At 41.9% G+C, this 72089-nt stretch overlaps 4 protein-coding genes across 6 annotated transcripts; 2 read left to right on the forward strand and 2 right to left on the reverse strand.

The window, feature by feature from the left end:
• Window positions 1-15144: 15144 nt before the first annotated feature.
• Window positions 15145-16052, forward strand: LOC133023758 (dexamethasone-induced Ras-related protein 1-like). Its single transcript, XM_061090820.1, has 2 exons — window positions 15145-15415; window positions 15529-16052. Exons 1-2 carry the CDS (start codon window positions 15145-15147, stop codon window positions 16050-16052), a joined length of 795 nt encoding a protein of 264 aa, XP_060946803.1.
• Window positions 16053-17059: 1007 nt separating this feature from the next.
• On the reverse strand, window positions 17060-18592 carry med9 (mediator complex subunit 9). The gene is made up of 2 exons (XM_061090402.1): window positions 18501-18592; window positions 17060-17502 (listed from the first exon to the last, which is right to left on the reverse strand). Exons 1-2 carry the CDS (start codon window positions 18578-18580, stop codon window positions 17283-17285), a joined length of 300 nt encoding a protein of 99 aa, XP_060946385.1. The 5' UTR covers window positions 18581-18592; the 3' UTR covers window positions 17060-17282.
• Window positions 18593-28357: 9765 nt separating this feature from the next.
• On the forward strand, window positions 28358-55009 carry LOC133022959 (ubiquitin carboxyl-terminal hydrolase 22-like). Of its 3 annotated transcripts, XM_061089869.1 has the most exons (14): window positions 28358-28802; window positions 29676-29708; window positions 40397-40529; window positions 43082-43195; window positions 43304-43405; window positions 45638-45804; window positions 48268-48427; window positions 48952-49057; window positions 50082-50240; window positions 51481-51607; window positions 52528-52619; window positions 53163-53225; window positions 53641-53790; window positions 53874-55009. In XM_061089869.1, the coding sequence occupies exons 1-14, from the start codon at window positions 28683-28685 to the stop codon at window positions 53914-53916; spliced, it is 1569 nt and encodes a 522-aa protein (XP_060945852.1). In that variant the 5' UTR covers window positions 28358-28682; the 3' UTR covers window positions 53917-55009. The 3 variants fall into 3 exon arrangements, with proteins under 3 accessions (XP_060945852.1, XP_060945853.1, XP_060945851.1); XM_061089870.1 differs by lacking the exon at window positions 29676-29708; XM_061089868.1 differs by lacking the exon at window positions 29676-29708 and having other exon boundaries at window positions 43082-43405.
• Window positions 55010-59316: 4307 nt separating this feature from the next.
• On the reverse strand, window positions 59317-60439 carry LOC133023221 (somatostatin receptor type 2-like). The gene has a single exon (XM_061090191.1). It carries the CDS (start codon window positions 60437-60439, stop codon window positions 59327-59329), a length of 1113 nt encoding a protein of 370 aa, XP_060946174.1. The 3' UTR covers window positions 59317-59326.
• Window positions 60440-72089: the final 11650 nt, after the last annotated feature.

Here is a 72089-nt window from a genome sequence, read left to right on the forward strand (position 1 = left end):
GTGAATTTGTGCTCATAATGGTCCAGGTGGGCTGGAGCCAATCACAGCTGACATTGGGTAGGACGATGTTTGAGATAAAAACCAGTGTTCCAATGTGAACTTGGAGAAAAACAAATTAGGCAAGAGAAGAAGAAGGAAACTCCACATGAGAGGCCTCCCTGCTTGCCAGCTGGCAGGTTCGAAAACAAGGTCCTTCCTGCTGTGAGGCCAAATGTATCTTCAGCTGCTTTTTGTCTTAACTATACAAATCCTATGTGTTTGTAATAATAGTTTTCACTTTTACTTAAAATATTCCACAGCTGTACAACTTTATTGCACATTCACATACTTGAATTTGTGAGAATTTTGTGGTTTTACAGACTCACTTTTACATGTAAAAAGAAAGCGATATACAACTGCATGCTGTCAAATCATTTGTGAACATTATATTAATATTTGACTCAGAGAGGCAGACAGGACTATGCTCTCTTATCCTTTGCCTGCACTCACCATTAGTCTTAGTGGTTAGAAGTGGAGCAGTGGCTCTAGGAAAACAATTATTAAGTTCTCATTCATAATTGCAGTGTATTCATGGGCCATCACAGTCATTAAGATTGTTTTTATCTGAATTGACCCAGAAAGACTGTTTCATGGAAACACTAACCCATGTCATGTTTGTACTTGTTGAACTCCGTGAAAACTTCCTATGAACACAGACAACCCTGGCGAGGCAATTTAGTACATGTGATCCTCGATGCTACTTTCATAACAGAAAGTACACTCATCTGGCCTCATCACTGCTGCCCGGCCATGAAGCGTTTTTTTTCTGAATGAAACTCGGGTCAAGAACATTTCAGTCTGCTCTCTTCTTGCATGAACTTTAATTCAATCACCGGAAATTGTGGAATCCAGTACATCTTCACTGCTGGAGAGTAGTGTTTGGTTGGAAAATTAATCAGCCGGGTAATTGGTCCCTTCAATTTCATTTCAAGGTCAAAAATAACGAATCAATAATAAAAGGAAAAATGAACATGAGCATTATGGTTGTTTTTCCCTATGTAAAGACAGAAAATGTATTTGGAAGAATCTGGGAAAGATCATCAGGTTTACAATAATTACTTATTTAAGGTTAGAGAACCTCCTGTCGTCCTTTTTATTATTATAAACATGTGATTAAGGTTATGGTTCAGTTTCAAAGAGGAATCCAAAAAGCAGCTTTATTAGTGTAAGACTTCTGTCCTGCGTGGATTTGTCACTGCACCAAGTCTCCCAACTTTCTTCTTGCTTCGCTCATGATTAGTCTAAATCAATTGTAATACGATCCAGTAGAAACTGCGGTTCAAGAAACACATGTTTTCTTCACAATATCGAGGAGACATACTACACTACCCACAATCCTCAATTCCAAGTAGGTCTTGGTCTGAATCGAATGGTTTACGGTCACGATTCATCTGGTCGCTGGTCGGCCTAGGTCCATGTTCAAAACTCTTTTCATGAGGATTCTCTGAATGGAAATTCCAAAACCAGCTCTAAAAGTGTCACATACTCTATTACTGTTAACATCACTCTTAATGGTGACAGAGTCCTATCTATCACTGGGGAACTTGTGTCAAATGCATTTTTTATTTATTTAATCCGAGTGCACATACATATCGATAAATATAGCAAAATAAAGTTTCTCTTTATTAAATTACAATATCTGTTATGGTTCCACCTGTGCAGTTTCCCTAAGGTATCTTCCATTACTCTCCTGAACATCCCTCTGCCCAGCTGTTCAGAGTCTAGTCAGTGGCTCCGCACTATAAATAGAAGAATGTTCCCCGTCCCTGTGCTCCAGGTTGTTAATGTTGCAGGTTTTCCTTTCTGTTCCAGGACAATGTGTCATCGCACCTCCTCTTCTTTGTGACGTCAGAAGCTTTCTTATTCCTCTGTGTCTGTATTTGGATCTTAGTAATATTGAGCAGTGACGTTACCGCAGTATTTTGACATCACTAAACTGTTGCCAGGTAGAAATGGAGACTGTAAGAGGTGGTTGGCGTTTGGGGCTTCAGGCAATGTGTAGTCCACCATGTGTCCTCTGTGTGAAAGCTAAATGGTACTGACACTTGTAAACAAACAAACAAGATATAACAATAGTGTTTGGTGTTCTCGGGACACTGTACATGAGGTTAAAGTGGAGCACAAGATCTGCAGGCAGATTGATGCAGCAGTTGCTGACACACAGGTGGCAGATTTCACTTTTCTTTTTTATTTCTTTAACCCTATTCGGCCCACACATGTTACATTGCACCATCTATTTGGAACGGTCGAGTAGATCAAGTCACTTTCTTTCACGGACTGGAAATGTATTATAGCATGGATTACAATGTCAGTCTTATGAACTTGCTTTTTAATTGTGCTCAATCAAAATGTTCATATGCATATTTTTAATATACATAAATCAGTATTATTGAATCATCAGAGGCGCTTTATAAATCATCAAAGCCTATCGTGAGGCTAACCTTTATATTGAATCCATATAATCTATAGACTGTTCAAATGAAAGTTGTGATATTTGTGAGCACTGAGACTTTTTATTAACATCAATAAATTAAATTATTGGGTTTCAACAATTGACTTTAAGCAGTAACAGAGGAGGAGAGAGTATGTAATGAAGCTTTGATGCTTCTTTAAATGAAACATTTAATCTTTCATGCACCACATCCGAGGTTATAATTTTAAAAGGAGGGCATGGCAGCTAAAGAGAAGGTGTGGACACAGAGGCGGATGAACATGAAATGATTCATTGAATGACATTTGGCTGGAACCCAGTGGTTAGATGTGGAGAAGATAAGGAAGCTATACGGTTTCACCGGAGGTCGGCCACTGCCTGTGGCACAGAGTCAGGTTCAAGGCTGAGGAGTCAGGCTGTGAACAGCAGGAGACGAGCTTTTCTCACTCAGAACTAATGAGCTGCTCGCAACCGAGACCTGAGGACGAGTCTTCCTGTAATCAATTGTTTTTCAGAGTCGATCGGCAGCCAGTGAACTCACTTGTTTGTATTGATCCTTTCATGTGCTTCTAAATAAAGGTTTACGCCTTTAGGAGATCCCGATTCTGAAAAATGTCTCTTCAATGGAATAATTACCAATCTTTTTAGTGCTGCTATTGAGGTACATCAAATATAAATGGACAATTAAACACGTTTTTCTTTGCACATTGCAAATGTATATTAACAATATATAGCATATGTATAACAATGGTATTATGCACTGTATTTGTATATTGATATTTAAATAATATTTCTATTTCGAAATAAGATATTCATAAGATATTTTAGGGCCTGATTCATATAGGACAGTGCAAGAGGGAAAGGGGGAGTACTTGAGATACTCATCTCTTCTCTTTTGTTCTCATCTTATCTTATCTCTTTTCATCTCCTCTCCTCTCCTCTCCTCATTTCCTTCATTGTAAAAGTCTACCTTTGGTTTTTGTTACATCAACTGTGGATACATCATTATGACATTTCAGAAATGTTTCACATTGAAATATGCCTTTTCCTGCACTTTAATCAGACATGCAACATTTTTAAGATTGCAACATGTGTCGTTGTTGTTATGAAAAACTGCAACATTCAACAATCACTGCTCATTTCATTAGTCTCAAGAATATTTGCCATTCTATGCTCCTATTTCATTTTTAGAATGTGTGAGGTGTGTGAGTGTGTGTTTGTAACTGTGCACTGTATGAGTGATTTGAAAGCCATGTGATAGCTTCCTGTTTACACTCAAAAACTGTGACAAGGGGTGAACACAGAGAGGCACACAGAGACATCGGAGCTCATTAACAGGGTTGAATCATGGGGCTGACCTGAAGCCCACCGTACCAGTGCAGGAAGCATGCCTGTGTATGCTGACTATATAATTATTGAATGCATGTTAATCCAAACAGTAGGAATGTCCGTGCTGGCCGCCGACCACTAACCCTCTGAGCGGTTGGTGGTGTCGGCCTCACACTGAGCACATGTGGGAGTCGGTTACATAGTGGCGTTGTAAACAAAATCAGAGGGAAATGGGCAGTGCCGGTCATGTGATCCTCGTGTGTTATGAAATCCTGTTTTTTTCTTATTTGAATGGCAGCAGCCAGAGCGAGATGTGTTCTCTCACAATGGACTGAATGTAAACACCTAGGTTGCACTACATGTGGTTGCTTCTCCAATAATGATAATGATTTTAATCGTATAACAGTTTAATCTATTTTCTTTGGATAATTTTCGATAATTTTCGATGTTTTAGATTGAATAAAAGATTCAGTGTTTTTTAGTATCATTATTATTTTATAATTTAATACTTTTTTCAACCCTTGACAAACACTGAAAAAGGAACATTTATTTTTTATTATCAATTTTATAAATATTGAAGAAATATTATGTTTATCACGGACCCAGCAACAACCTTATCTTAAAATCAGGTGTCAGTGTGATTATTATAGGACTCTGTGATATTTTTCCAATTTCAACAATAAATTGATCGATAGGCAAGTGACACCAAGTGTAATACATAAAATTGTAATCACATATTTCCAAATTTTGATATCTAATATCTCTTCATGTATTCTTCAGTTTATTGATGCAAGTGCGGTGTTGGATACAGTGAGCAACCAACTGGATTTTTGTGCGATTGATCACGACAATATGTGCGATATACTTCATATGAATTGTGTGATGCGGTCCTGACGCACAACCTCCGTAGACCTGCAGTTAATTTATTCAACGTGAGAGGGAGAGCAAATTGGGTGTGAACTCGCTGTCAGCTGGGTGTCATCCCACACTGCACCTGACAACACGGTATTAATATTTGGTATTAAAGGGGCGTGTGTGAGGTGGAATTTAAAACATCTATTCCTGCCACAACACTTGCTACCTTTCTCTCTTTCCTTTCCTCCCCCTCTTTTTTGTCTCTGCGTGAAGCTGTTAGTGTTGCGTAAACGGTGCAGCTCACTGACGTCTAAGGTTAAGCATTTATAAGATCACTTACTGGTAGAGAGCCGCTCAGTGAGGTAACACAATAGGCTATGGAAAGAATTAGCAACTCATTTCCCAAAGGTGCTTTTCATTGTACAGGCCCACAAGGAAACCAATGATCTTCTGTAACACCTAACACGCAGGTCATGAATGAAAGGTACCTAAATCCAACATTTGAAGTGTATTTTCTTCTTTATATCTATTATATATCTCACGGACAGATGCTTGAAACAAATTGAGGCCTCATTTGAGGGGGGAAATGGTGTAATAGGGCATATCACAGAATAATTCACCTGGCTGATTTTTTTCTTTATACAACATGACTATGTGTTATAAAACCTGGGTTGCCATCACACTTTTCTTGTTATTTTGGTCTTTTTCACCAAGGGGCTATATTTGGGGATTATCACCTCCACAAAGGAACTCATGTTTATAACCCTGTCTGTTTGTTTGTTGGTACACAAAAAGTGCTGCAAGGGCGGATTACAACACAATTTACCATTACCAAACCTTGTCGAACGATGCAGTACGAGTCAGGGAAAGAACACCTATTTATTTTTGATGTAGATCCAGATCAGGGGGCAGATTCCTTATCCCAAACTGTACATTTAACCTTTAAACCACTTTTTCTCTCAGAGATTTGTGTTCTGCATAACGACTGGAGAGAAAATATACTTTCTTACACTGCACCTAATCATTATACAGTATATTAACATGATAAATTAACCATTTAATGATATATTTTAGATGTGGTAAAATATCACTTGAACTCAACTTTATACATTTCAGCGTTTAACAGAATTAAATTAGTATTTAACTTACAATCTTATGAATATAAGTTAAAATAAAATTATTATATAAGATGTACAACCTTGTAAATTATTTTCTAAACAGATGACTAAAAAGAAGAAGGATCCATTAGACTGATCCAAACCAGCAAACTTGCCACAAACTGATCTTAAAAACATGATGATACTTTCCATAGAGCTGAGGGAAACTGCAGAAAAGATGGTAGAAAGACTCTGTTAATAATCTACATGAATAATATAAATATCAGTTTTCCCTCTGCTTCCATGCTGGACACACATCCCTCCAACATACTGGGGTGAACTCAGGTCCACACGAGCAGATGCATTTGACTGTTTATTCATTGCACTTCCTCCCATTTAGAAAGTAACCGTGTGTCCTGAAGATGTCAGGTCAGTCCGGTCAGTCGGCGAGAACCCTCTGAACCACGGTCTGCTGAGTGTATGCAAGGTAATCAACAAATGTCAAATCATTTCTGATAATGCAGAGAGGCTGGAATTCTGAAAATACACAGTTCGAACAACCTGTTCCGTTTTCATCGTCTCTCAAAAGGCTGTAATTGCGCTGATGGATCAAACATAATAATTGTCTGTGTCCGTTTCCCTAATAGCGAGATCAAATTGTTGCCCAACATGCTCAGTAAAACAGGTCAGGGACATAACATATCAAAAAAAGAAGGTTTCAAATGTTGCGTGTTTGCCATTTAATCAGATTGTGATCTGTGGCTTGTGTTGCATGTCACGCCGGGAATCCGACATCATCAGGTTGCATGTTACAGATAATCACAGAGTTGACAGATTGTCCGTTTATCAAAACATACAGGTGGTCAGCAAACTAAACCTGGACTGAGGCCAGGACTCTGATTGGCTCTGAGAACCTGACGCCTTTGTATTGGAAACCGCCGGCTCATGCTTCATTCATCAGTTTCCCTGCAAGATGTCCTGGCCTGACACGCAACAGCCCCGGGTCTCACGCCATGTAAACCCAGCGTGGCTCCTCTTTCCCTTGGCCTACGAGATCCGGTGGCCTCTCTTACGCCACGAGGATCGAGTTCATCAAGACTGATCTTTCCATACTGACAGATCTTATCTCCCTTGTTTGTAGTTAACTGAGTATCGGTTTTGCCAGTTTTGTCCATTGGTTCCGGATTTCTCAGTTCGGTTTTCCTGTTTGTTCCTGTAAACACAGCAAACTGTACTTTCTTGCAGTTCATTGCAAACAAAGTGAGCCATGCAAAACAAATTACATGAGCACAGACTTCTGGAGGCTGTCTCTCTGTAAGAGTGTGAAATTTTGAACGGAAAGAGGAACAAAATCGACTTTGACACTTTTCCACAGTTTACCACATCTGGTGTTTATACCAAGCAGGACAAAAAATATTCAGCGAATTTAAAAAAGCCCTTGGGGAATAAAGTTCTTACAAATTGTATTTTAATAAAAGTATCATGAAAGGGCGCATGCACATTGTCCCATATCCGGCCACTGGCATCAGTTACACAAGTGTGTTGACATCGGACATGATTCTGAATTTACTCTGGGACAAGATATTACATTTTTTGGACCATCGAAAGCTTTAATATGTAACAATTCTTCATTAAATTGATTAAACCTATGTTATACCTTTCACTGACTTGTTTACTTACATCATCAAAAATGGTTCCTACAACATTAAATTCCTTATTTTGTTCAAGGTACCGAGATGTTTCATCTTTGATTTGTCAGTCTCTGCTGTCGCTTCTTGGGCAAATGAAATATGAAGAAGAAAACGCACACTGCTAGCCAGTCTGCTTGGAAGTGACTGTGCACGTGTCACCAAGTTTGGTTAAAACTGCACAACGATAGAAGTCAAAGCGAATCAAGCCAAACATGGACGGTATTCATATCTGCCCTCTATTAAGTTTTTCTAATATATTGAGCAAGAGCTTATGAAAATACAAACATAAAAATGTCTTTAGATGTATTTAATACTACCTGAGGAAAACTCTAGTAGAATAACTGGGAGAGAACATGGGGGCAGTGAGAACTTCCCCATCTCACACATGGCTTGATCACCCGACTCTCTTGGCCTTGCTGTGAGGTCATGCTATGGCACTGACGTTACCTCACGTCCACATCGCCTCGGTTACGTGGGACACACACGACCCCAGATACCGTGTAGAGCCGTGCAAGTCAATGTGGAATACCTCTACACGTCCCCACGCAAACACATGCGTATATGCTCTTGCTGAATGCTAATTCGAATTCTCACTATCTGATAACGTGTCGGGCATGTTTCTCACACATGGCTGTTCATGTAGGAGCCGCCATCTCAAGGGACGGGGGATTGGAGGTTATCCCTTTGTAAGATCGTGAAATTATGAACGGAAAGAGGAACAAAATCGAGCATACCTCTTTCCCTTGGCCTACGAGATCCGGTGGCCTCTCTTACGCCACGAGGATCGAGTTCATCAAGACTGATCTTTCCATACTGACAGATCTTATCTCCCTTGTTTGTAGTTAACTGAGTATCGGTTTTGCCAATTTTGTCCATTGGTTCCGGATTTCTCAGTTTGGTTTTCCTGTTTGTTCCTGTAAACACAGCAAACTGTACTTTCTTGCAGTTCATTGCAAACAAAGTGAGCCATCTAAACAAGTTACATGAGCACAAACTTCTGGAGGCTGTCTCTCTGTAAGAGTGTGAAACTCTGAACGGAAAGAGGAACAAAAAAAAAAACGACTTTGACGCTTTTCCACAGTTTACCACATCTGGTGTTTATATCAAGCATGAACACAAAATATTCGGCAAATGTTAAAAAGTCCTTGGGGAATTCAGTTCTTACAAGTTTGTATTGTAAGAAAATTATCATAAAAGGGCACATGCACATTGTCACATAACCAGCCCCTGGCATCAGTTACAGAAGTATGTTGACATTGGACATGATTCTGAATTTACTCTGGGACAAGATATTACATTTTGTGGACCATCAAAGGTTTTTATATGTTACAATTCGTCATTAAAACGATTAAACCTATGTTATACCTTTCATTGACTTGTTTACCTACATCATAATAAAATGGTTCCTACAATATTAAATTCATTTCAAGGTACCAAGATGTTTCATCTTCGATTTGTCGGGCTCTGCTGTCGCTTCTCGGGCAAATGAAGCAGGAAGAAGAAAAAACACACTGCTAGCCAGTCTGCTTGGAAGTGACTGTGCACGTGTCACGAAGTTTGTATTATATCTGCTCTGTAGTAAGTTTTTCTAATATATTGAGCAAGAGCTTATGAAAATACTAGGGCTGTCAATAGATTAAAAAAAAAATTAACTAATTAATCTCACATTTTGAAATTCATAAATCTAGATTAATCGCGATTAAAAGTTTGTTTTTCTTCTAAAGCCTAAATCTTACAAATTAACGAGTAATCACTTCAGACAGCCTGTATTTTACACAATGTTGTGTTTTCGAGGAGTCTCAGGGCCTATAACACCTACCTATAAAGTGGCAGCCAGGTCGTTAAATATCATGTATGACAAATTGTGTAAAAAAAATTTTTTTAAAACAGCTGAAAATATTCCCAATGTCCTTGGAAACAATAACACTGCTTCTTTCTTCATTGAAACATCCAGATTAGTAAAAGGTAAAAAAAGAGGTGTATTTGAGACACCACTGGTACTGTCATCTTTAACATTGAACAACACACACAACAGCATAGCAAGTGGCCTTGGTAAACTGAACTGACATTCAAATCTGTCATGTTACAGTGCAAAAACTTAAAGTGCAAACAAACATGAACATTAAAACAGGAAGATCTCTGCTACTTCAAAGGTCCCACCTTATGCCCATTTTACCTAAAGTTGATATGGTTCCTTGGGGTCTTAATGAAATGTCTGAAACATATTTTAGGTCAAAATACCACAAGGATCATTTATAACAGCACCTTTTTACCCTGTCTAAAACAGCCCTCCTCAGATTGAGCTGTTTTGAGTGCTGGAGACGAAGATACATCTTGCAACCATATTGTTTTGAACTAGAGTCAGGGGGACCAAAGCCTGGCTGCTAGAGCCCCAGCGCAGGCCCGCAGTGGGAGCTGGAGCAGTTAGCTCCAGCTCCCACTGCCCATAGCTCCGGTTAGCAGCCCGGTTAGCTCCGGGGGCTAGCGCCGCGCAGACGAACATGCGCACAAACACACACACACACACACACACACAGTTCGAGGAAGATAAAAAAAAGTGCACATGAGAGGACGGATAGAATGGAGTTGCCTGCCTGGTTCAAGCAGCTTCTCCAGTTTAGCCAGCTCCAGTGAAATCACCATCGAGATGTTGGTCTTGTGCTGAGACAGGGCGGCAGCGAGCGGACCCTTGTTTCGCTGGATCCGTTTGATAACCTCCAAGGCAGAATTCCACCGGGTGGCAACATCTTGAACTAGTGACTCTTCCTGCTGTCCTTGTGCAGTTTGCTGTGCTTTCATTCAGACGGGACTTATCTTTTGACGGGCTGTGTTTGAAGTGCGTCGAGGAATTCCTCCACACAGTTCTCCGCTGTATATCGCGCCTCTGTTTTTTTTTTACTTCCAACGCAAAATATCTAGTTTTCCATACATTGTCAATAAAATGAGCTGTGACACCCAGGTGATTGTCATTGCTGACTGACGTCCAGTGGTCACCGGTGAGGGCTACGCTGGCAGCTTGCTCGAGGAGCTGAATTTTCTTCCGCACACCGGAAGTAAACAAAGTCGTGTTAACTGCGTTTAAAATATTTTATCGCATTAATCTCGGGCACAATAGATTAAAGCGTTCATTTTGACAGCCCTAGAAAATACAAACATAAAAATGGCTTTATATGTATTTAATACTACCTGAGGTGAAGTGAGAACTTCCCCATCTCACACATGGCTTGATCACCAGACTCTCTTGGCCTTGCTGTGAGGTCACAGACGTTACCTCACGTCCACATCGCCTCGGTGACGTGGGACACACACGACCCCAGATCCCGTGTAGAGCCGTGCAAGTCAATGTGGAATACCTCTACACGTCCCCACGCACATACATGCGCCTACGCTCTTGCTAAATGCTAATTCGACTTCTCACTACCTGATAACGTGTCGGGCATGTTTCTCACACATGGCTGTTCATGTAGGAGCCGCCATCTCAAGGGACGGGGGATGGTTGAAAGGGGGATGATGACACGTTGCCCAAAATGTTACAGTTCTACCTGTTATCAGATTCCTATGTACGCAGGTACTTCCATACCAACTACACCACTGCTGTTTGTGGAATGAGACAGTTGGTGTTGTTGTTCTGCTGGTTTTCCAGGCCATAAGACTTTTAAACTCCTCTGAACTGCTATGACTCCACCAATCCAGCACTGTGGCATATTTGCATATTTGCACTATGGCACATAATTGCACTATTGTTGATTTCTTTTTCTCTTCAGCTGTATATATTTATATATATATATTTTTTTTTTTCTATTTTAAATTTTTTCTATTCTATTTTATGCTATTTCTATGTTCTTTTTTTTGGTTTTTATTACTTGAGCATTGCTAGAAGAGAGCCTGTGACTCAAGAATTTCATTGCCAGCGACTGATTAATGTTATTGTTGTGCATTCGATAATAAAAATCTTGAATCTTGAATCTTGAATGTTTCAACCATAAAATTGCAAATAAGATCCCAGCACAAAATATTATAAGGAAAACTATTTCCTTACAGACTCTTCTCTACAGGCTGATGTACCTTTATAATCAGAGTAAAAAGGTACAAAACCATCCTTGGACCTATTTCATCTTTTTTTAAAGGACTGGTTCTGTCACAACAAAATGTGGCTTTGGTGCTCCCCCCCGAAGATGAGGGTTTATTGCCACTCACATCAACAGAACATATTTTCATATCCGCATCGTGTCCTGACACATTTTCTTCCACTATTTTGTGTCCTCTTTACTAATTGATAAAGCTCAACACGACTGAGAAGGAAATCAGTCTGTGTGATTGCCCCTTGCCTGAGCGGGCGGCAGCTGATCTGTTTACTCTGCTTCAGGGTCAGGTTGCCAGGACAGTGAATCTGCAGAGGTGCAGTGAAAGCAACAGAACAGGCAGGGGCACAGACATGGTCCGAGACAAAGTCCGAGACAAAGAGAGACAAATTGTACTGTGCCTTATGTGTCTCTTCCGTCTGAGACTGACCCTGAGCTTGTTCTCAGGTGAGCAGCCGCGGTTTGTGGACTTGTCCTCGAGGTTCGAGTCCTGTAAATGTTGATGTTGTTTCTCTCCCCTTGGCCAAACAAATATAGCAACTCTGTCGGCTGGGTTGTTGCCTTGACCTGTTCTTGGCTAATCTGTCAAATATCCATTTTAACCAGAAAGTCGTTCTTTTTGATTAATTGCAAAGCAGACATTTCTGAGATTTTTAAATGCACACTGTACAACCTCTTTGGCATAAGTTGCTTGAATCTGCTCTGCACTAGATCAATGCATCTAAGCATAAAAGTTTGATTCTGTGAGCAGAATATAAATAGCACTGGTGAGCAATTACTAAAAAACGTCCAGACTGATCCAAATTCTGAAATGCACAACACAGATTGATAAAGATGTTTTCCCCTATGGACGAGAATATTTATGGTCCTCCCTCCATCGTGATATAATGCATGAAGTGTTATGACAGAACTGGACAAGCCATTCTGCACGTGTCACGTAGCGGCCTGTTCCCTCCAACCTGGTTACACAAACCCATCGCCCAAGACTTGAACAACCAGGCTTAAGTACACCTATCTGATTTCAGCCTCGATGGCCCCTAGGGAGATTAAAACGGTCATCCATGCTGCAGGGTTTTAGGTTTCACATGAAATCAAGGTAAATACGAAAAGATGGTACTTTTGACAGCGGTGGTGGACATTGTGTGAAATATGATTTGTAGGGTTATTTAAAGCAGAGTTCAAGCAAAGCATTAGAGATAAAAGAAGAAAGAGAGGGAGCAAAATAACGTAGATCTCAATCCACTCAATCCAGGGATGATACAAGGATGTCAACTCGTAATCTTGACATTTAAACAGAAATTTGACACTGTTCACTGTTTTGCTTTTTGCATTGTGCATTGTGCATTTCACCTTTTACTTCACTTTTTATATCTTTTATATATTTTTATATAGATATATTTGTCTAAATAAATGCTACCTTGTATAAATATTAGAAAATGTGAGTAAACAAGAAGTAAATAGTGAGTAAATATATATTGTTTTTTTTATTATTATTATTGTTTTTCTTATGTGTGGTGTATTTATTGTGTTTTTATGTTTCTATGTTCATTGTATGCACCAATAACCAGAGCAAATTCCAGGTAGGTGTAAACCTATTTGGCAATAAATACTTTCTGATTCTGATTCTGATTCTGAAATTAAGTACCTACTGCAGTGAAATGATTACTTATATAACTTATTAAATAGGATGGGGAAAAATGAAGTGTTGGTTATGTGGCCAGCATATATATATTTAAAACAGGGCTCAGTGGAGGTCAGGTGAAGTGGCCATCACATAAGAGACACAAATAAAGACCAGAAAACAATGAATGGTTACAGTGGAGGCTGACACAATCACAAGAAGCGTTGTTTACAAGCGATCATCTCTCTCTTTACACACAGGTGAGAAGTTAAAGTGGAAGGTGACAAACGGTTAAGGTGGCAAAGTGGATGAGCAGATTATGAGTCACAACCATGAAGACTCTATCTTTAGACCCTCCGTTGGGGTCCTTCAATTAACACTTGGGAGAAAGTCAATACAAATGGGATTGTATAGCCCCCAGTCACTTGTAACTACCTCTTCACCTGCAGTATTTTTTCATTATGACATTAATACATTGTTGTTTACTTCACAGTGACCTGATATTGTAACGATCTGTTTATTGTTGGACGTAAAAGTAAATTAGGGAAGAAAATAGCCTCCTTATCTGTTATAAGACCATGAAAACAGTGTTGCCAATTGAACTGTGTCTTATTTATCTGATAACTCACGCCTTGATTATCTGAGCTGGGGGTTTTGGAAACTATTTCCTGTTTATTCATCTTCTTTGGAAACTAATATTTATTTCGTCTGCACTTGATCACCCCCCCCCCCCCTTTTTAGGGGGAAACTTGTGCCTGGTTTTCAACTGAACTGTGTTTTCCTTCATATGACAGCGGTCATAGCCTGTTTATAACAATGTTTTTTATGTTTGTCCTTTGCATAGCTGCTGTAGAAAGAAGATTTTAACTACTTTTAATTAAACTTGTTTTTCTTGAAATGAGGGTGACATATGGGATCGCTTATTACATTCAGTCAGTTGTCCTGCAGATAAAGACTGTGACATACTATTTGTTGGAGTAAAAATATAATGGGACTGATAAAGTGATGTGGACACTTGTGCACACAACAAAAAGGAAACATAAAATTAAACAGCAATAGAGTAGATCCTATAATAATAATATACACAATTACATAAAATAGATAATGGCAATTTGAAAAACATTAATCTAACATATGTATTTATTGAAAGTACACTATTATAAAGTAACTACATGTATGAAATTATTATACTGTGATGTGTTATTTATAATGGTGTAGTTGTAACAGGACATTCGTGCATGTTAAACAACATGCAGATTCTTTGCCCCCTTTACGTTGCCTGGAGTGCTGGCGTGCACCACTGCGCCCCCCTCTGTTCTCCTCACACACACCAACTCCTCAGAGAAAGTCTATTTTCTAAATACTGGTCCCTGAGGAGACAAATTAAGCTCCCTGTTCGACTGCTGCTTCAGCTGCCTGCACTTCTACAACGATAAAACCCCAAATCAAGTCAGTCTATCGGTACATGCACGTAAGAAGTTTATGCATATATTGTCTAACAAACTATATCATATGGACTAATGCATACACTGCAAGCAGCTGTGTGCATGCTGATATAATCTATCAGCAGCATATTAAGGGGTTTTAACGTTCAGATCCTGTTTGTTGGCAGTTCATTCGTAATTACGCATGACAATGTGATTTTGAAATGTATCAAATAATTTAGTTATCATGTGTACAAATCAAACCCGCATCTTCCCTGTATTGTGCTGACGGGGGGGCTGGGCACATCTGACGCACACACAAAAACCCACCATAGTAACACTCTGATTTCTGGTCCTTGTGCCGTTTCGCCATGGATGGAGCATGACGCATGACGCATGAGGGGGTGGGCGTGGCTCACTCGCCCCATATAAAGCCAGCATGCGCTCCTCCAGCTCCAGAGCCAGCTCGCAGATCGCTGGGACTGAACCTTCCACATCACTCCAAAGGATTTTAAAAACACCCACCACAATCTAAACCAGAGTCCACAGGGTTTTTTTTGCAGCAGTCAGCAACCATGATTAAGAAAATGTCTCCATCCGAGAACGAGTTCGACATCCCGGCCAAGAACTGCCACCGGATGGTGATCCTGGGCTCCACCAAAGTTGGGAAGACGGCCATCATCACTCGGTTTCTGAACGAGAGGTTCGATGACCAGTACACGCCGACCATTGAGGATTTCCACAGGAAATTCTACAGCATCCGGGGAGAAGTTTACCAGCTGGACATTTTGGATACATCTGGAAATCACCCCTTCCCTGCCATTAGGAGGCTTTCAATTCTTACTGGTGAGTTTGAAAAACCACTGTGCGCCTCATGTCACTCTGATCCCTGCAGAGTTTGATTCAAATTAAATTGTGATTTTTATACTAAATTTGTTTTTCCTCTTTGTGTTTCCCAGGTGATGTGTTCATCCTGGTGTTCAGCCTGGACAACAGGGAGTCCTTCGAGGAGGTGCAGCGGCTGAAGCGTCAGATCCACGAAACCAAGTCGTGCCTGAGAAACAAAACCAAGGAGAACGTGGACGTCCCGCTGGTGATCTGCGGCAACAAGTGCGACAAGGACATGTACCGGGAGGTGCAGGAGGAGGAGATCTCCCGCCTGGTGAACGGGGACGAGCACTGCGCCTACTTTGAGATCTCGGCCAAGAAGAACACCAACGTGGACCAAATGTTTCAGACTCTATTCACCATGGCGAAGCTGCCCAACGAAATGAGCCCGGACCGCCACAGCAAGGTGTCCCTGCAGTACTGCGACGTCCTGCACAGGAAGTCCTCCCGAAACAAGAAGTGCAAAGACGGGAACGCGTACGGGATCGTGGCGCCGTTTGCGCGGAGACCCAGCGTGCACAGCGACCTGCTGTACATCAAGGAGAAGGCGGTGGGAGGAGGTCAGGCCAAGGAGAAGGGCTGCATCATCTGCTGACGGCTGCTTCATGTCCTGGTGCAATGAGACTTTTTCTCCGAAAGACACTTGAAAGAGCCGAGACAGAGTACAGAGCTCTGAAGACAATAAACTGTGGCTCCTGGTTCCTGATGCGATCCAACCGGAGCTGAGTCACCTGGGGCCCGGCTGGCTCAGATCACCGCTGTGTGTTGACGCTCCAACTGAAATACTGTAAAAGAGTTTGCCAAGAGCAGCACTTCAGAAAGAAGAAAAAACGTTTACATTTTTGCTATTTTTTTTTTTTTTCAAACCTGGATTTTTGTTGCATTATGAACAAATTTGACTGTGAATGTATATTTATTATGTCTGTCAATTTTTTGCAGAAAAATTAAAACCTTGTTATTTTCATAGTCTGTTTCCCACTCCTCCTTTCTTTCACGCAAATCACAATAAAGTTGGGCACAGGCTTAAAATGCACACGTTTCTGCAGCCTGCCTCTGCTGGAAAGTATGAATCCTCTTCCTGTCGCTTCATACACAAACAACTGCTGAACCCGAGAGTCCATTAGGGACCCGGAGCCCACTCACTACAGTTGAAAGCACTTTCCCTCACATTGAACTGGAAACAATCAGTTCCTGCCATTATATTAAGATACATTTATTTATCCCACACACATGCACAGACATGCACAGGCACACTCATGCAAGGGGAAATTTAACCTCTGCTTTTAACCCATCTGGTGCAGGACACACAGAGCAGTGAGCAGCCATGTACGGCGCACGGGGAGCAGATGTTAGGGGAGTAAGGTGCCTTGCTCAGGGGCACTAGACAGGGTAGGGAGAATCCTCTTGGATTTTTGGACAGATCAATCCAGGTTTGTCTTTTTGTTGTTTCTCCGTGGAGTCACAAATCCGTTCTTAAATCAAACATAATGAATCGCTGTGAGTTTTCGTAACTTAAATAAGTCAGAATTGGTCAAGGCACAAGATTTAAGCCAGTTTGTTCTTATTTAACTAATTTTATTACAAAATATGAGAGTTGGTAGATCAGAAACTTACACAATGAAAAAACTACATCTATACAAACTCAAAGAACTAATGTGCATATTTAGTATAGAAAAAAAACATAGCAAAAGAGAGAGCAATGTCTGGAAAGAGACTGTTCACTGCAACTGAGAGAGAAGAAGAATCAGTCCCTCTTCCTTTTAAACGTCCATCCAGTCTCTTATCTGCTGTGGTGAGGATTGGGGGGGGGGGTCGATCTCCAGGGTCACGATGCCTTGGGCACGTCGAACATGCACAGGCTCTTGTATTTCTGCAGCAGCTGGTTCTTGGTGCGGACCTGCTCCCGCAGCGTGGTCAGCTGCTGCTGCTGCTCCCCCGGGCTGCACTCGATCCCGGGCATGTTGGAGATCTGCTCCCGAGCCTCCTGGATCTTCGTCTTCAGCTTGGCCAGCTCCTGGTGGACGTCCGGACTGTCCTTGTCCATGCTGACAAGACAAGACAAGGACACGGATGGGTTAACACTCCGCTCCATGTACACTTACTTCACATCATATGTGATATGTGTTCATATAAACCATATTGATATTATATATAATTTTATACAATAATATTGTCTTTTGCACACTCTGTCTACGTATTCTTAGAATCATAGTATATTATATTACCTATTGTATAGTCAAATACTTATATTCATACCTCTACTATATATCATATCATACTCTCTGTATATTCTTGTTTACATAAGTCTATATACACATATTTATACATGTGTACATGTTATAATTACTATTATTATATCACCATTATTATTATATATACTGTTGCTGCCATTACCATATACTGCTTTTATATTGGTATATTACTATCATATATAAATATATATTATGTTATATTATATACTATATATACTGTACTATTCTTATATACTGTCTAACAATACCATTACCATCATATCATCAGTACTTTTACCATCATCTTGCCAATGCACCTTATCTACCTATTTTATTGTATTTTATCTTGTGCTTTGTGTTTTTTTATTCTTTCTACCTCAATATTTTTAATTTTATTCTATTGTATTTTATTGTATTCAAATATACCGGCTGCTATGACAACTTAATTTCCCTTCGGGTATGAATAAAGTAATCTATCTATCTATCTATCTATCTATCTATCTATCTATCTATCTATCTATCTATCTATCTATCTATCTATCTATCTATCTATCTATCTATCTATCTATCTATCTATCTATCTATCTATCTATCTATCTATCTATCTATCTATCTAAAACGTCACACGCAGCCCGTGGGTGTTTTCATTTGAGGACAGAATCTACATTTTCATGTTGTTTCTGACTGTTAGCAGCTAATGTTAGCTTTAGCTAGCACACCAACGAGCTCGGGCACCGCAGTGAACGCAGGTAGACGAGTTATCACAAAGCAGTGAAGCGACAATTCATAACAACACATGTCTGCCATCTTACCATTTGATAATGTCGTGAACTAAAGGCAACAAGGAGCAATCCTCGTCCTCCTTCTCCAGCTTCTGCTGATCCGCCGCCATCGCGACGCTGCTTCCTCGCGTCGCAGAAAGTTGACGTCACGTATCGGCTGCTGACTTCAATACACAGAAAAACGCCCCTAAAGATTAAAATAAACATATAAATAAGATTAATTTACTCCGTGAAATGCAAAGCCAACATTTGAATGACCCAATTGAAAAATGTAAATTATAATTACTGAGTCAACCAATTAAATGAACCAGCTAAACATGTATTAACAATATACTTTTAATTTATTTTGTGCCGTGTAGAAAATAAGACACACCACTTTACAATATCTCTAAACGTTAATTTATAGTTATTACAATATACAATCGAAATTCCTGTGTTGGTAAATTTATTTCATCTTATTGTAAGACTGTGCTCAAATTGTTCAAGCTTGATTTAGATTGAAACAAGATTATTAGGGCCTGAGCACTGACAGGCACTGACAGACAGTGAAGTTGTAAGGATTATTATTATTATTTTTCAGGCAAATTAATTGGCTTTTTGAGGGCTTTGACATGCCCAAATTCTTATCAAAATTGGCAGAAAAGTAGAAAGTAGTGAAAATGTACGTATTCTGGAGGAATTTTCAATGGGCGTGGTACAATGGCTCAACGGTGCCCCCGAGACCCCTTGACAAACAAAAATCAAGAATCTACAACAACAACATATCCCTGGATCTTTGCTGCTTAATTTCCACGCAGTCTGCTGCTGCTTGTTTCCATGTAATGTCCTGAGGCTGCCCCCTGCTGACTGCTGGGTTCCTCTGCTGCTCTTGCTTGTTTTATGCATCTTGTGATTAACTAAAGTTGTCCATAAAATAAATTCTTAATTATCCTTCAAGGGCAATTTGATGTACAACCAGCAATCAGTGCACGACAAAAATAAACCAATATATACAATGTAAAAAAAACACAATATTGAAACCCTATAGACTAAGTAGCAGGGGAAAATGAGCTTTTATTTAATGTTGTAATCATATACTACTGATTTTATTGACTTTATAACAATGCATCATATTTTGTTTTGTATGTGTTTTCAAATTCTGAATTGGCAAAGTTAGCAGTGCCCTAACTGAAGCTATAAAATACATTTATAATAGAATATGTATGTAAGTTTCTTGTTCATTTGTCTGTTGTTTGTTCTCTGTCTCCTTGTTTGTAATGTACATTGCCCCTTTTGAATAAATAAAAGTAATATAATATAATATAGTATAATGAATAAATATCTGAAGCAGGAAATGGAAATACTCAAGAAAAGTACTCCTCAGAATTGTTGAGCACAATATTTGTGGGTGCGTACTTGGTTAATTTTCATTTCACTTTTACTTCCTCCCTTCACCCTTGTTTCAACTTTTCGTCACTTTTTGGGGATTCATTAGTCATCCACACAAAAATGATTTTAGTGATAGTTTTTCACGCGGTTCATTATGCCATGAAAGTATAACTATATATATATTTTCAAAGGCCGAATATATATATACTGTGTATGTGTGTATATATAGATATACCCCAGTTTGCGAGCTTTTAGATATCCTGCTTTTTATGTAGACGTCTAGGCTGTTACCAAATCTTTTCAATCATATCCCTGATAACCTATATTCCCCCAGAATGAGGCCACAGACAAACACAGAACAAACAAGCCTGACCTGCTATGAGCAGAAATTAACTCTTCTCACCCCACTACTTAGCAACCTTAAGCATCTGTACCTGCTGTGTGACCCTACGTGGCATTCATGTCGAGTGAAACATGGCAACCTGTGTAAATATATGTGGGCCAAATGACACGACTCTGGTCTGATAGACTGTGATGACTCACACTTGATATGTGTTTTATGGATCAGTGACAGGTTGCATTAAGGTTATTTGTGTGTATCACTCTTACTTGTCGGCACACTTGGCTGCCTCATGTCGTAATTAGATTAATGATACAGAATAAAAAGGGAAACGGTCACCATCACCACAGCTTCACACACTATATTTCTAGGCAACGGCCAATAGCCTCTGATTATCTCAATCGCAGTTGCCTATCTCTCAGTTGGTATCACCACAATGCATGCAAGGAAAGCAAATATAAGCTTGGTCTGGTCCAGTTTTCCTCCTGTTGCATTGACCCAGTTCCCTGTGATATGAGGCCTCTGCAACCCACAGGTCTCCATCCTTCTCTTAGTCCTATAAGCAACATTAAAAACATCTCATTTACGTTTTTTAAGTCAGTTGATATTGGTAATCTGGCATTTGTTGAGTTTCATATCTTCTCCCTTGAATCATCGTCTTTTATAATAGTAAAACCCCACTGGAGCTTTACTGGTCTCTGCCACTTGTTGAGAGGCTGTGGTGTTTGTTCTAAGCCTCCCTGACCTACATATTCTCAGAGCTATTTGTTCTCATCAGAGGACGGGTTTGACCGTTGATCCCCTCTACTCTCCACACAATATACTCCCCACACCTGGTTAATGCTGTAGGGACACATTCTCATTAGCCACCACAGCGGAGAGACCACTGCCGTGACGCAGCCGGTAAAGACCTCATTAAGAGGCGCTTTTGTGAGAGTTAAGCACTAATTTAGACGTGAGGTTTGTTGGGTATTTTTTATCCTGTGGTTGCACCTCCGACTGATTGACGGTGTTGACGGCCTAATTGACACTGAAACATCATTCTGTGCTCATGTTTACTGAGCGCCACAAGTGGCTGTAATGTACGGAGCTGGTATATGTGACCCAGATCTGAGCATGTTGGGGATTAAGTAACCCAAATATGAAAGCTCAGACACCTTAGTAAAAGTGGGTCATTTTGTGACCCATAAATCTCATCCAGAATATCATTCATAGTGTTACTGTAATTGGAATAAAAATAGAATGCTGCAGCTGTGTCATGGAGTAAAATGACAGCGGTTCCTTGCTCAGGTAAGTATCAGATTTGTATGCGCACATGGGAGTTGTTACATTTGACATTTTCTTTCATTGTTTTTTTTGTCTCATAAAAATGGATCCTGAGTTACTGTGACCCATTTCCAGCCTGGGAACAGGAAGAGACTTGCTGCCTCTCTCTGTTTGTCAGAATCACTGATGAATGATTTGCTTTGCTTTGTCCCTTTGACTCTGTGAAAGATAAATGAACTAGCGTGCAAACCTCATTGCTTAGATAGAAATGTAAATATGATATTAAACATTTGATATGTATCTACATTGATATCAAAAAGCAGGATTACAAATAGTGGTAACATTGAGCCTTATCATTTCTTTATTAAACATGTTTGAATGTGATTCTAACTGATATCATTCATACATTTAAACGTCATTATGTTTTCATGGTTATCTGTATGAAATATAATCCGTGGACCTCTGTCACGAAGATAACATTATGAAAAGTTTGATGAGATTTAGGTTTTGATTATATATCCTGTTTTTTTTATTCTCAATTTAATCTTTAACAATTTAAGCCATCCAAGTTGAGCGTTGGTTCGATAAACTACATAAAAAAGTGTTGGAATTATACTTTTAAGGATTTTCGCAGGTATAAAATAATTATTAACGGTTTTCTTTTTTATTTATTTTATTATTTTCTTTTTCCAAGAATTGGCAATCTGGTTTTGTTCCACTAAAAGAAAAAACAAATCGGAGTGCTTACAGAGGTCACATACAGGTGCATCTCAATAAATTAGAAATATCATGGAAAAGTTTGTTTATTTAGACAATTCAATTCAGAAAGTGAAACTCATATAATATATAGATTCATTACACACAGATTGAAATATTTCAAGGGTGTATTTCTTTTAATGTTGATGATTATGGCTTACAGCTAATGAAAACCCAAAATTCAGTATCTCAGAAAATTTGAATATTGTGAAAAAGTTCAATATTGTAGACTCACGATGTCTCACTCTCATCAGCTTATTAACTCAAAACTTGACAGTTGTCCAGAACACAGTCATTCACACCCTCCACAAGGAGGGTTAGCCACAAAAGGTCATTGCTAAAGACGCTGGCTGTTAACAGAGTGCTGTATCCAAGCATATTCATAGAAAGTTGAGTGGAAGGAAAATGTGTGGTAGAAAAAGGTGCACGAGCAGCAGGGATAACCACAGCCTTGAGAGGATGGTGAAGCAACGGCCATTCAAGAATTTGGGGGAGATTCACAAGGAGTGGACTGAGGCTGGAGTCAGTGCATCAAGGGCCACCACGCACAGACGTAGCCATGTCATCTGCTGGTTTTGGTCCACTGTGTTTTATCAAGTCCAAAGTCAACGCAGCCGTCTACCAGGACATTTTAGCAGGCACGTGCACAGACATTTTGGGGGGCAGGTGCTCAAACCAAAAAAAAAGGGCAACCATCGCCAAAATTATTTATGAAATTAAAAACAATAATAATAAATTTAAAAAAACTTGATTCTCCCTCATTTGTTTTACTAGTTGATGGCCTGATCCAATATAAAAGAGAGCTGCTACCCTGAGCTACTTGCTGCAGTTCCCTGTCCTTCTGCTTTTGGACTCTCTCTTTTCTTGGAATTATGCTAAAAAAATTTAAATGAGATAAATCAATGTTGTGCATAATAATCAAGAGTGACTTACATAATCTCTATAAAGCTGACAACACAGTACACACACATTTTTGTTTACTGTTTTCTGACAGAGTGGGAGTATAAGCAGCATTACACTAATAATATACCACAATATACCTCACCAGACTGTCATGTAGCTCAACTTAAGACCTACCTTTCATTTCAATAATTACGATTTTAAATGAAACAAAACTAGTGAACTTGTCTAATTTGTAGAACAGTAAAACTGCCTTTAAATTCTCTGTCTGCCTGTCTGTCTGTCTCTGTCTGCCTGTCTGCCTGTATCTCTCTCTCTCTCTCTCTCTCTCTCTCTCTCTCTCTCTCTCTCTCTCTCTCTCTCTCTCTCTCTCTCTCTCTCTCTCTCTCTCTGTGTAACCCTCCAGACAAGTGACTTAAGGAGTAAACCCGAGGCTGCTGCCTAAAGTCCTCTTTTCAGATGAAAGTAAATTTCATTTGGAAATCAAGGTCCCAGAGTCTGGAGGAGGAGGAGTGGGTAGGCACAGAATCCAAGTTGCTCAAAGTCCAGTGTGAAGTTTCCACAGTCGGTGATGATTTGGGGAGCCATGTCATCTGCTGGTTTTGGTCCACTGTGTTTTATCAAGTCCAAAGTCAACGCAGCCGTCTACCAGGACATTTTAGAGCACTTCATGCTTCCTTCCGCTGACAAGGTTTATGGAGATGCTGATTTCACTTTCCAGCAAGACCTGGCACCTGGCCAAACTGCCAAAAGTACCAATACCTGTTTTAATGACCATGGTATCACTGTGCTTTATTGGCCAGCAAACTCGGCTGACCTGAACCCCATAGATTGTATTGTCAAGAGGAATAAGAGAGACACCAGACCTAACAATGCAGACGAGCTGAAGGCTGCTATCAAAGTAACCTGGGCTTTCATAACACCTCAGCAGTGTCACAGGCTGATCGCCTCCATGCCACACCACATTGATGCAGTAATTCATGCAAAAGGATCCCCGACCAAGTACTGAGTGCATATATATGAACATACTTTTCAGAAGGCTGAATTTCGGTATTAAAAATCTTTTTTTTTATTGGAAAATTAGTAATATTCTAATTTTCTGAGATAGAGAATTTTGGGTTTTCATTAGCTGTAAGCCATAATCATCAAAATTAAAAGAAATAAACACATTAAATATTTCACTTTGTATGTAATCAGTCTATATAATATATGAGTTTCACTTTCTGAATTGAATTATCAAAATAAATGAACTTTTCCATGATATTCTAATTTATTGAGATGCACCTGTATATACAGCTGTTGAGTGTCATTGTAAAAGCTGTCTAATGTGTTTCAACATGACCTCTCTATTACCTTATCAAACAAACTCCATTAAGCCTGTGCAGCTTCTGCAGAGTAGTGTAATTAATAATGAAGCAGTTATTCTGCCATGGAGCACCATCAATGAACTAGAGACGATTTTCTTATATATTTTACTTTTAGCAAAGACATTATTAATGTTGTATTGTGAGCAGTTTTCACAGCTTTTCATCATCATTGAAACATTAGTAACTAAAGACAGACAGTTATTTTTCTTTCTGCAACACAAAGTTATGGTTTAGTTACCAAATTTCAAGAAAGTAATATCAACAAACTTTCCTACTTCTCATATTTCTCTCTCTATTTTCAAGTAAACATCATGTAAATATCAGGCAGGAGCGAACTCAGTGAGAAAGGTCAAAGACTCAATGGTTTCATAAAGATTCTGGCTCCGGACTGATTTTCCTAAGTATGAACTTTAGCTCTGACACACTTGCATCTTTCTGGAAAAGATCTCATGTGCAGCTCCGAGTAAACTTGTGATTTATGGCTGACAAGGGAGCTCTGGATAACTTTTGGTCTCAGGTTCATTTCAGGCAGCTCCAGTTTATTCCCTACATAGCAAAGCACTCCCCAAGTGGCCGGCCTCGCCCCGCCCAGAGCTTCTGTGCTGACGTCTATGCTGACAGCTTCCAGCAGATGTGCCACCTCCCAGCATCTCTGGTACAGAGCCGGCCGGATGCTGATATCCTGCCTGATGATCTGCGCTATAATCTTAGAACCAGTCTACATATGCAAGTTAATAACTGTGAGTTACTGAAGTTGCATGTCGTTATAAACTGCGAAAATCCAATTTGAAAAAAACCCATATCTTATAATAGGTTGAATAAATTCAATTGATAGATTTAATAAATATCTGTTGTGTTCAGTATGCCAACCCTGAACAACGTTGGCTTTCATCAGACCTCTTTAAGCACACAGAGATTGACCTTTTCTAAAGTAGAGTCACTAATAAGTGTAACATAAGCAGTTAATTTGTTATGTTTCACCAGACTCGAAGTGTGTAAAAAGTTTTTCAGTTTTTCACATTTTTATGTAAAAGATGGAAAGTTCACCAAAATAACAGTGTCAAATTTGTTAAAAGAATCATTGACTACTCACTAAATGAAACATGCAATTGATTGGACTCTAGATTGTTAGATTACCACCACAGAACCGGCTCATCGTCATTGGGGTCTTTCCAGGGAAGATAAATTTCCCTCGAAGGCCGGAGCTGAGTTCCATTGAGCCTTAAAATCTCCTGGGTTTCAAAAGGCCTCTTCGGTGCCATAACTACATTACAGCTGGTGTTATTGCTGTAAAGGAGTCACGCATGCTTCGAACAAGTCGTGGAGTTACTGCCAGTTGGCCCTGCATGCGCATACGCACTCAGTTTATGGGAATCTATGTGCTTGTGTTTGAAAAGAAAAACATGCTCGAAATCTTTGAGTAGTTAAACAAAATATTTGTCACATTTAACATTTAGCTGTTTCATTTGTATTATCAATCTTGAACGTATACCTCAGGCAATTGATGTAATTCTTAAGTCATTTATTAACTTTTATCAGATTCCTCTGGACACTGCAGCATTTAAAAAATAAGGAGATGCATTATGTTTTGTCGAACCGATTACTTTTATTTTTTACATTACTGTTGATACAATACACTTAGTATGCCAACAATGTGAGCAGACTAAAGACAAAAGGCAAAATGCTCAGCAACCATTTGTGTGCAAAATATGAGCGAAGAGCAACAAAGAAACAAGTGGAAGGAGAGTGGAGACTAAATGGTGTTTCTTAATCTTCTTCTTGTTATTACTGCTAAAAAGCTTTCATATTGAGACATCAAAATCTGCTCTGATCAGACGGGTAGATTTATACTGCCACCAAGTGTACAATCAGGGAAATAACGTTTTGAGTTCCCCTCATAAACAAGCTCTTGTTTTTGCATGTGAAACCAAAAATCTAATTCAGGGCAGTGAACCATGCGATGCAGACCCACATAACTGGAAATCTGCCAGTTTTCCACAATATGTATGATGGAGTGACTTGGAGAAGAACATAAATAAGCTCCTTGCATTGGGTAAACCTCTCTGGTTTACATTATAGCTGTCAGCACCACTTCTCCCACAATCTGCCACAGATGAGGAGCCCATGAGGGGATCCCCTGGGAGCAAGGTTAGATGTTTAACAATGGGTTGGCCTGTTACCACTTATTTAAGACACATCTGACCAATTCAATTACCAGTAGACATTCCTACTGTACAGCAACCGTGTACCCCATTGTCACATGTTCTGCACCAGTGTACACCCTTGTTGCTATGTGGAGACAGGAATTTGAAATTACAGACAGTGTTTTATTTGCCTTTGCCAAGGAGGTACTCTGTTATCTGCATTTGTTTGGTATTTAACATGATTGTGCAGAAACAACGGGGGAGATTACAATGTAATTGGGTGGAAGGATGTGATATGAGTCGGAGTAGAGCACATACAATTTTGGTGCAGATCCAGGATTTTAAAAAGCATTTTCAGACAAGGCATTGATATTTTTGTGAATTTTTAAAGACATAAAAATAGTAAAGGATCTGATATCTATGAGTATGTGTAGTTTGGGGCAGTTTTATTAATTGAATGGGGGTTGTTGGGCCTTGGCAGAGGTATATGCTCAACTTAGTGCTTTTCTATTAGGTCCTTAGGCAAGACCCTACTCACCATTCCACAGTCTGAGGACAAAAGGTGACCAGCACTTTTCTGTCCTGTGGATATTCATCTGGCAAAGTCTTTCTCCTCTTTTTAGATCTTTCTCAAAGTCACAGGTATACAGGTGTGCATTTTCCTAGTTCTGACCTTTTCATAATTTATGATGTTTTATGTTATATTAAAATAGTTTTATCTCTGTATCTGTGCTCTATTGCTGTGTGACCTTCAAATTGCAATTTTTTCTTGTTGCTTGCTTTATATGTGTCCTATTGTTTGCCTTGCATTTTTTTATTTTTAGCTTGTAAAGCACCTTGGTACTGTGTTTAGAAATGTGATAAATTAATAAAGTTTATTATTATAATTTATTGTTATTCCACATTGTACTATATTTTTTAATTCAGCAGCTGCAGCACAGATCATGAACCTAAGCTCCCAATAGAGACAATGTGTGCCTTGTATTGTAGTGACTTTAGCAACGGCCTTGGTCCTATTGACATGCTTCCTATTCATCAATATATAGATATAATACATAGATTTTATTTTGTATTTGTGCCAAGAGGGCCCAGTCGCTACAAACAACACAAAACCACTAGGTGGTAGGCTTTCATTGATGGTGCAAAGAGGTGAGGTTGAACTCCGACTAATTATACCTTCCAACAAGTACAGGAGGTTTTTGTTTTTGTTTTGAGATCTTCAAATAAAAAATATTGATTTGATACATATACTTATATATCACACATCCAACATTAAACTGTGTAAGTAAATATTGGTGGTGTGTGTTATACGTGTATCTGTTTTACATAAAAATAAGACAATTTTTAAATAAAATAGCAACAACAACAACAATATCTGACGGAATATAACGTCTATAAGTATTTTTTTCCTGTCGGTTTTACGGTTAATTCGCCTATTTGAGAAATAGCTTCGCACCATTCACAATAACACTGATGCACATTTTGCGATGGGTGACATACTCCGGCGTAGCGTGGAAGGGCGGTGTTGATGTCGGTACCAAAAAATCATCGATGCGTGCCGCGGTTGAAATCCAACTATCCACCCGCGCGGGACACGCCGAGAGAACACAACCAAGCGCACCCAACGTGCTCCCAAACCCAACGCGGTGACGTCAGGCCTTTGTGCTGGCAAATCACGGCGCACGCTGGGCGGGCTTTGTGAAGCTGGTAGTTGAGTGGCTAGCAGGCTAACTGGAGAAAGGAAGCTAACTAACCGTGCAGAGTGGAAGTGCAAGCTAACGTGAAAGGGAAGAAGGCAACTGTCAAAACAGCAAAAGGGAACATATACATTTCAGTGGGGCGGTGTTCCCGGTAGACGGCCACGCCAACACACTGAGTCGCCAAGTTTAGCCAGGGACCGTTGTTTGCCAGATGCCCGGGGAGCATTTTTGTGGATACTACACCGATTGTCCCCATTTCCAAACGGAAACCATTTCTGGACAGACAGTTCGTGCTAGCTAGCTAAAGAGTGCTGCATCCAGGAGACGCTCCATTGTCCCCTAAACACCTGGACCTGAATGTTGTGTCTGTCATGAGTCCGGCCGGGTGCTCCCATGTGAACGGGTACAAGGTGGATAACTGGAAGCAGAACCTCCGGGTCATATACCAATGCTTTGTTTGGAGTGGCACTGCTGAAGCCAGGAGACGCAAGGTAAAAAAAACCACACACACAGCAACGTTAGCATCAGGAACACACGTGAAGTCATGTTTTAACACACACACACGGACACACACAGAACCGGCGTCCGACACGGAGCTAGACCACCGTGTAGCTGACACTGCTCCTGCAGCGGTGCTAGCACCAGGGGGGCTAGCCGGCTAGGTTATCACCGGTGTGTTAGCTAGCAAGAGTCTTCCTGTGTAGAGGGGGGGGAGCACATTTGTAGGTTTGACCGCAGCTCTGAAATGTGTGTGTGTGTGTGTGTACTCGCGAAAGTGTTAATCATCCAGACTTTATTGTGTCGTGTTGTTAGCAGAGCGGCTGTGTGGTTTGATGCTGTGTTAGTTAGCCGGATTGCTAAAGTTGGGTTTTGATGCAGAGTTGTGGTCGAGGGGCTATCATTACCACACAACCAAGTGGACCCATTGTGTCTCCACACACACACACACACACACTATCACACAATCACACTCTGGGTCTACACTACAGATTATCGGTTCACTGCTGGACTTCACCCCCCCAGGGTCAGTGTGTGTTTCTGCCCTGGTAGTTCATTCAGGAGTTCGGATGCTGGGACGTCCGCTCATTACTTCCATTGCCAGTTTCTCTCCTTCGCTCGCCCCCCCCACCCACACCTGCTCGGCCTCCACAGTGTGAGGTCATCGCAGGACTGTCTGCACTTCCTCTCCCCCCTGATTGTCAACTTGTTCTTTCAAAAAACACAAAAACACAATAAGTCAAACCTTTTATTTTCAATGTGGCTTAGAAAAGATTCATTTGTACGCTGCCTGATTGTTGTCATGAGAAAAATACATGCTTCTCTTATGCATTCCATACGTTTTTTATGTCGTTGTGCAAAAATAGGTGCGTCAGAGTGATGCAGGATGGACAGAGCTGGTGAGTTGATGATTATTCCCTCCTCATCTTCACTGACATACTTGTAGTTCAGATGAATCCTGGCCGGCTTGCTCCCCTCTCCTCTTTGCTCACCTACCTGTGTGCCTCGGTGCCTCCTCATTTTGATGCACTGAATTCTAGATGTGAAGTGAACCCGTGTAGCGGAATAATTCCGCCTCATCCTAGGATCTGCTGCACCAGCTAGTACGACTACCTGGTGGGAGGGTGGACTGGGAACAGAACAGCAACATGGCATAATCCAGTTACAGTAAGGCATGTCAAAGGAAATAGCTGGTGCACAAATGGTCAATGACCCTTTGTTTATAGAGTGTTGAAGTGACGTGCTTTGGTTTGGTGCTGGCAATCTCTGTTTTGATGCTTTGATTAGATTAGGTTAGATTCAACTTTATTGTCATTTGCAGAGTACAAGTACATATGCAACGAAATGCAGTTTAGCGTCTAACCAGAAGTGCAAAAAAGGCAGTAAAAGTACAGAGTATCGTGCATATTAGATAGATAGATAGAGTACTTTATTCATCCCCGAAGGGAAATTAAGTTGTCATCGCATCTGGTATATTTGAATACAATAAAATACAATAAAATACAATAAAATAGAAAATATTGCGGTTCAAAGAATAAAAAAACAGAAGCACAAGATAAAATAAAATAGGTAGATAAGGTGCAGTGGCAAGATGATGGTAATAGTACTGATGATATGATGGTAATGTTATTGTTAGACAGTATATAAAAATAGTACAGTATATATATAGCAGTATATAGTAAAAATGTATGTAATAAATAATACATTTATTAAAATGTAATAAATAAGATCTGTACAGTAATATATATGGAATATTACAGTATTAACAGGAATTGTAAGATATACGGAAGATGAATACACTATGAGCAGGATACAAATAAATATATATAAATATGAATACACTATAGGCGGGATAATACAGTAATAACAAAAAAAAAGCCTGAAGTAGAGAAATGTATGGCAGCTCCAAAGGGTTATCAGGCAGTGGAGAGGGTGACTCTGCAGGATGAACTGTATTCATTCTGATTGTCTAGTTTCAGCAGGAGGTGTCACTGATATAAGCCTGGTCTACCCAGCGTGCTTTCGTTTGTCGCAAAACTGGTGAATGGGGAACCGTTCTTTCAATCAGGTTTGAAAACAACCTCACCGACTCGGAGTCATCACTACCATCCTTGGGGAAAAAAAATCGTTTTAATCTCTCTGCCACATTAAGAAAAACACAGTGACAATAAAAGATCTCCTCCCAGCTCTGCTACCATGCCCTCCTGGTTTGAAGCCAGATCGTAGTTCGCAGTCACAGGATAGTTGGCGTCCAAAGACAATTTTACATGTCAATCTTTCAGTTTGCGCTGTTTATGTGAACAAATCTTTTATGCTCCGCCAGTGTCCCCCACCTCACATGCCTCTGTGTCACCGCGGCCTCAGAATCATGAATAAATCTTACATAACTGACAATAGGCCTGGCTAGGTTTTTGTCCCTGAAAGACTGCTGTGTAATACTGCTTTGAATATAATAGAGGTTTTGTAAGTACGCTGTTCTTGGCATTAAAATCTGTCCTGCTTATGTTTTAGCTTGCATTGGACTTTGTTGAGTAGCAGCTGTGTAACATCTGTTAAATTGTGTAGTAGTGGTTCTGCTCTACCCATTTCCCACCCCCCCCCCCCAGACATTGATGGTCTAGGTGATTGATGCAGAAACAAAGGAGATAACATTGGCTCCCTACAGCCTGATTGCCCTCCACGATGTCCACAAGGGAGGATGGATCTTGTGCCTCATCCCGTCTTGGCTGAGCTTCTTTACCCTCCAACTGTTCTGATATGCAGAGTAGGTGTAGTGCTGCTCCGGTGGTACACAGTGTCTTCTAGATGGAAGTTGAAGGACATCCCCATTCATTGACTGAGGGAAGGATGAGAAGAATTTTTACATTGTATCCGGACTTGGTTTAATCAACAGTGTCTCTAATCCGGAGTACCTCATTTCCCCCCCATGTCTTAACTTCTCTTTTGTCTTCGGCTGAATTCCTGAAAGCTATCACCCTCCCTACTGCCCACTCATATAAATTCAAAGGTGATGCGCAAGAACAACGGTGGAGAATCTACCGCCTGTTTTTCGTGCACAACCATAAAGGCACATGTGTAGAAAAAAAAAGATGGAGGAATTAATGCCATAGTTACGAATTTCCCGAGATGACACTCGGGAGTGTGTCTCTGGATCATTTATCTTTAATTTGGAGACAGTAGCATAGTTATTCTTTTGGCAACGTTGGCCTTGATGAAATGTGGGAGATGACAACCACAAACAAGTACAGAATAGTGTTTTCCCTTTGTTGTCAATGCGATTTTAATTCAGACTAATATCGCTTGCATGTTTCTCCCTTGCACTTTCATGCTTGTGCTCGGTTCCTGTCGATGTGCTACATGTCAAGGGCTGGCAGTAACTAGAAAGGTTCTGATTGGCCTTGCCACATAGCCAGAGGACCTTCACACAATATAAATTGTCAGTTTTTGTTATGTCACAAAAAACGATTTCCATTTCAGAGGAGGAACTATTGCTCTGCTCTGCTTCCTATTCTCTAGCCTCCTATATCCTTCCTTTGACTCCTGTCTCTTGGTCTAATATTTCTGCGTTGTAGTATTTGGTGAGTTTAGTGAGTGCTTGTTTGACTACTGCCACAAGGCTTAGTTTGTTTTTGTTTAAACAGATTTCTGATGTTAAATGAGATTCATGCGCCACCTGCTTGCCAATTACCATTTCACCAAAATTGTACCCAAGGACGTCCACACAGCTCGTTGATAGAAACCTGCCCTTGCTCTTCACAGTTGACTTCATTCCACCTCAGGTCCAAGCTCTGGTCATATTCATAATTTATATATTCTGAATGGCTGTGATGGTGTGAATATTCATGAAGGTTATGGTTATTTATTTTGTTCGCTGCTCCACTCAACAGGATGGACTTAAATTTACTATCCGTAAGAGAAGGTTCTGGGTCTAGTAAAACACTTCTGCCACGATGAAGGAATCTGCCGTGCAGTTAAACCCGAGCTATTACGTTTGGTTGACTGGAAATTGGATCAGATGAAAGGAGAGTGGGTGGGGCTGGCAGAATTTTACAGCCATAACTGCTTTGAAGAAGCTGCTGTCACTTTGATTAAAGGGGTAAGGGTCGTGATTAGAGAGCTGACTGAACAAGACTCTTTTTTTTATCTTCTAGTTTTGATGAATCATATATGATCAGAGGACCCATAACCCCCTCCCCCCTCTCTTTCCCACTAGTTCAAACCCGCTCTCTGATTGTGATGAGAGAAGATGTGAGTGAAAGCGTTTGCATAGATATTTCTGGGAATTTTAGAGGTAGGGAAAAATAGATAGGATGACACATGTTCTTCCTTCTGTCACTCCTTTCTCCCACTTAACACACAAGCACACACACAATGACCCGAGGCCACAGCCCAGCCCAGAGAGCGGTTTATTCTTGGGCTGCGAGCGGATCTCTTTGTCAGATCAGCCTCCATCACATCACAGGCCTGCTCCCTGACTCATCAGCATACGTTTGTAGCATCAGGATCTATTCCTCCAGTCTCATCATGGCCCTCACTTGTTCCTCTTCTGTGCCCACGCTGCTGCTTCTTCCTCCTCTCGCTTGCTTTCGCTTTTTCTATCTGCAAGACCTAGTTATGCCTACAATTCCTCTTGCTTTCTGGTTACCCCATTCAAAATTGTGCCAAAAAATAGCTTGTTCCTTTTTATCATCTTGGAATTTAAATTCTGTAGTTAGTACAGTTTTTAAAAATGACACAAAGTATCCACATGGTTAAACCGTTACACGTAAATATCATTCCATCTTCACAGAAGTTTGCATCTGAAAGTCCTTTGAAATGAAAAGCCAAGCCTCTAATCTTTAATTTCCCTTCCATGTTTTTCCTGTTACCTCGGAGACAAGGTTTGATGATGTCAGATGTTGGTTTCTTTCAAGTCGGTCACTGTGGCCGTGGCTCAGTCATCCAGACTACACAAATGGTGCAAGGTCTGAAACCTCCTCCAAGAGTCGTCTTTGGCTTGCTGTGTCACCTTGTAGCATCCCTTTTCACGTACTATTTCCTCCCAGTTTCTGACTTCAATGGACCTGCTGAGCCTCTGTGCCTTCCTTGCTGTTTATTTCAGAACAGATATGCTAAAGGAGAGGAAAAGCAGCAGTACAGAATGTTTGGCAGCTCCCTCACACTGATACACAATCTTGAACAGGTATCAATCCTATATCAAATGTATGCAATAAGGACATCAACTCAGTGGTGTATGAAACTGCTCATCTAAACTGTGTCCAGCTCTAATACCTCCTCTTGATTCTTTGACCATTTCTCTTCTTTGCTGTCCCTCCATCCAGACCCGCTACATCACATTTGACTGTCTAAAAGCCTGTGGAAAGGCAATGCTGCTACAAAGCATGCTGGTCATGGTCTGAGCCAACCAATGAGGCTGCTGTCCAGCCCTCCCTTAGTATCACCATCTGGCTAATGAGCTGTCAATCACTCTCCAGGGGCTAACCTAGCCCAAAACCAAGAGGCAATCAATCTCTTCACCCAATTGTTCCCCATTGTGGAAACCTTGAACACAAGTGACAGTGTTTCCTGGGACTTTGGTCTGGAAGTGGTTCTATGTGGAAAATCCCCCCAGAAAAGGTGAAGATGGTGGTGTTAAACCTTTTGCAAGATAATGTATTACTTTGTGCACCAGAGTATTTTAAAAGAGAGTTGTCCTCTCAGTCACATTGGCTCGGCTCTGTAGGAATTGCTTATATAGTTGGTGTTCCTGAGGGTAATGTTCAAGACTTTGTGGACCCTAATCGGCTCAAATAGGAAAAATAACAAATCAACATGCGAGCAGATGGGATTTAAGTCCACTGGGACAAGTCAGAAGCTCAGATGCTTCAGCCACAGTCCTTTCTCTGCCTGTGAGTGTTATTTTGTTGAAGCATTGTGGTTGTTGGCTTTGTGTGGCATCTGCAAGGTTTGACAAATGATCACTGGAGGTTGACTGTTTACCATCTGTGCAGGTTAACATACACAATCTATCCACAGGCTTTTTGTTCTTGCTGTACATTATCGTCAGTCTTTCTGCTTCACTTTGTTTGAACCCTTGGTCAGTCTGCATTCAGGTGCATTCGATAGATGTTGGCTCGGTGATCTTGTGTGAGGGATTTCAGTATTGATTCATCATTCCTTTATGAGAAAGTACAGCTGGTTTTTAAGCTTTTCTATTGGTGTGGGGTGTATTCCACTTAACTCTTTATAAACCAGTGTGGCTAAAGCTGCTTTGAGACATGCACCGAAGTCCGGACATTTTCTCAAATTATCCTGATTCCATGAGAATATGAAGGAAAATGTCCCCAAAAATTCCCATAGAGTGGGCGTGTTGATACAATTTCTAACCCAAAACTAGACAAAAAAATATTTTAGCATGAAAAACAGGTGCTTTACACGTAGAAGACACAACGAAGATGTCCTCTTTTGAAAGAAAACAAGATTGAAGATCTTTTGGTGACGACTCTAATGTTCTGGAATTTGTTTTGTTTGCCAGTTTACTACCAAATCATTATATCACACCCGAAACAGCAAACTGTAGCACAAACCGTTTTTTTTTTTTTTTACTGTACTTACAGAAATGCTTACTGCTGCCAATTCATTTCCCCCCCATACCCTCTGATCTCAAGAAACGAGCACAGCCTCCCTCCCCCTAATCGAGTGATCTCAAATCCTATTCACGCATGCACGCCTATGCAGATCCATCACATGTGCCACGAACCCCCTGACAAGAAGTAAGACCCCATCGGCTGGGGCTCAGGGTTGATAATGTCCTTACAACATTGTGTGACAGTATGAGGCCAAACTGATGAAACTGTGGACTAATGTGGCCTCTGATCGGGATGGTGGATCATGATCCTGCTGGTTGCTGACCATAGACTATGATTGCAGCAGGACTGCTTGACATACCGTATTGAAGTGATCCTTCAAAATGTTTACCCTATCAATGCTGCTAAAAAATGATAATCTTGATGATGTTTTCCTACACTTGACATCTATTGCACTTCTGTCCGTCCTGGGAGACGGATCCTCACATGTGGCTCTCTCTGAGGTTTCTACATATTTTTACACTGTTAACAGGTTTTTTTTGTAGTTTTTCCTTACTCTTGTTGAGGGTTAAGGACAGAGGATATCACACCATGTTAAAGCCCTATGAGACGAATTGTGATTTGTGAATATGGGCTATACAAATACAATTTTATTGATTGATTGATTGATTGACTATAACTCAATTGGACGAGGTGGGAAAATCTTCTCTCAAAAAGACCACACGTCATATCGTTGTCAACAAGGGTTACAATAAGCTAGTGAGTAAGAAGGTGAAAAGAGAATAGGAAAGATTTACATTGTGCTTGTGTGTCTCTCTGGGGCTGTTTGAAATGCATACTGCAGGCCAGCCATTGTCATGTGGAGATATTGGGGGGTGGGGTGGTGACAACTTCTGACCAAGGCACTGGCAGGCTGCAGCCCCATGGGGTCAGTCGTCGGCACCGTTCTTCCGCATCATCATCAGTCTCCTCTCTCTGCCTCTCTCGGCTTGTTCCCATTAAATATAGAACCGGAGAGAGCGCCCTGTCTGCGTGTCTCTGAGACGCTCGGAGCAAATGTCTGCGTGTGCACACAGTTTTGTGGGGAGGTTATCTGTGTCTTTTTAATGCAGATTTATAGCCTGCAGTATGCATGTCAGCCATTGTTCATTTTGTAGCTGTATGAGCATGTGTGTGTGTGTGTGTTGAGATGCATGCACAGGCTTCTGAGTGTGAGGCAGCATGGTGAGTCATTGCTCTCATATAGCCCATGCTCTCTCCTCTGTATTGACTCTCCCTCCCGTCCCCTCCCCACTCTGTCCTTTGCAGCAGCAGCGTGAGCTTGCTCGGTTATGGCCAGACCTTTTGTCCACATCATAATCGTCATTGCCATTCTCGCTCGTCCTCATGTTGCAGCTCGTCACGTCCCCGGTTTGATATATCAATGCATTAACCTTAATGCTCAAGGAGGAATAACGCAGAATGTCGGAGATGCTTAGTGTGAGGCATGGCTTTTGCCTTATTTAGATGTCTACGTATGCAGCTGGATCTTAAACATGGGAGGATTCATAGCTGCTCCCCCTGCGTCGTCGTGAGCTGATGGCCACTCATCGCTCAGAGGACCCACAAAGCATGTAATGCTATCTCACATCCATGTTAAAGACGTATCGGAGATCCATTCATCCAGCTAATACCTTCCTGCATCTGTTCTCCCATCAATCAACAGCTTTATACATTAGGGGGTCATTCCACTGGACACGGAGCCCTGCCTGATGGGCCTCAGAGAGCACATCCCAGATGGGAGACGCAGCCTTGCGCAGCACTAGCATGAGCTCTCTACCTGTCGGACACTTGTTCCGGTCATATGAGCCAGTGGCTGATCAATAGCTGATCTAATAGAACTTTAAAAGCCCTGGGCGCACAGAGATGCAGGACTGCTGACACTGAGGCATAGACAGCCTGTGAACCGTGGGTGCGTACGCAGAGATATATTTGCTACCCGCTAAAGGGGTGTTAAGACGGGGGAGGGTGAGGAGGAGGGCAAGGCGTGGCATTGGCAGGGTGTCTTGTTTTTTGACTTGGAGTCCTGGTGCAATGAAGGCGCAGGGCGGGAGGCTTCACTGCTTAGGAAGGACTGGCGACCAAAACGTACATTTAGGATTTCAGATGAACAGCATGTGGTCTGTCTTGTTTTACCGTTTGCTTCTGCACGTAGGGCTTCATCTGGACTCTTAAGAACACAAATGGTGCTTTACTCTCTCTCCCTTTTTTAACTCGTCTGTGCTCCTCTATTCTCTCCGGATGTCAGGGAAACAAGCTCTGCCTTTAAACTTTAAAGAGTCTGCTGTAGATGTCAGTCTCGATCTTGGTTTTAGAGTCAGTCGACACGTTGTTTCTCCCCCTCTGTCTGTCACTCATCCTTCATTCCTGCCGGCTTGGCCTAACAGTCCAATATGTATAAAAACAAAGCTTAGTGTCCGCAACCCTGGATATCCCCACTACTGCAATGTCATCACAATCCCACGTCTACTGATGCTTGGTCAAAACGCAGGCCTGTCTGTGAGTTTGGCAGCCTGTCTGCAGCAGTGGACAGCAGCTTATTTCAAGTGTGCCATGCATCACGCCTCCCTAGTGTAGCACGATGCGAGAAAATGAAGGAAAGTGAATATTGAATCATGTCTGGTCCATACAAATGATGGTCTGCATGGGACAGTTATTTCTACCTTGTACCCACCAGCAGAAAGAATTGTAACTACATTTGCTAATCCGTTTATTAAATCATCTATAGAAGGCACAACCTTGAGGGAAGTCTAACTTAATATTGCTAAAGGTACAAAAGAAGTGGCTCAAAGTTCAGGCAATGTAAAACAATACTGGCTAAAAAACGTGATTATTTCTTTATTTTTGGTGTTTCACATGGCAAGAGATATGGTATTATTGCTATTAGAGATTGAATGATACAAACATAACTTAATTTTTCTGATACATCAGGATGCAGGTCATTTATACAGCCTCACACTAATTGCCCACCTCCAACCATATTAGATTATTTATTTGCAAATCCTTGCTAAGCTAGATTTGAATAAGTCCTTGTGGGAAACACAAGCTGCCAAACAAAGCTTCATAATAAAATTGACCTAAAATGTTGCAGCCTAGTTTAAGGTCATCTCGCGGCTTAGGCTGATAGGCAGTATCAGAGTTGTGTTGTGTATTCAGGCCATTATTGTGTGTTATGCGTCATCCAGAGAGAAGGAAGTGAAACTGCCTGCCACCAACGCTTGTATTTCTCTTGCACAATGAGCATAAACTTTGCTCAGACGGTGTCAGGTTCTTCTATTGTATCGCTTGTTAGAGGATTGCAATAGCAGACAATGCAGCACAGGTGCTGTTGAGTTCACGGATTCAAGTTCTGTAGCCTTCGCGTGTAGGAGTGTGTGAATGTGGCTTCCAAGCTGGTCTTACACAGTGTACCAGAAACTGAAAACTGCTAAATCTCTCCAGCCAATAGTCACTTTCTCATTATGCGTCTCTTCACCTTTGCTTCACGCCTCCTTTCCTTCTGTCCTCTCTCTCTCCAGTGAACCACTCATTGCAGCAGGTCTGTGTCCTGAAAGGCTTCGATTGGATGCGTGTCCTCACCATCTATCCCTTTTGTTATATTTTCCCCCCCCAAAGCCCAAAACTTCTGCTGCACTTTCACTAACAGGTGTTCTACTACGATTTGATATTAGGAATTGACTTTTCTTAAAATGCATCTTAGTAGAAAATATGTAAACTGTATTTTACAAATTTGAAGAGGCTGCAGCTTGTGCCAAACAAGGCTTTACTGTGTTTAAAGACATTAGAGTTGCATCAGAGTTCAGAAAAACATGGCGCTGCTGTAAAAAGCCTCAGGAAACACTGTCGACGACGCTTGAGTTTGAAAAGTCTGCGGCTGCATTGTCGTCTGGATGGACAGAAACAGATGCATGTATGAGAATAATGACGTGGCCACCTGCGTTCACTTCCTGAGTAACTACCCTCTCATTGTCGGTCACTATTATTTTTTCTTGTTGGTAATATTTTCTGTAACTCTGCAACCAACTACAGAGACGACCATCCGTTTCCTGTTAATGACATGCACTCGTGGTGTTTATTAGTGGTTACAACCTATATGTTTCAGGTGTGTTAGTATGGATTGAGATCAGTGTTGATGCAGAGCTACAAGGTGGACAGAGATAGTTTTGGTTTAAAAATCTACTAGACTGGATGTAGCACAATTTTTATCCATTCAATTTTGGATGTGAAATGGGTCTTAAATTGCTCCCATGAAGGTTTAAAAGTCTTGAAAACTGCAGAAACGTTGTCAATGACAATTTCCACCATGTCCACACTCGTCTATAACACTTTGTTTTTTTTTATCATTTCCATCTTGCTAGATTTCCCTGCTGAAATACGAACATTCATGCTAGAATAATCCTTGTCAGTGGCGCCCCCTTTCCCACAGATGTTAAATGATTTTGTGTATAAGGTCGGGGGCCTGCGCACCTGTGCAGCCCCTATAGGCCTCACTTTTGCAGATATGCTGAAGATGTCAGGCATTCTAATGTGCAATTTCTCCAATCTCCTCTGAGTGCTGTAGTCAAACCAATCACACCCATCCCTCAGCCGCTGCTGGAGTGTGTGCTTCAGGCAGATCCTGCCTGCCAAGCATTAAATCCCGTCATGGCCTGCATGTGTTAGAGAGCAAAAGATTCGACGCAGGAAATATGTTGTTATTCAGTTCCATCCATTGGATTTGTCAACGGGCCAAGAAATCTCGAGTCTGTCTTGGTATCAGGTCTATTCACGCACTGTGTCCTCCAGAGTGTTTGTGTGACTGACTGGAAGATACAAATCTAACCGAGCTGCCAGGGACTTCCTGTCTGTTTGTGCCACTCTACATTACAGCTCCTTCCTGCTGTGGAGGATTTTCTCACTATACTGACTCGTCTCCCTCTTTTGTCTCAATTCCTTGTCCCCACCCCAACCCCCTGGTCCTGCCCTCTGATCTTCCCTTACAGGCCAAGTCGTGTATCTGTCACATGTGTGGCGCCCACCTGAACCGACTCCACTCTTGTCTCTACTGTGTCTTTTTCGGCTGTTTTACAAAGAAACACATCCACGAGCACGCAAAGAACAAGAGACACAATCTAGGTAAGTCATGCACCCACTCATTCGTTCCTTACACTGTCAGCATAAATCTGGAAGTAATCTAAATAAAGTAATTGCTTTATGTTAGTATGACAATTATGTATCTTTATGTTAAAAAAATTCATAGGAGATCCATCAATATATTATCCTGCCTTATGTCCACGGCTTTCAGGCCATCAGTCTTCCCATTCATATGCAGCCCTGTGGTCCACTGCAGCATTAGCTATTATCAGTGAAGGATTACAGCATTACTTTGGGCAGCTTCCTCCTCCGAGCAGAGAGGGAGCTGAACCTCGCTCTAACCGCAGCACATTACCATTCTGGTGGGAGCTCCTTAGTAGTCAAATGTCACGGGTTTAAGTTACGACTCTCGCCTTCGCAGAGTAGCGAGGGAGGGGTAGACATCGCTAATCCACATCTGCCAGAGAGCCTAGCTTCCAACCTACATGGCAATTAAGCCAAATGAGGCAACAGTGCTAATGAGCGAGGTTTTTGATATTACTCTGACAAGGACATGCACGTATGGAAACAAGGGGCGGAGAGTGGGAGGGCTTGGCTTGAATTGATTTAATGCATTTCAACAGTTTGGTTACACACGCATACCCCAAGTGCACAGCCACAGTGTTAATTAGCTTTGAGCGTTCCACAGGACCCTCTCTCTGGCATTGGCACTCTGTTCCTCTGCACCTCTCGTCAAATTAATCCAAACTCCCCAGACTGTTAGACGGCGACATTGCAAGCTCTCCTTTTACATCATTTTCACCAGAACATGTCACTCCTCAGGACTCCTTTCATCTCTTCCTCCCTATCTCTTTTTATAGCTACCTCATCCTCTGCAACCCCTTTCACATCTTCCTCTGATTTTCCTTGTCCTTGACTTGATTAAGCAAATTTCTTCCCCATGTCTAGTTCAATACTCATAGTCGGTGCATCTTCTTCCTCGCACTGCCACTTGTGTTGCTTCCATTTTGAGCTGGTCCTCTTCAACAGTGGGTCAAATCCTCAGGAACCCAAATGTCTATAACCAACACCATTGGTTGATTGAGTGTTAGTCTCCCCATGAGCAATTGCTCTCTCAGAATTGAATTATTGACTTTTTCTTTAGGAGCTTTTTTTCATTCATAATAGCATTTAAAAACAAATCTAGCGACTGTTCAGAATCTCATTCATGATTTTCACGTAAATACAGCTGAAATCACCGCAGGGCCATCGTCTTTAATGTATGTAAGTCTGATTGTCGGACAAAAAGATTCAAATCTTTCTGATTCAAAAAGATTTGAATCAGAAAGTATTTATTGCCAAGTAGGTTTACACCTACCTGGAATTTGCTCTGGTTATTGGTGCATACAATCAACATAGAAACATAAAAACACAATAAATACACCACACATAAGAAAAACAATGGTAATAATAAAAAACCAATATATATTTACTCACTATTTACTTCTTATTTACTCACTTTTTCTAATACTTATACAAGGTAACATTTATTTAGACATAAATATATCTCTATAAAAATATATAAAAGATAAAAAATATAAAAAGTGAAGTAAAAGGTGAAATGCACAATGCACAATGCAAAAAGTTATAATCAACAAAAAGTTCAGTTATAATCAGGTGTCTGTCACTATTTCATAATTGTCACAACAGAAACAGTTTCGCATATAAATCATGGACAGCTTTATTGGGATTTCAGCTGTATTAATATACTGTATGTGAGTAGGAGAGAGGTATCTGAATATTGAGCGGAAACTGACATTAGATTAGGCACATTGCCAATGTGATGCAATGGCTTCCAAAACATGCAAATTTACCAGCAGGGTTTAGCTATGTTCTGTCAACAGCCGCTCCTTAACATTTTGAAACACCATACACGGTCCAGCCACATGTTTCGACCCGGACTCGCTCTCTTTCAACCGGATTACTGTTGTCTCGAGAGGAGCATCCTATTCAGTGCATAGTTGCCTCATGTCGTCATGCTTTCGCCAGAGAAAAGAAAGAAGACCTGAAAAAATGATCGTGTTTTTTAAAGTAGTTGTCTGTGTTTTTTTTTTTTTCGTGTTCTCATAGCCCACGCACGCACAAACAGAAAAAGCAGGGGGGGAAAAATGATGGCACTGTGACAACACAACATACACCCGTCAGGTTTTCTACATGAAGAAGTGTTAGCTCACTTTCTCAGTGTGGGCAGCACCAAAAACAGAAAAATGTCCGGTTAAGCTAAAAATAGGTTGTCACGGCAACAGAGCTGAAGTATTGTTGCCGTGGAGTTTGAGAATGGAAGAGGCTGGTGTGTTAGTTGAAAGCTCAGGTGGGGGTGGGAGACGGATATACCTATTCCATCACTGCTTCCCTCACATCTCCGATTATTGTTCGGTGCAGGCGATGACACGCAAACGCTGCAGTGAGTGAAAAATGTAGCTGGAGAAAGCACTTGTCTCAGTCGAGGTTGGACAGTAAAATCAAATCCAATGTGTATCACTGTGCTAAAAAGAAAATCAATTTCTAATTATGCAGCAATCTCTCTTTTTCCCCTCTCTTTTCCCTCCTTACAGCGATAGACTTATTATACGGTGGAATATATTGTTTTGTGTGTCAAGACTACATATACGACAAAGACATGGAGCAGATTGCCAAAGAGGAACAGAGGAAAGCGTGGAAATTGCAAGGTATAGCATTTTTTATTTTTTCTTGTCAGAGAACTCGATGCATCTTTTTTGAAACAAGGCCATCTGAGTTCCCGGCGTCGTCACATTCATGTCACTTTGTATCCGCAGGCATAGGCGAGAAATACACGACGTGGGAGCCGACCAAGAGGGAGCTAGAACTATTACGACACAATCCAAAGCGGAGGAAAATCACTACGAACTGTACCATAGGTGAGCAATTGACTGCACTGTTCGGTCTGCACAATCTTAATCAGCCCCGTTTTTCATCCCCTGACAGGTGTGTATGTGTGTTTGTACATGCGCCCATGGCACAAGTGGACTGGGGATCAGTCATGCATTTACGTGTGATTCCCAGGATCAACTGGACCAGGCAGCCCCCCCACAGGCAGTGCATTCAGGGGGCAGGACTCAGTGTTTCCTCTCTGATAGATGCACACCACAGCGGGCCGCAATTTGTTTGTGTGTCTCTCTAAAAGTTGTTTTTTCTGTCGTCTGTTGCTTTGATATATTTTTTGTTTTGTTGTCTGGTATCTCCCGTTCTGCCTCTGATTTGGTGCGTTCAGCTTTTCAGATTTTACCGTTCCCTCTGCCCACTGTCTGCTGCCATCCATCACCCCTTCCTATCTTCAGACAGCCTGGTTGGTAGCGATGATTGGGCAGCAGACCGAGGACCAGTCTAATGTGTTTAAGCTCTCGGAGCGCTTTCCTCCACCACCAAACTCTGCTCAATTGGATTCGATCCCAGACCTTGCTGTGTCTCACCTGTTCCACTGGCCATCACTGAAGGACTCTAGCTCCTCTTTCTCACCCTAAATGAATCCATTCACAGCTTTGGCATCTGCCCCAGAACACACACGGCTTCGCTGGCAGACCTGACCCGACACCATATTGTTATCTTTCCAGCCACACAACAAAACTACATCTGAGAATACCAATGGCTTTTTATTTTCATTGTTACCCAGGTTTGGCTCTAAATAACAAAAATATATTTGAATGAATTAAAATGTAATTGTCATTTTGTGATATGGTGTAAAAATGATGGTAAAGAATTGAAAATTCCTGAAGCTCTATTTTCTACCACATAAGACTAAGAAGTGCCGCTGATCCTCACAACTGAGGATGTGTAACTATGTGACATTTGGCATTTTCGTTTGATAAAAACAAGATGAATTATTTGCTGATTGATTTTTATGACCATCTATATTGCTTATATGTGTTATTAGGTATGACCATGTGTTATTAGGGCCCGAGCACTGATCAAAGGTCAGGTGAGGCCCTATTGAAATTGTAAGGATTATTATAATTATTATTATTATTATTCAGGCAAATGAATTGGCTTGTTGAGGGCTTGACCATGCTCAAATTCTTACCAAAATTTGCAGAAAGTTAGAAAGTGGTGAAAATGTACGTATTCTGAAGGAATTTTCAATGGGCGTCGCAAAATGGCTCAACGGTGCCCCCCCGAGACCCCTGAAAGGTGTTCACATTGACCGGTCTTCACAAAAATCGATATACAGGTGTATCATGACCAGACAAACAAAAAAGGTCTTAGGTGCAATTGGAAAAACACAACAGGAAGCCTGCTATTTTGCATTTAGTGGCCATTTTGGCCATATTCCACATTTTTACATTCATGTACTTGTACTTTTCATTGTTACCCAGGTTTGGCTCTAAATAACAAAAACATATTTTAATGAATTAAATTGTAATTGTAATTTTGTGATATTGTCTCAAATATAGTGTAAAAATGATGGAAAAGAATTGAAAATTCCTGAAGCTCTATTTTCTACCACATAAGACTAAGAAGTGCCGCTGATCCTCACAACTGAGGATGTGTAACTATGTAACATTTGGCATTTTCGTTTGATAAAAACAAGATGAATTATTTGCTGATTGATTTTTATGACCATCTATATTGCTTATGTGTTATTAGGTATGACCATGTGTTATTAGGGCCCGAGCACTGATCAAAGGTCAGGTGAGGCCCTATTGAAATTGTAAGGATTATTATAATTATTATTATTATTATTCAGGCAAATGAATTGGCTTGTTGAGGGCTTGACCATGCTCAAATTCTTACCAAAATTTGCAGAAAGTTAGAAAGTGGTGAAAATGTACGTATTCTGAAGGAATTTTCAATGGGTGTCGCAAAATGGCTCAACGGTGCCCCCCCGAGACCCCTGGAACGTGTTCACAATGACCGGTCTTCACAAAAATCAATATACAGGTGTATTTCTTTTTGCTACTGATTCAGGAAATCTGTGTAATTTTGTTGCTTTATAACAAGACCACAGCTAAAACTCCGTCAGTCCAGAGAGATGGAGATCAGGTCTTTGCAGGTGATTCAGGTCACCCACACTCCCGAGCCGTATGACTCACCCAGCGCTGTCAGGTCACGTCACGTTGTTCTCACTCTTCACTCCCTCTCTCCTTGTCCCGCAGGTTTACGAGGGTTAATAAACCTGGGCAACACATGTTTCATGAACTGTATTGTCCAGGCCCTAACACACACGCCGCTGCTGCGAGACTTCTTCCTCTCCGACAGACACAAGTGCGAGATGCAATCAAACTCCTGTCTGGTGTGTGAGATGTCGCAGCTCTTTCAGGAGGTACGATACACACTTCTCATGCCTGAACTTGTTACGTAAGTTTGTTTCAACCCCCAAAGAAAAAGAAACGCATGTGAGTTTGAGACAAAAACTGAGCCATATTTGAGATTTTATTTCAATAACCATATAATACAGAATGTTCTCTCGCACCGTAACCTACTGCAGAAGGCTGAGTCACCGTTGTGCTCTTTTGTCGAGTCCAACGAGAGAGGCAGAGAGGAGGGGAAATATCCTGCCTGAAAGGAATGTACAGAGCCGCGTGCAAGCGAATGAGCTGAATGCTCTAATCACACTTTTATTGAACCTGATCCGCCGGCGGGAATTATATTGCACAGCCTTTTATAACCCTTCAATCCCACCGCTGTGATACACAAGTTTGGCATTTTACATCGAACAAACTCGTTGGCCTCGTGCGTTATGTAACGGCTTCCTTGTCATCTCCCACACCGCCTTGCGTTTTACTTACACCCTCTCACTTCCAAATATATACGAGCCCACAGATGGCAAATGGTGTAATTATGACTTAAACCATCACCCCCCCCACACACACACACACACACACACTTCACAACCCGCTCACAGAGCCCAGCCCAAACACAGCTAGCTGTTCATTTACACACGAGAGATAATCGCTCACCTCGATCGCCCAGGGAGGCGGTCATTGATCGAGTATTAAACAGTAAATTTCGGCTCGGTCACGCAAGAAATAAATGCTCAATTATTTAAACGCTCCAACACATATGCTGTTCGTTTTGAAGTCTTCCCACCTCCCTCCCTTATCCCCAACGCTTTTACTTTCGTTACTCGTTTCCAACCCACCTCCACGCTGTCATCAGAAGCCGTCTTCTGACTTTGCAGACACTCCTGCACACAGCTCTTTAGTTTTGAAGGTGAGAGCCACCCTCCCTCCTCCCGCTCCATTGTTTCCCCCCGCTCGTCTCGTCGCGTCTTTCATTTATCAACCACCTTCAAACGGCCCAAATACGAGCGGCGCCTGTACGATTCAAAGAGAGACGTCAGCGTGGCATGTCTTCCTCTCTCACGGCTCAATCAGACTTCCCTGAGAGCTGTGGCGGATGAAGTGAGGAGCGTGCGACAGCTACGTGTTGAAGAGCGAGAGCCCTCTCCGGCATTAACGAGCTCCGGTTTGAACCTCGTCGCAGCATTTGCAAACCCACCGACTCTTTGCACTCTGCTCAGCTCTGTTGCTTTCTCACCCACATCTCCTGACCCCGACCCGGACTGTCACTCACTCCAATTCCCATGGCAACGCAAAAGGCTCTGCAGTGCTTCACACACGGATCTTTCTGCACCTCACATCCTTGTCTCTGAGGGCGTGCTGTCATTAGAGCCGGTGCCGTTAGGTGACATGCGGGTAAATTCGTTTTTGTGTGACGAGGCTTTGCGGAATCAGTAGACAGTAGTAGGGTTGCAAAATTCCGGGAATATTCAAACTTGGAAACTTTCCATGGGAATAAACGGGAATATATGGGAATTAATGGGAATAAACTGGAAATGTTGTAGGTAATTTATACTAACTGTATTTACCTTGTCATATACAGACATAAATATAAACATTTTGTTTTGTCATAGGCTGATTTGAGCCCTGAGGAAACTTTGGGCACTTGACTATATGCTTCTGCATCTTTGAGTCATTCTTAACATAGGTCTTTGCACAGTATTTGCAAATGTACACAGCCTTTCCTTCTACATTGGATGGGGTGAAATGTCTCCACACATGAGTGCACCTGGCATTGTTCAGTAGAATAAGATGATAAAAGTTTGTAAAAACACTAATGCAATGCCAGAGATATAAATAGTTAGCCAAACAATTGGAATAGTCTGTAAAAATATTTTATAATTGATGGATAAATGTATGGAAATAGGCTAGATGAACAGATGAACAATCCTCAATCAGCATGCTAATATATTTTCCCCAGTATTATCATCAAAACTTACCTGACTCGTCCTTCACACTACAGCAGGCCTCAGTAGCCCTGCTGTAGAGTGAAGGATGCTGGGAGTTATCTGTGTAAGTGATGGAAGAATGCACAGTGGAGGATTGAAACTCAACATGCAGCGTGGGCTGCATTCCATACATCTTTAAAATAAAGTCTTGAATGATGTTTTTATTGCTCAGCGTTTAATTTGCTCATTTCCCCCCCCCCAAATTCCCCAAATTCCCGAGCTTAACTTCCCATGGAAAGTTTCCGGAAAGTTTCTGGAAATTTACCGGAAACTTTCCGCCCCTTTGCAACCCTAGTCAGCAGTCAGATAATCACCTTGACATACAGGACATTTGGCTTTCTGGCTCAGTAATGAATTATAAATGATGCCTTGTGGCTGTAATATTGGCAAAGAGGTGAAACCAAATAGCGTGCCCATTTACAAAAGCTGGCTAACAATCTCCCCTCTTCACCCCCCCCCACCACCTTTTTTTAAACTTTTCTCCCCTGCTCCCAGTTCTACTCGGGCCACCGCTCGCCCCACATTCCCTTCCGGCTGCTGCACCTGGTGTGGACTCACGCACGTCACCTCGCAGGCTACGAGCAGCAAGACGCCCACGAGTTCCTCATCGCAGCGCTGGACGTTCTACACAGGCACTGCAAAGGGGACACTATCCGTAAGCTTCACTCAAATCTCTGAACCAATGACCGTAGTTTAAAGGTTTTTGTAGGCATTTGCATTCTTGGTATATTTTTTTATATCAGACTAGAATAACAGCTTGTTCAACTCAACAAATAAAAAAAGGACGGCGTCAGTTGAGAGACTGAGCAAAGTGTGTCTGTCGGGCTGTGCCACCCACGGTCTCTGGTGCAGCACGTAGAGTTCCACCTTAGATCCAGAGCACAATGCCTCACCTCACTGCAGATAGACTGAAGGAGACTGACAATGGTGCGCACCAAGGGGACAGCGAGCATGAGAGCAGCGGGATGTCAATCTGCCCTCCTGCAGAGCAATGACAGGCTGACTCACCAAAACTAGACCTGGCTGTAAGCCTTGCTCTGATTGGTTATAGAGGACTCAGAGAGTCAGGGGAGTGGGGATGTGAGACAGAGGTCCAGACTGATTCCTTTAGAGGCGTTAAAGAGGCGCTTGTTGTGGTGTCATGTGTTTTATACTTTCTCTGTCCTTTCTTGTCCGCAGGAGACGACAATGGGAAGAAGGCCAACAACCCGAACCACTGTAACTGCATCATTGACCAAATCTTCACTGGTGGCCTGCAATCAGATGTTACTTGTCAAGTTTGCCAGTGAGTTTGTGCACAGTGCATGTTTGGGACCGGCCACTTACACTCCTCTCTATTTTCTCTACATTTTATCCATTCATCCATCACACATGTATCCACGTTGTCCGCTGTAGTCCCCTCTCACAGCTGGGATGATGGATGTGTACACCACCCGTGGTCCTGAAGTGGGTGAACCACCGGTTGTGTCCCCTCCGCTGCTCTTATTTAAAGGTTCAGTCCCCGTGGAGCTGCTGTGAGGGGGGGGTTGTCTAGACAGCAGCACAACCCAGGCATTGCCTGCCTGCCCCCTAGAGCTGTCCTGTCACATTAGCAGTAGCACGCTGCACTGAACTGCAAATCACCTTGCCCAGGCTATCAGGCCGGCCGAGCCCATGCTCAGTGTGACGTTACCTGCCTCTACAAAGAGAAGAGAGGCTGCTGGTGGGGGTGTCTTGTGTTTCATTGTGCCATAAATTGAACCTCATTACACAAATGGTGTTCAGACTGCCTTCTACTAATGGGTTTAGAGAAATGGTGCCATATTGGTGCCTTATTACTGCACCAGAACAAATGCATGACCACTTGCCTTAACAACCATCTGCTGGTACTACTGGGTATTACAGCAGAATCTGATTAACATTAATGATGTGCAACAGCCCATCCTCTGAATTTATACATGTATCTTTAATGCTTGTGTTGTACACTGATAGCATCCATTTCAGCTGGGCAGCAGTCCATCACAGTCATCGGACTGCAACAATTCAAATTCCTTTGAGTCTGTAAAGCCAATTTTCTTTGATGTAACACTTCATTGAATTGCAAATGGACCTGGAAGAACAGTGTGTATGTTACGCACATGCACACGCTCAATCTGCCTCTTGGCTTAAATAAAAACATGATGAGAATCAACAGAGGCCGTGTGAATTAAAGCTCCTGCGTTACCATCCATGTCATCATCCTTTCATCATGTAATAAGTGACGCACAAACCTGCACACAACTACACACTTTTAAACGGGCATAATTGGACTCTCCCTCTCCTTTCTCTAGTGGTGTTTCCACGACGATAGATCCATTCTGGGACATCAGCCTGGACCTGCCCGGCTCATCCACGCCTTTCTGGCCCCTCAGTCCGGGAGGGGATGGCAGCACAGTCAATGGAGAGAGCCACCTCACAGGGTCCACCACACTCACAGACTGCCTACGCAGGTACACCTTCAGCCCATTGGTTGCTTTTCTTTCTGCCTGTCAGGATTTATTTAGCTCTTTTTTGCAACATCTACTTTCTAAAGCAGCTGAACTGAATTCCCCTCTAGCCAGGTTTTATATTGCACAAACCCCATAGGCCAGATGTGTTTGATGTGCAGCACTGCTATTATTTGGGTTTCTCTGTGCTGATGCACAATGACAATCTCCATAACATATTGTTTCTTAATGTATATATTGTCTTATTGTATATATTGTTGTCTTGTTTTTATGTACAGTGCACCAACCACACCATGACAATTTCCAATATATGCAAATATATGTGGCAATAAAAATGATTCTGATTCTGATAAATGTTAAAGTCCTTAAAGGAATCACGTTTGCAACATTTTTGAAAGGAGGTATTTCTGCTCTCTACCTGTTTTTTCTTCCCATCTGCTTCCTGTGCTGCCTCCACATCTTCCAATTCCTACCGATCAAATGTCTGCACTTGAATTCAAATAAATTTCAATCATCCCTCCACTCGTATGAGAGGTCAGATTCCGTCGGCTCAGGCCCAACAACCCTGTTTTCCCCCAGATCTCATCTTCCCCCATCACCTGGTTGTCAGAGCAGGTGTGACCTCTCATATCTCCTCTCCTGCCTCTTCTTTTCTTGTAATTTCTTTATCCTCCTCTCCACTCCACCTAATTCCTTTTCCCCCGTGCCCCCCCCCTCTCTCTCTCTCGCTCTCTTCCTCTCACATTCCCCCCTCCTTCTCCCTCTCTTTCTCTCTCTTGCCTCTCTTCCTTGTGACTTCTTTCTTTTTTCTATTTTTTTTTTTTTTTTACTACTGCAGCTCCTTACACACCCCTAGTTGCTGCAGCAAGTCTCTTAAAGGCACAGAACCGCTTGATGGTGTTGCCGTGGTGATAGAGGCGTTGACAGCACTAGCAGTTCTCTGGGTTGGGTGTACTCGCATACAGAGTGGCTGCACCAAAACTCTCCAGGCAGACTTAATAGTCAAGATGCTCTGATATCATCAGATTAAGTAAAAGCGAGAAATCTGTAACGAGATAAATTTAAGAATATGGGTAAACGAGGGGAAGAAAACACATCGTACAGAAACCATAACGTCTCTTTCTCCCTACTTTCATTCCCTGCCTCCTGTTTTGAGTCTACACATTCTCTCCTCTTACACCGACTCCTCGTCTCTTTTTATGATTGTTATTCCAATCCTCTCTCTCTCTCTTTTTCTCCGCAGATTTACGCGGCCTGAACATCTAGGAAGCAGTGCCAAAATCAAGTGTGGCGGTTGCCATAGTTACCAGGAATCCACCAAACAGCTGACAATGAAGAAGCTCCCCATCGTAGCGTGTTTCCATCTCAAAGTGAGTCAGCCGGTGACAACGCGCTGCCAATTATCACTTGTTACATTAGCTGTCACCGTCTGACAATTTGATTATTTTAAGGGGAACATCAAGCTTTCTTGTTTCTCACGTCTAATTTGATCTGTCATCAAAATAGCAGCTCCAGTTGCATCTGGTAAATCAGGCCGTGTGTGGGTTTCGTTGAAGATCTCCCCAGTTACAGCGCCTTAAATCAAATTTTCAAACTTTTATCCTTTTCATTTATATCTATATTATCCATATTGCGATATGTAAGAAAGTTTATGTCCAGTAATGCGTACCTGTGTGTGTGTGTGTGTGTGTGTGTGTGTGTGTGTGTGTGTGTGTGTGTGTGTGTGTGTGTGTGTGTGTGTGTGTGTGTGTGTGTGTGTGTGTGTGTGTGTGTGTGCGCAGCTGCACATGTTAGCGGTCTGGTACATGTTTTGTGCGTAGGTGTGTTCTTAATGTGATTGTGTTGTTGGTGCACGACCTCCTGCCGTGTAGCCTTTTCACACAGAGTCCCAGGACGCCCATGATCTTAATGACTCGTCCAGTCCGCCACTGTCCATGTTTTATTTATTGTACAGTGATGGAGGCCCATAATGTATTTATGATATTCATAGGAGCAGGCTGCAAGAAGATGGTCTTAAATCAATCCAAGCCTGTTATTATTGTCTTGTTATCAAAGCGTGCATGTGTGACAGCGAGGGCGGTGAACAAGTGTTTCCATTCTCACCGAGATGTGTTTTATTTTGTATGTTGTGTAATGATGATGCCTGTTATTTCTAAATATGTTTCCTCTCCCCATCCCCCCACACCCTCACCCTCACTCTCTCTCTTGGCATTTTTCTGCCCCTTCCCCCCCTCTCCTCTCTCCCCTCTCCCCTCTCTTCTCATCCTTTCGTCTCTCCGGCCATCTCCAGCGGTTTGAGCACTCTGCTAAACTGCGGAGGAAGATCACTACATACGTTTCCTTCCCTCTAGAGTTGGACATGACGCCTTTCATGGCATCAAGGTGAGACTCCCATTGTGTTTCATCCTCACATTTTCTCAGCATTTTCCCAGAGCCGCCCCTCAGCCCCTTTACCAATATAATAAAAGTCACAACAGTTCAACCACCAGCTTTGAATACATATTCTATTTTTACGTAATATCCAACAGCAGGCCCACGGTTTACTCGTTACAATTTCAATATATATAAATGTACTTGTGATATACTATTTATATATATTACGTCATAGATATATATGTCAGTTATGTCACAGTTATGTATATGCATGAATGCTAAATGAGCTCTCTATTAATATATATTAGTGTCAGTAGAGCATGCAGCAGCAGCAGCAGCAGTCTTGCCCCACCCCACCTCTGGCTGTAGCATCCATTCACTTCAGTTCAGAGACACAAGGCTCATTAGTGGCACAGGCAGGAAAGCTATCTGCCTCCATAGATTGGATAATCCTGCCACCTAGTGGAATTGTGTGGCAGTGTAGCATGTTTACACATGCATGCATTAATAATGTCTTTGTTTTCTTTCCCCCCACGGTCCTGTCACCTGCAGTAAAGAGAGCAGAATGAACGGGCAGTATCAACAGACGGTTGATGTATTAAACAACGACAATAAGTGAGTACCTTGGGAAACCTGAATTTACAATGACCTGATTGACTAACACTTATCATCAGTTGTACTCCAGCACAGCAGCACAGGCTAATGACCTGAGGCATCCGTCTGTGACTTCCCCAAATTAAATCAATTTGAAGCCGATTAAAAGCTGTTCAGTTTCCTTCATCCGTTGTAGCTTTCATTTTCCAGGACATTTGCTGGGAATTGACTGTCTTAATACTATTGACAGGTTCATTGTGGTAAAGACAAAAGGCAAAATGCACCGCGCTCTTTAGCAAGCGACAAATTGTCTACAAGAACAACAGTAAAGGTGTTTAGACAAATTCAAACCCCCATGTATGAGAAGGTTAGTTGGGATAGTTAGGACGGGCGATGATTAGCCAGCTCATCAGGGACATTTCTTCTTTTTCTCTAGGTATTCCTTGTTTGCGGTGGTCAACCACCAAGGCACATTAGAGAGTGGCCACTACACCAGCTTCATCCGCCAGCACAAGGACCAGTGGTTCAAATGTGATGATGCCATAATCACCAAGGCCAGCATTAAGGATGTACTCGACAGCGAAGGGTAAGAAAGGGAACAGATGTTAGAAACACTGCGAGTAGCCAACGAGTCACCTGACCTAACTGTTTCCGTCTCTTCCTTTTCAGGTACCTCTTATTCTACCATAAACAGTTCCTGGAGTACGAGTAGTCTCCGTGACCGCCGGCTGTGAAGAACCACTGCTTCTGATGAGAGAGAGCCAAGGGACTGGGGACAGGATGAAACACAAACACACAAACCTACCTGAAACTCTTTTGACTACCAGTCTGCTCTTCCAGCTCTGGAGGACAAAAAACAACGACAACAAAAAAAAAAGACGTGTGAACTCATGCAACCTTTCAACAGAAAAAAAAAAAAAACAAGCACTGAGCTACTTCTTGGCATCTACTTGACAAAATAAAACTGAATGAAGAGGAGAGAAGGAGGAAGAGGAGGAGAGGGGAGAGGCCTCACACCCCCCACGCTCTCTCCACCTTCCCCTTCCTGCTGCAGGGGCAAACTCCGAGTACGACTGACTGTCATGTTGATTGGGCACATCCGGATTTTTCTTACAGTATTCTGACCCTAACCACACACACACACGATACACACACACACGCGCACGCACACGCACACAAACATACACACAACCTCCATTTCTCTCCCATGGTGCTCTCGTTTCAACTGACCAAGCATTTAACTTCGTCACGATGGAAGACTCGTTGTCGTCATATGCACTTGGGACTGAACGCAAAAAAAAAAGAAAAAAAAGAATACAAAACGAAAATCAATGTATTATGAACTTTGCAAGAACATTTTCAAAGGTATGGTTATGATTCTTATCATTTGTGAATTTAGTTATGAAATACTGTACGAATCTAGTATACATCTATTTTTAAGAGCAAAGAAATCATGGGAGAGCTTTCGAGACGCTGCCTTTGCCAGTTGCTGGGGAAGCGCTGCCATGGAAACTAAACAGATTTGGACCTGTGTGTGCTCATGTTCCATTATTTACTGTGTTGATTGTTTTTATTTTTAAGTCTGGTTGAGGGCAGGGAATATCTATTTTTTTAGCAACTCATTGAATTTTTTTTTTGTTTACTGTTATTTTCACTGTTTTCATTGTTTGTTTTTTTTTCATTTTCAGTACGGTCGTATGTCCCCTCGCTGTCCTGGTACTGGAAATTCATTTTTGGACGTATTATACTTTCATTCTTGTGGAATTGTTGGTATAATGATGGTGATGATTAAAATTTGGCTCATCTTTGCTGTTAATGAATTGTACGTTGAATGTGAGCCTTGGGTTTCATGCGGCATTCTGAAGAGGAGACATACATGCGACACGTGAACACCCAGACGAGCTCCTTTATAACCCGACAGGGCTGTGGTCTCTCATCCTAAACACACTTTGAACGCTCTGTGCAACAAAAGCCCATTTAACAACACTGCATGCCACCGGGCTTTCGTGAACATGTGGAGAATTGCCCTCAGTAACGGCTCGAGCATCAAGCTGCCCAATCCCGATTTCTTGCTCTGTCGTTTGTGGGTGGGAAGGCGACTATATGAGATTATATCTGGCTGGTGGGGGGGGGATAAAAACACATTGCACGTATATGGGCACTGTGCAGCCACAGCCCAGCTCGGCTCTGAATCCATCAGTGTTAATCTTCTCCATGGCAACTGGGCGGCTGGTGTCGACCGGTGTGGCTTGTGGTGTGTCTTGCCTCCGCAGTGCAGTAAACCCAGTGCTCTATTCAATCAGTATGCTGTCAAGTCAGACTTTAGATAATGCACATAAACATCAGGGTGTTGTGGTATGTTTATGTTTGAATATCACTGATTGTGTATGTATTATAAAAAATAAAAAAAATGATGATTTTCACTCATGTATAAGATGAGGGCCCTAACCTATCACAAAGTAATGCCACATTAAAAAAAACCCCACATAACCCTGGTCTAGCTGCTCTGTAATTGAAAACAAAAAACATGCATATCCTTTGGGTCTGCTGCAGAACCTCCGCCGGGGGGGCCACAGTGATATCAGAGACTTGTGGTCGTGATGTGTGGAGGAGCAGTCCAGGCCGCCCGAGGACATTCAGGGACGCAGCTGAAACGAAGAGGAAGAGGAGAGCTTCATTATCCGTTTCAGTGATTAAACTCAGAACAAAACTGGATTGTGTATGTGCTGGTTTTCTTGTGTCATATTTCTATCCACCCTTTATTAGGGGATGTTATATTTCCCAGAAGTTAAAAGCTGTCGTAAATACACCAACTCCACGAGCGCTCTGTTGTGCAGTCGCAGTATTAATGCCACCACTGTATTGTCATGCTAGAACCAGAGGAGACAGTAAAGTGTACAGAACCTATTTTTATCCAGAGCTGAACTCAGAGCAGATGAAGATATGCATTTGATTATGGCGCCACTTTGTGGTCGAAACAAGAAGCACAACACTTGGAAACACTTGGAAAATAAAAGTATTAATTTATATTCCTTCAATGAAGCAGCCTCAAGTTCCAACATGTTTTCATACACTTATTACAACATTATTAATATCACCTGAAGATTTCATGTGATAAACTTGTACATTTATGACTTGTGACATGTAATTATTTGGGAAATGATTGTGATATGGAAAACTACGTGTGTACTCTTGTATACATATGTTGCAATCAATTAAAAGATTTTTCATTGAAATGATTAGATTTTAATTGTAATATTTGGTACCTAACTATCATACGATTGCAATGCACCAAAAGAGTATTTGTGTAATGCTTTGTATTCTTTATTTAGTTTCAGCACAACTCTACACAATCTGCTCCATCAAACCTGGTGTTTCAGTCTTATTCAACACAACAAAAACATACATACATACATTTTTATTACAACTTTAAATGATGCTTGAATTTTTGTTCTCCCAAAAAACACAAAACCCTTACAGCGTGAAACTAAAAGCTTATAATGAAAAAAACTACATTGAACCATTACACCAATACAGAGTAGAAAATCGTGTAGTCTTAAAAAAAATGCAACGATGTAAAAAAAAAAGCTGAAAAATAAACCGTAAGCTTTGTCTCTGCTAGAATGATTCAGACAACTTTCAAACAGCTGCATGACATTGTACAACTTATACATGTCCATATTCAATAACAGTAAACAATGTCACAGGCAGGATTTCTTTCATATCTTCTACAAAAACACATAAAGCAGGGTGTTTGATTCCTAATAAACACAAACTATAATATAATATATAAACCGTGTTAGTAACACTGATGGAGTCTGGATTCTTGGCCTGTTGCTGTGTGCTCCTCTTTATTTTGTCGTTTTGTTTCCCAGTCGTCTGAACAATGTCCACATTCAAAATTCATGCCCAGAGTCGTCGCTCTATTATCATTATGCTGATGAATTTAACCACGGGGCCGACACTCGGAGTCGCTGTTGCCATGGAGATATCGGACACTAGAGGTGTGCCGTGTCTTTCTGTGGTAATAAGCTGTTACTGGACAAATTCAGCAGCACTGCAGACACAGAAACTGGATATATGGAGTTTCCATTCGTCATGGCTGGCATCAAAACACACACACACACACAAGCACACACACACAGACACACACACGCACGCACGCACACATACGCACTGTTTTGTACAGGTTTGTGCAGCTATCCATAATGGGGACTTTGCATTGACTTCCATTTATTGTGGACGGCCTAACCAAATCTTTATCCCTTAACCATAACCAATTAATCCCGAACCCTAACATTAACTTAACCACAATTCTCATCTTACCCCTTAAACTTAACCAGGACCTCAGAAATACATTTTTTTGTCTATTTAGGACCAGGATTTGGTCCCTGTGAGGTTTACTGGTCCTGACAAGGTCTCAGTTAATGCAGGAAAACGTCCTTAAGAGGTGATAAAAACAATAAACACACATAGGGTCAGATTTCAATAACTCCTGATGACTCATAGTAATGAGAGGACAGCAACACACAGTGAGTCACAGGAGGAGCTGTGGACTCGCGGAGCAGCACAGCCATACTGATACCGATGATGAGGTGATCAAAGAACACCGGAGCCTTTTGAGGCTAAGTGTTCGAGCCCTTCACAAATCCACGTCTCTCAGACACCTCGGAACTGTGGCCGCCCAAATGCCACTGATTACAAGAAGAGGACGGGTCAGTGTCGGAATACAAAGTGTCGAGCAGCGGCTCTCTCTGGGAGGAGGCGGCGAGGGGAAGAGCAAAGTCCGCCGTACTCTGTGGAGGAGAAATCGAAAAGTCACATCACACAGAGACGACCCGGAATAACCCCCAGCCTGCTGACGTCACAAGCGCAAAATCCAAACTGAAGAATGGAAAAACTCTCCCTCAGTCCTTCACTTCTTTGGGGATAGTGTGCATCCTCTCGTGGTCACTCCATCAGGTGACCTTTGACATACACCACAGCCCTGGGGAGATCTGGCCCTGACTGAATAGTGTAGATGATGCTTCATTTCTGATTAAGATCAGTAACAAAGGCTGAAACGTTAAATAGTACACAATATCTATAAATAAATGGTGAATGAGCCGTGGTAAAGAACAGTCACCAACATGAGTCACAAGCAAGAATATTTATACCACATTGTAGCGGAGGTTCTGTACATCGTAGCAGCACTTTGGTTAGAGGCCGGCTCTGTCGATTGACCGAGCCGGCGACAATTGATTCGACATAAATTATTCACACAGAAATAAACAGGGGGAGGGGGGGGATGACACAGCACTAAATATCTGTAAACTCACCCAACACTGATGTTTACATTTACGTTTTAACACAATTAAACTGCTCCCACGAATTAGGAAGAAAAAGCGACTCTCGCTGAGAATCAATGACACTTGACATTCATTGGTCTGGAAACATCATCACTTACATACAAGAGTTTGAAAAGTAAACACAAAGAAAACAAAAACTCTGACTTTGTGTTCAATGTCTTCGTCCACTTTCTTTTTACAAATATTTACAATCGTACCACCAGGCTGTAGATGAGACAAGTAGTGAAATGACACTGTCAACAGTTTTATCATCCTCATGTTTTACATAAACACACTGATATGTTGTAAGTTCTAAGCAACACAACACTTGTGAGACTTGGCAGAGACCGTCTGCTGGGAACTGTTTATAATCCTGGATCTCCAGGGGGGGGGGGGGGGGGGGAAATCCATGTCACCCGAGGGACCATTTACCTTCCTCCCCACGGTCAATACCCTGCGGGAGGAACAGTCAACCGGAATTCCGTTTCATTTCATTTGCAGCCCAGAGCAAACATTTGTATGAACTTGTGATTGTGTTAGAATGGATTTTGTGTAGCGCCAAAGAAACGCAACAACGAGCCAAAGGCAGATGGAGAAGCCGTCCAGCACGAAAGTATCTTTTTGAGTTTGTTGAGTTGTGTTCCTGGTTTTCCCTCCTCGATAAGTGATAAAGTGATCTTAGAGAGACTGTTTCCTCTTCCACAGAGAGAGAGAGAGAGAGAGATAGAGAGAGAGAGAGAGAGAGAGAGAGAGAGAGAGAGAGAGAGAGAGGGCTGTCTGTGAGCCTCCTCCCTCTCAGATGCTGGTCTGCAGGTCTCCGTTCAGCAGCGTGCTCTGCGTCTCCGTCGGGTCGTTCATCATCCGAGACTTGTCCTGGCGGCTGTCGCTGCGCTCCACCTCGTCCAGCCCCCCCACCTTCTTCAGACACAGCACGTTCTGGAAACTCTTCTTGAAGTTCTCCGAGAGGAACGCGTAGAGGATGGGGTTGGCGCAGCTGTTGGCGTAGCCCAGCACCACCACGAAGGCGAACGTGCTCCGCAGGATAGGCGTGGTGCTGATGGTGCCCGTTACCGAGGTGACGTTGAAGATGTAGAACGGCAGCCAGCAGAAGACGAACACCGCCACCACGATGGACACCATGCGGGTCACCTTCCGCTCCGAGCGCTTCCTCTTGGAGGAGCTCACGCGGATCCCGGACGACTTCACCTTGATGATGATGAAGAGGTAGCACAGGCAGATGACCATGAGCGGCAGGAAGAAGCCCAGGATGAAGGTGTAGAACATGAAGGCGGTGTAGTAGGCCTCCTGGGGCTCGGGCCACACGATGGTGCAGAAGCAGCCGTTGTGCTTGGTGATGACGCCGCTGTAGATGACGATGGGGATGTTGACGATCAGCGACACCCCCCACACCGTCAGGTTGATGGTCTTGGCCATGCGAGGTTTGCGCCACTTGGTGGACCTGATGGGATGCACCACCGCCAGGTAGCGGTCGATGCTCATCACCATCAGGCAGAAGATGGAGGTGAACTGGTTCAGGGAGTCCAGGGTCATCACCACCCGGCAGAGCACGGGGCCGAAGGGCCAGTGGACGAGCGCCAGCTGGATGGCGATGAAGGGCAGGCCCAGCATGAAGAGCACGTCGGCCACCGCCAGGTTGAGGATGTAGATGTTGGTGACCGTCTTCATCTTGGCGTAGCGCAGGATGACGTAGATGACCAGGGCGTTCCCGCAGAGCCCCACGGTGCAGACCAGGAAGTACATGCAGGTGATGATCACCGTGCTGATCTGGTTGAAGCTGGGGTCCGAGTAGTTCCCGTGGGGCTCAGAGTCGTTCCCCGGCAGGAAGCTGTCGTACATGAGGTGGTCCGACAGGTTGGGGGGGGACGACGCAAAGATGAAGGAGTCCATGGTTTCCTCAGTCTCTCTCTCCCTCTCACACCGGGTTATGGCATCCCACCTGAAAACATGAAGACCTGCTGTCAGCAACAGGGTCAGATACTTTCAAATGACCCCAATGATTTCGTATAATCCCGACAGTGACGTCACAAACAACAGCTTTTCCTGTGGAGAACATTTCCTATGTGGGTTGTCGTGTATTCACTAGCGTTAATGATTTTAGCATGTGCTTAAATACAATGACAGGCTGATATATATGATGCTTATCTTTGTGACTCTCAGACATTCCCAGAGAATCCTCCAGATCTTTATTCAAGGAGGTCTGTCCCTCTTTGGAAAGACCTTTTACCTAGGGAATGACCTCTGACCAGCAAATGGATGGGGGTAAAGGGAAGGTCCTTGACCAATGCATTTTCATCTTCATGTACAAAACAACTCCTTATTTAGGCTGATGGCCCTGTTGTGTGACGTCATGTTATCTCTAGTTTTTGGGTCCCACCTCCCACCTATAAAACTTCTTGCCCTGCAGGGAGAAGACAGGTTTTTTACCGTTTGGCTGTGTGATTTCTCCAAGTCTCTAGAGCTCGTCCTGACCTGCACTACTTCTGTGTAATAAACATCATTATACTTGTAAGTACTGGGTCCGCGTTCCTTTCCTTCATCATCAAACTTCGACAACCACATCGACCTCTTGGATGCCCAGAATATACTTCAGGGTTTTATGGGTTTCACATCTCGATCCTCTCACTCTGATAGATAGCACGTGTAAAAAAAAACCAGAAGGATCGAAGGCAGTGATTTCTCCCTGAGGCCGAACCTTCCCCCGTGTGTTTGTTCAGCCTGACGCTGCAGCCGAGGGAAATCACACGACACCCCCACCCCCCCCCCACACAGTCACACGCCCTCCCTGGGGAACTGCTTGCCCTTCCACATGCTGCGAAACCATCAGCTGTGAACGCTTGCACAGAATTCCTTGCTGACACGTTTTTTTTTTTACACTTTATTAGGGGGGTGGGCACCGGTGGTAAATTAATCCCAGCCTGAGTAATTGAACGAGGGGCAATCGCCGTACTGGCCTCGCCCCCCCCGAGTCAGATTGAAGTGCTTGTCATCGCCAGTGCAGGGGGGGCGGGGGCAAACACATCCGGTCTGACAACTTAGTTTGGTGCCAATAACATAAGAGGTTTCATTGTGCTGCTTTATCATTCTCACCCAGCAGCAGCACCGGGCCTGGAGTCCGGCCTCTGGTTGAACAGCTAAACGTTGGTAAAGGTCTGAACTCTGTGTCGGCTGCTGCGTGAGTCCGTTGGATGGACAGAATATTACATAATGTAACAGTAGGAAACACACTGGGAGATTCTTGGCTGCGTAAGATCAACACACACACACACACAGAGAGGATGATTCCCACAGAAACTAAACGAGACAATCATACTGTAGCTCTCTTTTCAGTTGCTGGGCTGAACCATAACTGGAATATATTACAAATCACTGATCAATGTCTGTAGGGGTATTTTAATCTGAATTATGTAATATTAATTTGGCTGTGTGACCAAACTGAGTGAGGTATCCCTGCTATCATTAAAACCAAAGAGCAAGCACTTTAAAAATAAAGCTTAAATTTAGTTTCCCATCAGGCCAACTGGTGGAAAACTATTTAAATAAAGTGCAGACATTAACTTATTTATTTCCTTTGGGGTTTTTCCCCCCCCTCTCTCCTGCTGGGAGCTCAAGGCCATGAAATCTGCTACAACTTTTGCTTTTAGCTGCAAATAGGAAGGAGGATGGATATGCATCTGAATAAATCATCACGTGCTCATAGCGAATCCAGCTCTGTGGGAAATAAAGTGAGAATTGAGGTCGAGTCAGAAATTCCAATGTTAGTAAAACCTGCAAAAATCCAGATGAAGATTTGAGCTTTTATGAAATAGTCTGTTACAACACATATGCAAGAACATCATCATGTTACTGGATAATATTAAAACCATGGGACACAGGGGTGTAACTGTTTAAATTGCCAGTTATCACATGACCCTGTTCATGCATTGCCTTGTTCATAACCATTCACCACTCTCAACCAAAGTGTCCACTAACCTGCTCAGTTCTTCTCTCACTGTAGAATTTCAGTATTTCAGTGTTCAGGGGAGATTCGTCTTTTCCATCTTAAAAAAAAAAAAATATTCCTCAAGTTTTTGTTTCTCTCCGGAGTAGAAGAGCTCTCTGCAACGTGGAGAAATCCCACAGTCTGGTCCGCGTATAGAAAGAACCTCCTCCGACTGGAGTCGAGATGAAGCTGCGACCGTCTCCGGCTGGAGAGAGAGCGCGCATGGATGAGGAGGGACGCACATGACGCCGAGGAGGTGCTCCACCGTCACCCCCCCTCAGAGAGAGAGAGAGAGAGAGAGAGAGAGAGAGAGAGAGAGAGAGAGAGAGAGAGAGAGAGAGAGAGAGAGAGAGAGAGAGAGAGAGAGAGAGAGAGAGATCCACTCAGTCCTACAGATGGAATGGATTCTCATGCCCTTTGCTGTGTGGCACCATGATGTATTACGCGCACGGTGGCAGCCCGATGAAGAAAGGCACAAACACACATTTTGATAGAGTGCAAATGGAGGCAACAGCTCATTTTTTTTTTTTTTTTTTTTTTAAACATATATTTATTGGTTTTATATAGTTTTATACATTTTTTTTTCAAATGTGTTTATTGGGTTTTTCTTTTTTTTTCCTTTCAAGGAAGAGCATGTTCCAAATACAGCAAACATAAGAAACAAGCAACCACACAAAAGAATACAAATAAAAATGAAATAAAATAAAATGAAAAAAAAAAAGTTTTATACATTTACATCAATTTACATACATACAAGAACCTTCCTCAACCTGAACATATGGCAGCATAAATCGAAATAAATAATACAAAAGTCACAGAAATTGCTAAGATATGATAACAACATAAATTCAAGTACAACAAATTAATTACAATGAAAATACTACTTTATTTTAAACTAAATTAAAAAAAAATTAAATATATATATATAAGTAAAATAGAATACAGTCACTAACAAGAAACAGAGCACAGCACACATTCCTCACACCAGATTAGTCACTTCACATTTCCAATGCCTCAGGTCAACCATTTGTCTTCAACAGCTCATTTCTAAGTGGTGAATTCAAACCAACACAGCCAATTAACTAAATGAGTGAAGACAGAGCTCTATATGCTACATATCGTCTCAGGGGACATTCGCGTAATTCGTGCGTAAAGCTGGTTCCGTGCTTTATTGTTCAAAATATGAATAACTTTTTTTACGCACGACACATCCTCCGGGTTTGTCCATTCACTGACAGGGAACAAAGGTATTTCTATGTTTCTTTACATTGGACAAATATTCTGTTGAGATATCTTCGGGGTCTTCAAATAATTCCGAGCTACGCCGATGCCTCCAGTGGCGAGAAGCTGTGTTGCCGGTGGAACATGGCTTTTTAATTTGCCTCCAGCCATCGGTCACAGCAAGGTAGTTTGTCCTGAATGACACGCAGGCACATAACAAGTTTTGGAGACTGTTATCTTGGATTCACATGAAGGTCTCTCCACGTGGCACAACTCTCCTCAAATCAAGAGCTCTTGATTTCCTCCAGTCAGATGATGTTTAGATACATTTTGTCCAACACCTGAGCTTCTGCCAGACATCACTCAGTTCACTTTCGTTGAGTGAGTCATCAGATAAATTCCCTGTCTCCCCATTTAGATATATTGATGTGTTAGAGCAGATGGAATTTACGGTTGTGTTCATTGCATTTCCGTTTCTCCCGTGGGACTGTGAGTGTCTCTTCTTGAGCTGGAAGAGTTTCTATTTCCTCCCAAAGAGTTTCAACAGCAACAAGGAAACCGTCCAATAACCTGCAGGTGCATAAACACCAGGGAAATTAGATTTAAAAAAGCACTGGTTAATTAGATGGTTCAGTTTCTCTCCAGCTGCATAAAGGTGGATGTGCCAGGTCTGTCTCCACAGGCGTCATGCCCCCCCCCCCTCTGACGTCTTGCTCTCTGCTTCCTGACCTGCAGTGAATATGCACTGAACACGTTCTCCTCTGTAACCTTCAATCGTGGCTTCAATTTCACAAGTAATCTGTTCAATATTGGTTTATTTAATTATAACTTGATAGAGCTGCAAGCCGTGACTGCAGATATTCCTGGTTTATGCAGCGTGTGAATGTCATGACTCACGCGTGTAAGTTAAACGCTGTTGAAATGCACAGTGTGGCTCTTCGTGTGTGTGTGTGTGTCTGTGCGTTTGTGTGTTTGTGCTCACTGTGCTCACTGGTCCAGAACGTTTCAACCCTCACAGCAGCAGCACTGACGTTTTTCATCAGGCTGGAAATCGCATCTCTCCGTGGAGTCTGCTGCTCATGCAAACTCCAGAGTCGTCAGGAAGAGAAGCCTTGATGTAAACGAGCCAGTAGGATGCCTTGAAGTGCATTTCAAAATGACCAGTCAAAAAAACACAACGACAAATAGTTGTGTGTAATAATAAATATCCTGTGATTTGTTGATGTGTTTTTTAAAATTTGAGTATTTTGATTTGTTGTCAGATAACTTGTCATTTCTTATTGCTGATGAAGATCAGCAGATGCTTCTTTAAGATGAGAATTAAGAATACAGTCATACAGTCATGATGTTAATGAACTAGAGATTTTCTGATTCCAATAACAGCCTCACAAATACCTCTGATTCTGCAGAAAATGCCGGGTGGGGCCTTGGAGAGCAACTGCTGCCATGGACGTCTTCACTTCCTCTTCGTTGCTCCAAAATGACGGTTGGACTTTATTGCATAGACACTGGCAGGCACTGCCGCAAAGAAGAAGGGATTTCTGTTAGTGCAGCGTGAGCCAGAGTTAACTAAAATGTTGGCAACTTCAGGTTGGAGGGATGCCACAGTGTTGTGTGGATTTATTTGTGTCTTTTTTCACTTTGAGACTGTCGAAATAGACCAAACAATAAGTTCCATGTCATTCATTCTCTGTTAGTATTTGTTTAACCAGAGCCAGGCCGGATAACAATGATAGCAATAACAGGTTCAGTAGCTGTAAAAATAGTTAGAAATGTTATTTTTGTTAATATGCATTGGTATTGGAGAATAATAAAAGTCCAGCTGCTGGAATCGGGAAGGACAAAAGATATGGGAACATTTCTATAGGGAACTCACCGGGTGTCACTGATCGCTCGGCCCTGCTGGCACTCCATGCCAACCCAAGCTGTTTCCTTATCCTTATTTCTTACTGCGAATGCATTTGACATTTCTGTCAAAAACACATAAAATCTCCCATAAATAATTCAGGTAAAATAGGGAACTTGAGCCCTGTGTTTCTTAATAGATACTTTTTAAAGGTCACTGGAGCCCAATAAGCACTGACTGATTCCACAGGGTTGTTTGCCCCAAAACGGAAACAACAATTGCACAGACTGATGTCCGCCGGAGGAAGTTTCTCCCAGCGTCTGTGCAGAGGTTTGTGTTTACATGAGCGTTGGACCGATCGGCTGGGAAGAGGTCACAGGGGAAATTAAACAGATTAAGTAGGGAAAGCAGTAATTTATTACTTCTCCTGCCACGAGGGGCAATCAATGAGCCAATAATGAGATTCTTCTTGAATACAATACAGGTAATTTAAAGTGATGTATTAATTTGCATCTGGCATTTGAACTAGAACTGTTCTCACTTAACTTTCCTGGGAAGTTAGGAAGGGTTAAAAAATATAAAAATAAGTGTTGTATCCGCGTGAAACGAGCGTGCCTGTACATGCTGGTGCCGAATGAGGTCTGGAGTGAAAGTTGGATGGAGCTCAGGGTTGAAGCTCTGATCTTTATTTGTGTTTTTAATCACCGAAGCCTGATCAAGAACCGGTCTACTTCTGGCCCAGGACTGAAATCATTGATTATCCCACCAGGGGGTAAATTGACGAACAATTAGTGGCCCGAGGCGGCTGCAAAATATTCATGTGGATCTGACTCATGCCTTTTGCATTTTTTTTAATGATCCTACTATGAGAGTAATAATTTAACTGGGTGTACTGGGAGATATTGCAGCAATATATTAGCATTGAACAATATTATTTTCTTAGGGGGCCTCAGGGCAAGCTTTTATCATTTTTTGATTTATCCAGAGAAGAATATGAATTTTAATTTGGGGGATTTGCTGTTATGGATCAAAGCAATGGGTCAGATGGGTCAGATTTGTGCTGTGTCTTTCATGCTTGCATAAGTCAATTATTCATGACCTCTTGCACCCATAGCATGTGATAATATTGTTCAGTGATCCACTTTAAATAATGTTTCTGTCCAATTGTTTATTGTGATATTTGCCCTTTTGCGGGTAAATTAATATCAAAATGTTGACATAAAACCATAAGTAGATAATTAGATAATTGTTATATTAATCTATATTATTACGTTCGGAATTGCTGTTTGTCTGTCTGCTGGCAGGGTTACCGCAAAAACTACTGAACTGATTTTATTGAAACTCAGTGGAAGAGTTGGTTATGAACCAAGGAAGAACCCATTATCATCATGTGCTCTCTCCGAGTTCCCCTTCTAGTTATTCATATGCACTTGTAAAGAAAAGCTCATTGAGAATGAAATGGAAAATGATCTGAAAACAACACTTGCCAACCTATAGTGATGTAAAAGGATTATACAAGGTTTCCAATGTGATGTCTTTCAGCCCAAAACCAACAAATATCTAATCATGAATAAAAGCTGGAAAGCTTTCCTGGGACCAGCTACTTTATCATCAAATTAGTTGCCATCACATAAATGATTCATTCTCTTTTATCACCTCAGAGTATGATTATGCTTCTCTGGTGTGCATGTGTGTTCATCTTCATTTCACTTTAAGTCATTGAATATATTTTGTACAGTGATTTACAGAATTGTTGATACCTTGTGTGCCTGCACGAAGCCTTGGAGCCTCAGTTTTCTTTTCACCTTTTATTTGACTTGTTTTTTCTCGTGACACAGCTCGATATTTATTCTCTTAATTTGAACACTGCTTTGTTTTCGACCAGCTAAACCCGGCTGTCTCGCCTCCTTGTCAAATCCGGCTGATTGTTATTTCTCTTACATTTATTTTTCTGGCTTGGTCTGTCAAAGCACTTTGTGAACTCTGTTTTTAAATATGCTGGAGGCGTTCGATTTGAATTTGTCATCCAGTCGGAAATGGGTATTGGTTTCTTTTGTGGCCCTAATACGTCAACCCACATTCTTGCTACTTGATTGTGACTCTTATCGGAAGAAAAGCAGCCTCAGTCAACTTGTGCAGTCTGCTCCATGTGTGCTCTTTAAACATTGCTGTTTATTTACATGCACTGAGTCTGGCTGCTGTGATAAAGCCCACTGAGGCCAACTCCAGCTCCTAGGAGACACAGCTGCGGTGGCCGGGCGATTCTGGAGGAGGATGTTGATCAGCTCCATTGTTGGTGTTTTTTCAGTTGTTCTTCACAAGAAAGCGAGTGACAAGAGAGATGGAGACGCTGCTCCCACCGGCTGTACTTTCTTGATTTTGTCTCTCATATCTTTGATTGTGGAACACGTCCTTCACATGTCTGTCTCAATCTCAATGAAAATTTGGTGTCCCTCTTTGGTTGGTACATGGCCTTCTCTAGCAGTGGAATGAAATGGTCACGAATACAGGTCCATAATGTGCAGTCTCTGTCAAGGCTGTGTTACACAGTGGCCTTCTAATTTTGTGGTACTTATTTTCCTTTCATCCTTCACTGGCTCATAATGGATCTTCTGCATTACTAAACATACTTTTCTGAAATATTTTCAATTTAGAATCTATTCTACGAAGCTTTATTTTGATGCCTGATACTGAGTCAGTCCTTGGAGATGTGATGAGTTTGGATCGTGAGCTGTGGTGATTTCTGAAGAAAATTGAATTGAAAAGACTTCTGTCCAGCTGAGCAGAATATCTAGGACGCGTCTGTAAGTGGACATGAACCACTTCTGCTTCGTAGGCCCAGATGTGCTCCCACGCTGGGACCCAGCAGCCTGGGCTCCCTACAGAAACATCTGGAATCTGACACACAAAGACTAGCTAATTCCGCAATTCCCATAATAGACGCACAAAGACGTTTGACAAATTGAAATGTTGAATCCAAATGAATTGCACATTAATCTGAACGGCTGTAAAATTGGATTTTAAATTAGCTTGTGATTGATGCTGTTGGTGTCGATGAGGTGAAACTTAAAATCCATAATATGTAGCGAGCATTAAAAACAACTAGACCTATCTTATATTGGCTTGTGTACTTACATTATTCAAAATGGTTCCAACAATTTTCAAACCCAGAGGAAATCCCCAGTTTCATTAAAGGAAACGGGACGTTCCATTTTGGTCGACTTTTTAATTGGGTCACATCTGCTTTGCCGCCTCTGCTGTAACTTTTGGGGTAAACAACAGACCCCCTAGTGGCCGAAGTTACTATTGTACATTTACAACCCGTATATGTGGTTAAAAATTAAAAGTGGCAAATCGAAACTGAGTTAAAGTCACAGTCACAACTCGGTTGTAACTGAACATATGTTTAATAATTGATCATATTATGTACGAACACAAACTGTTAATAGAGTTTCGATTTTGGTGCATGTTCCTTCTCCTGTTCTGCCTCCTGTCGCCTGTTTGGGTGTAATGGCTCGCAGCAGGTCACTTCAGTGGTCGGAGCCTGAGAGGCTGGTTCCCAGTCTGTTGTCTGGCACGCCGAAGCAGTCACTGCTCACTTCCCTGTTGTTTACTGTGCTGAGGGAGCGAAAGGCCTGTTGGTTTGGAAGGAGTTTAATTGTGATTGATTGTGTTGGCTGCAAATCGTGCTCACAGATTCAATCCACTAACTTTCTTGTTGTGGATTAAATCTGCCCGTGTTGGCAGAAAATCATTTTAATCACATTCATTATCACTCGATTGAAGATTAAAATGAAAAATACAGAGTTCTTTATGAGGAAGGCAACACATCAGAGACCAGAGCGTCCAAATATGTGACGTGAATTCGATGTCTATTGTTCCGTTTGCTATTTTGTGGACTGTGAGTTTCCATTGTTGGTGTTCTTTCTGTTTGACAGTCAATTCTCACTCATTGGATTTCATTTTCCTTTTGATTGTGCTATCTTAATTAGTACATACTAATTACAATGTAAAAAATGAATCCTTTGCATACTTAGTTCTAATTTCAGTGGCACTCAAATCATAACCTTTATATGTATGTGGGTTGGCGTCTCTAAGTCTGTTTTTAGTTTATGGTTTCAGGGTTAGCGACAGAGCACCATCATTGTCTTTTCGTTTTTTGAGAGAGTTTTATGAAAACGTGTGAACGGCTGTGACATCGTACGACTTTCATTCTGTTTCAAGGATTAAGAAGAAGAATAGAACTTGTGACCTGATGGTTATGACATAAGAAGTCGTGTACACGGTGGTGAAGTCGTGAGAACATCGCCGCTAGGCAACGGAGACAAGAATGCTGCAGAGGTTATTAATTGTGAGCATGTGGCGGGAAATGCAATGACGGAAATATCAACATTCTTCTCCAACGCATTACAAAGACCAAACTAAAATGCTTTCATTTTCCACAGACACACATAAGCTTTTCTATCGACCTTCTCAAGTAACCGTTTACCGAATACTTCTCCAGATATCGTCCCTTTGCTTCAGGTTAACAATGAAAGTAAAACCACACGACCGTATCATGGTTAAAACTTTTTGTGCACTGCAGTGTTTTATCAGCCGGAGTCTCGCCATGACAGCCGTGACTTAAATCCCCGAAAGCTCACATCCAACCACCATGTGATGTCCACACTGTAATGACATGATGAGTGAAGAGTAGTGGAGCTGCTGGTCACCGTGTGCCATTTTCTAATCTTATGAAGTCAGAATTGCTTTTCAGTCCTCTTTCCACTGCCCGGAGATGATAGATAATGCAGCACGGAGGGAGGCAGGTCTCGCCCCTGATTTTTCCGGTGGTCTCTCGCTGAAGGAGCTGTCAGTGCCACAGACCTCCTCGGCTTGGCCACGCGGCGTCTAGCAACAAGCCCCTCTCAGGGTTTATAAATGTGTCTCTAGCAGATAAACGAAGCCTCCTGGTTCATAGAGTGGCTCTGTTTTGATTTCAAATGCCATTTTTACATCTGCAGCCTCGCCGATGGCAAATGTCACATCAAGGGAAGTGAAGAGCTTCATTTAAAGACATTTTTATACCCCCACTTCCACTTCATTAATGTATAGCTTGCAGTGAATGCTGCAAAATTACTCCCTTCTTACTAGTTGCACAAATTAAAAAATGTCTCATTATACCTGCTGGGCTCTTCTTCAGTTTGTTTGACCTTTCCAGATTCTTTCTTATAAAGGTTTTGTATTTTTCCACATTTGCAAATCAGCCTGTTGCTGGGCTTAAAATGAAGATGTATGATCCAAGGCACATTTTCTACAAGCCGGGTCCTGGAGATTGTGGGAAAAATAATGGAGTCAATAACACAGCACTTTGAAAAAAGGATTAAATGTTGGTGCATCAGCGCTTAAATATGGTTAGAGCTACAAATTGATGATGAAGCACCAGACTGCTAATATTTTGCACAGCATCTGTTTTGGACTCCAAACTTATGAGGAGAACAAATATGGATTTATCTCCCATAAAAATAAACACCTAGCAATAACCTGCTATTATACTGTTTGAATGTGGAGACAATAGTGAGGCTCACACAGTCTTGGTCTAAGAAGTTCAGACGAACTACACTTTTCGTTGTTACAGAGTGCCTGCATGCATGTATGCGTGTGTTGGATCCACAGTTAATATATTAGCATTCAGTTAGGGGCAGACCTGCTCTCGTGGAGAAGGTGTCTGAGGTGGAAACCGATCTGCGCATCCATCTGCACCACGCAGACGTCTCATTTACCTCCTGCCAGTGCTCAGAGAGTTAATGACCGACCGGAGATTCAACACGACTCTTTTGGGCATTTGATCTTAATTAATTCAACCCTGTTGATTTATCTGTATTTAGAACAAGCTGCTTTGGAAATGAGCTCAGAAAACAGAAGGCACATGGAGTCTCCCTCTGCAGTAGGATGTGTTACAGGTCCAGTGAGTAAGATTTAGATAAAAGAGATCTATTGGCAGGAATTGAATAGAAATAATTCTTGTGTCTTATCTTAATTGTACAAATTGTTGATTTCTTTACCCTAGAATTGCCCTTTTATATTTAAATACTTCATAATTAAATTGGGAGCGGGTCCCCTCTATGGAGGAGTAGCCCAAACTGGACAAACTAAACACCTTTTGAGTTTTTTATGACAACTGACGGCTACCACGGGTTCTCTGTCATGTTTGGAAGGGGAGGGTGAGGTGAGGGCTATTCAGCTGCAACATGCAACTTCACCACTAGATGCCACTAAATTCTACACACTAAACCTCAAACATGTGTTATAGTCGTATGAAAAATCAGATTTCCAAATAGAGGTTATTTCATGTTTAGATAACGATATATATATTTAGCCATTACACATTAGTCATACCTTGATGGACTGTGTGAAATTGGGGCCGTGTCTTTGAAGATTATAACATGAACTGTTTTTTCCTTCAATCTTCGTGACTCTTGAGTCACGAAGATTGAGCATAAATGAAAAGC

The sequence above is a fragment of the Limanda limanda genome, chromosome 17, assembly GCF_963576545.1.
Source record: "Limanda limanda chromosome 17, fLimLim1.1, whole genome shotgun sequence".
Taxonomy (NCBI): Eukaryota; Metazoa; Chordata; class Actinopteri; order Pleuronectiformes; family Pleuronectidae; genus Limanda; species Limanda limanda.

Excerpts from the sequence above, each read along its gene's own strand:
- LOC133023758 (XM_061090820.1), top strand. The coding sequence starts at position 15,145 with ATGATTAAGAAAATGTCTCCATCCGAGAACGAGTTCGACATCCCGGCC. Across the intron at positions 15,416-15,528 it reads GAGGCTTTCAATTCTTACTG|GTGATGTGTTCATCCTGGTG; the intron begins GTGAGTTTGAAA and ends TGTGTTTCCCAG.
- LOC133022959 (XM_061089868.1), top strand. The coding sequence starts at position 28,683 with ATGAGTCCGGCCGGGTGCTCCCATGTGAACGGGTACAAGGTGGATAAC. Across the intron at positions 45,805-48,267 it reads TGTCGCAGCTCTTTCAGGAG|TTCTACTCGGGCCACCGCTC; the intron begins GTACGATACACA and ends CCCTGCTCCCAG. Across the intron at positions 53,791-53,873 it reads GATGTACTCGACAGCGAAGG|GTACCTCTTATTCTACCATA; the intron begins GTAAGAAAGGGA and ends CTTCCTTTTCAG.
- LOC133023221 (XM_061090191.1), bottom strand. The coding sequence starts at position 60,439 with ATGGACTCCTTCATCTTTGCGTCGTCCCCCCCCAACCTGTCGGACCAC.
- med9 (XM_061090402.1), bottom strand. The coding sequence starts at position 18,580 with ATGGCGGCGGATCAGCAGAAGCTGGAGAAGGAGGACGAGGATTGCTCC. Across the intron at positions 17,503-18,500 it reads GTTCACGACATTATCAAATG|CATGGACAAGGACAGTCCGG; the intron begins GTAAGATGGCAG and ends TTGTCTTGTCAG.